Raw genomic sequence first — 67,320 nt, 5'->3', positions numbered from 1 at the left:
TTTGGCAACAAGGCATAAGACCTTTTCTACGTGGTCTCTTAGACCCAAAGTCTTCTTTCTCTTCCCTCTATTCTGTTTCTTTTAATGCTCACTGGGACTGGAAGGCTGATGGTAGAAGGCGCAATTCTAGATACTATGAAGTTAACGTTGTCCTTAGCATGGTTTGAGGAATCTTTATCTGATCGGTTGATTTGTATCAGTATCGGTGGAGTCCAATGCTGATTCCTAACTAATCTATATCGGTGGAACAGTACGGAACAAGGGTAAAAATATTTTTTATAATGAATCCAGGGGATGCATACCAATTCATATTTGATAGATTAAGATCTGAAATTTGAAATTTACCATGTTTTAATCACTATCTAACTGTCAGGATAGTTAAATCATTTATATACGATAGCAATATTTAAAGAGCCATGATGATAATTTCAAACAAACAATGCAAAGCAACAAAACTAAAGCAGCATCACTAGAGAACTCAGAAAGCCAGTGGGCGGGCAAAGAAAGCACAATGCATCCTGGACAACCATTAGGCCATCGACGCATAAGGGTAACAATTGAACAATAAATTAGTGGGCGTACCCAGTGCTCGAGGCTACTGCCCCTGCAGGGTCTAAGGAGGGTTATAATGTACATAACCTTTCGTAGTGAGACAATTTCCAAATTCGGACCCATGACCACTTGATCACAAGATAGTGGGAAAAAAAATTTAAGGTGGAAGAAACGAACCAATGTTCTAATAAATACCGAATCCAAGGAAGAAATTCTCTTTGTATCCATAACAAAACACATCATTACTTTAACGGAAAGTTTCCCATTGCAACCATGGTTTAAGTAATCAGTATCAGTCTCGCTGATACTGATACGATACGGTTTTACCCTCACTTTTTTTATGAATTTTAAGACAGATTTATCCCTGGCCGGTTCTGTTACATCGGGAGTCCTCCTCAGATTATGAGGGGGCCCAGATGGGTGAGGCGATGAGAAGAGAACTACTATTCTCACATCACCTGTCTCTTTCGTTTCTCATCCGGTTTTTTTCTTTTTTGGTTTATAAAAGGAAAGAGAGTGAAATACGTGAATGAATAACAAACTTTTTTCTCTCTCTTTATTTCCGAGAGAATACAGTTTTGTTTTTCCATCGGTTTTTTACTGTGAAATTGAGTGGAGAGAAGAAAAGGGAAGAAGAAGGTATTCTCTATTGAGGTCCTTTTATTGGTAGGTTAATCCACCTTATTTGGTAGGTTATTTTGTTATCCAAGAAAGATTATTATTCCTGATGTTTTTCAACATCTAGCATTGACTAGAGAGAAGATTTATAATCCTATAATTGATTACAATGGAGGGTTTTATTATGATGTACATCAAACTTCTCACATTGTAAGTAGGCCCACCACATCCTTTCAATCCTACAACGTGGTTCTTTTGCCACTGTAAATGGCTTACTCGCCTCATTTTTCACCGTGTACACTCTTAGTGCATGTATGGAAGTAGAGGATTTCTTCAAACAACAAGGAGTTGAGTCAATTACTCGAAATGAAATGATATTGAACACAGTATCTCTTCTCGAGAAAGAAGTGGGATATTTCATTGTAAAATTATGCTCAACATTCTGTAGGCACCACTATCAGTGCATGCACCATTTCATATACATTACTATCTGTGAATTTCTATGCACACACTCTGTGTACCATTTTGTGGAAGGCTAGTCACTCGAATGAAAAACTATCGATCATAAAATAGATCAAAATTTGTACTGATCAAAGCTGGTATTGCCATCATGTCGGTACTTCACGTGCATGGCTTCAAACTCATCAATCTTTGCTTCACCAAAGCATTCCGATTTTTTTTTTTTTTTTTGTGAAAAGCATTCCGATTTACTTGCATATACTGATATGGTGGAACTCTGATAGCCGGTTGTCACTCCTTGTTAGATCTTATTAATATGCCATGGGAAGAGAATCTAAAGAAGATCAATGAGGTCTTCAATATAAACATTTTGTTGAGGAAGTATGTCAGGATTTTTCATTATCTAAAAAGATAATAATATATCCATTTTAGTAGACGACAACTATGTCTTTTTCATGTCTTCTTCTCCTCCTCATCTTTCTTTGAATTTTTTTGAGTTTCATGCATTCCTTTTTCATATGCTCTTATTTTTGCAGTAGTGGCATATATAATCACTTTTCTTAATTTGATTTTACATCTATCCTAATTGTACGTCTCTTTATTCAGCAAACTTCATGTCACTTAACTCATTTAGAACAACTCATCTGGGATAGAATTGCTACGAAACATCACCGGTATCTCCCAAAAGTCGGGTAAAGAGCTGAGAAGTAACGGGGCTTGTAATCAAAAAACAATCTTCATGGAAAAGAGCTGATTCATAATACTTTGCACATCATTCAAATGTTCTACAACTGAGCTTCCTTCTCTATCCTTTAGATTGGAAAATGGTGCTATCTAGAATTGTAGGATAAATCCAATGGCTTTCCAATTTAAGGTCTTCCATTCAGCATCAAACTTTTTTTATTTCGTTCACCATATCATCCTTTATGGGTGCTTACAAATCCTTGGAGTATAACAAGTCTTTCATCTTCGCTTTCTAAATCATCTGCTTGCTCACATTTAAGCTAATCATCCGTGTTGAAGTATTTTCCTCCATCTTTTACGCTTGATTTCAAGAACAACTTCGCTCTGATACCACTTGTTAGGACTTGGATAGAACTCATTCTTAAAGTCCTTATAAGTCTTTACACCGAGCTATTCACATCCGATGTGGGATAGATGGTTTCGCATGGAACCCCAATATCTACTATGATTGTTGTTTCCATTTTCTTAGTGAGAGTTGCTAGAGGCACCTACTGTATCAAATTTGTAAAATGATTGCTCCCTATTCCTTTTGATTTACTTTAATTTAATAATTATTTAATGATCTTTTACCTTAATATATTTATAAGGAGTGTCTGAATGACACCTCTATAGGTGTATTTAGAACCTAACACTTTTTTTAATCATCCGTTGTTTTATTCCAAAAAGTTTCTTAAGATAAGGGTATAAAAGGGTTTTCAAAAATAAATTGAAACTTACATACCATTACGTTATTATGAAATTGTGTCATAGGTATGTACATTTTTCGAGCACACATGTGAAATTACATTGTTATCCTTAATAAAAAAAAATTGTGTCATACTAAAAGGATAAAAAAAGGTAAGGTTATAATTTTTTGACACCTTGAGGGGAATCAATATAAAAATTCCATTTTTAATATGTTTATTAATTATAGTGCATTTACATACTTTTCTCTAGAAATTATTTTTTCATGTTTTACCTTAAGATATGTATATGTTACTAAATATAATACTACATTTTATTTACTTTTCTCTAGAAATTCTTTGTTCAATAATTTTTTTTTATTATCGCCTTTGACCTTAAGCATGTAGGTGATAATTTATATACTTTTTTCTACAAGTGTAAAATATCAAATTATTGGATATAGATAATAACCTAAATATCATCCTTCTTAAAGAGATAATTGATCCAATTATATAAATGGTATTTGAATAAAGTATTTCAACAAATATGTAATGAAAAGTAAGCAAATTCATATATATGACTAAGCAAAGTAAGAAAATTACAATTATAAGATTTGTTTCTCCCTCAAACTTACAATTTCTCATTGGTTATCTACTCTCTTCATCCATGCATTCTTGACCACTCGATGGTCAACATTCTGCACCCCACCCTCAACCTCTTCCTGATCAATTTCATTAAGGTGCCTTAATAAAGCAATTATTAGAAATAATACCCGCCCTCTGAATATTATTGGTTAAACATATATTATAGGGGAGAGGTTTTGTGCACGATCGTGCGCCGATCATGCACACAGCCGTCAGATGGGGTCATAGGGGTGCACCGTAGACCACAATCCCCTATCCAACGGTGGTGTACATGATCGTGCATCATGCATGACCGTACATACACAAAACCTTTTCCCCTATATTATATCTTACGTGGTCAAATAATATTATTGGTTACATATATTTTACTGGACATTCTAAATAATATTAGCTCTTGTACACTGATGCAACCAAAAAGTGGTTCAGAAGCCAAAAATCTTGTAAATATATACAAGATGTGATGGATTACAATTACACACGAGTCAGAATAAATTCCACAAACATATATATATCTGTATACCCAATAACTGATTTGCATGTTTATGATGATATCTATCATCTTCAAAAGGTAATAAATATACAATCACCAACCTTATCATATGAACCCCTAAGTTATAAAGAAAACCAAATGGTTTGTCTTCTAAGTATAAATCTGTACTAATTAAAAGTAACTTTGTTTCTATATTTACACTAAAGGCTAGCTTAAAATTCCTATCTTCCTCAGAAAAGAAAGCAAGCAAGAGGGAGGGGAAGAGTTCTCCTTAATTGATTCTCTCTCTCCCCTCCAATGGTTTTGGACAAATCTTCGAATGCTGGTTGAAGTGAGAGATTGGAGAATGTGGAGGTGGCAATGCATGAGGGTTGTGAACCATTTTTCAGGCCACAAAATCTGGTAACAACTGAGCTACAAACCTTTTTCTGTTCTGAAGATTGATGTTCTCATAAGTAGCAGTGGAGTGATGAGAAGTTGGACTAGTGTTGATTCCGCAGAAATCGTTAGGTTCTGCATTACCCATTTGATCAATTCTCCTCCCCAGTTGAATGTTTTGGTTTGAGAGGTAAGTCTGTTGAGTTGTTCCTGATAAAGAAAGATTTTCACAATGTGGAAGACCAAGAGTAAGTGAAACTCCATTATTGCCAGAGAACCTTGTTGGGAATTGGTGATTAGGGACATCAAACCTCCCAAGCTCTCCAATCGAATATGCACCAAACCCTCCTCCTCCATGACTTGTTGCTCCTGTTATTAAAGAGTAATCATCTCTGCTTTGCCTTTCTTCGCCGAATTTTGCACAGAAATCCCTGTTTATTGTCTCACCAGGCTTCACATCCATTTCCATTTCCATGGAAGGGAAGATACCCAGTGAATTCTGCAAGTTAATGGTTCTGGACTTCTTGGGACTTCCTTGCATGAACCCAACTTCCACATCTGATGATGACCCAATAAGGGAAAATCCACCTTGGGCTTGGAGTTGGATGTTTCCACCCATTGTTGATGTTGAAGGACTAGAAATTGCAGGTGGTGGAGCATTTGGATTAATGTCTTGATTGGACTTTTTGAGGTTTTTGTTTTGATCTGCTGCTCTAACTGGACTGTTCTCTTGTGGGTTAGTTGATTTGGAACCTGACTCTTCATTGAGTTCACTTTTACTTGTTTTGTCCTCTGACCCACCATTCTGTTCTTGTTCTTTGAGTTCCTCCATGTACATTTCTTCAACCATTGGCTTCCATAGACGAACTCGAGCATTTATGAACCAATTAGAGACCTGCATTATCCAAAATTAAAATCCTTTTTTTTCTTTGTCTGGTTATAGTACTCAGGAAAAAGTTAAGAGAAGAAACGAATTGGTGACCTCACCTGGCTTCTAGTAAGCCCTGTTTGCTTTGCAAGCATGTGTTTGTCTGAATCCTTGGGGTATCTGCAGCACAGAAACAAAAAATTACTTTTTACAGTTAAACTTTAAAGAACACAGTAGTCAGGAAAAGGACTTTATTTGATTCAGGTGAGATACTCACGGGTGAAGGAAGTGTTCAAATAGCCAGGCACGAAGAACAGAAACAGATCTCTCGGGCAATCCTCTCTGAGGTCTCCAAGCGTTATGTTGGATCATTCCTAACTGTTGAAGTGCCCGTTGTTGTCGAAGCTGATGATCTACAAACCTGAGTCTAGAACCTTCAGTCTTCCCTCCCAAGCAATCTTCTTCACCTAAGCTCTTGCTATTTGCTCTGATTTGCCCTGAAATTGCATCTTTCAGACACCGAAACTGCTTCGAGATCGTTTGCAGAGCAAGGGCTGTGTATGTTTTTGCAGAACCAAATCCTGTTGCCTGTTCAAATGAAGAAACTACAATCTGCATCTGGTGATGATATTGCCTGTACCTTTGTTCTACCTACAAAATTCACAAAGAACGAATTGGGAGGTATTAATTCTTGGTTCTTTTTGATAAAATAAGGGATCCAATGAGGAAAAATTATGAAATTATTGTTATTGCAAAGCTTATAATCAAAATTCAAGCTTCAATTTGATGAAAAATCGAAGGAAGTCAGACAACCCTTAAGCTTAAATTCCTCAATCTTCTATTAAACAATTGATTTCAAAAACCTCTATATGAAAGAAATCTGTTCAGAAAAACGAACCAATCTCTTCAAAAACTGTAACCCAACTTAAATTGATAGATACCAAACTTCCGAAAATCGATCTATTTATCCAAATTGATGGGTTTCGCTGAAAAGGAAGTCCTTTTCCTCTCTATGTACAGAATTTAGAAGAATTTGTATTGAAACCTCAATAAATGTGCCATAAACATACCTCATCAAGCATGCTAACAAGCTTAGCCTTCTTCATCTGAAGCTCCTGTCTCTCAGCGGTTGAGAGGTCGGTTCCACGCTTTGTGCTTGTTTCACCTTCAGCTACGCTTGAACCGTCTGCAGTTGCAGCAGTAGACTCTCTGTTCATCTTATTCTGCCCTTTAATCCCCTTTAAACATTCATTTTTAATTCCATTCCTGACATTAACAACTTCATCCAGCAGTTGTTGAGCAGCTTTCAGGTACTTGGAACCCAACAGAACACTCTGCACACCAGATATCCCAGACGCCGATGAAGAGGAGCCGCCGCCGCCGCCCGACATCCTCATATCGTTACCGCTCGTCGGAGATATCACCGGCGCTTGAGTTGCCACCGGAATTTCGGACTCCGAACGATATGAGCTATAAACTGGCTGCTGTGGCGAGAGGCTCAGAGACAACCCTTGTTGAGACGGCGGGATTAATGACCGGCGAAGACCCAATTGCGATGAAACGTCGGTGGTGGTTATGCCACCGACAGAATTGTTTGCTGTTGCTGCAGATGTGGTAGTAATTTGGTGCTGTTGGTGGGTTTGATGGCTTCCAGCCGCCGTGGGGTCGATGGATGTCCATAGATTGTAGTGAACGCGAGGGACGAAGCCATGAATGGATGACATGTCGTGTTGGGCATGTACTGATTGACGGCTGAGGCCTTGCGACGAAGCTGAATTGGTGGCGGCGGTCTGGAGTGGGATTCCGACCAAGTGGTGGTTCTGATTGGTTGATGGTGGTGGTGATGGGTTAGGGAGGTTTGAGGGGTTGAGGGTATTGCCGGCAGAGTTGAGGAAAACCATGTTTGCTGGGGACTGGGTGTCAGAGTATCCGACATAGCCAGGGTTCATTAGATAAAGCGTCTGTAATCCGTCAGCTTGGATTTCCGAAGTTCCATGAAAGTACGTCGCCATCGATTTGAAAAATAAATCTTTGGGATCTTCTCTTTCTTATATATATATATATATCACTGAAAAGGGACTACGTTAGCCTTGACCACCAATCCAATCCCCCCCCTCTCTCTCTCTCTCTCTCTCTCTCTCTCTCTCTCTCACCCTCACTAGTACTACTACCACTGCTCTCTCTCACTCAACCCATTTCGTAGCTTGGACTGTTGGGCTTCAATCAGATTTCTATATCTCTAGCCTTGAAGAACGAACACCTGAAAGAAACCAAAAGAAAAGAAGAAACTGATGATGACTCGATTCTGGATTGAATCAATAAAAACCATAACTATGAAATCCAATCAAAACCCATAATCAGATCAATTCAAGTTTGAAAAAGATCCTTGCTTTTCCTCTTTTTCTTCTTCCTTCCAACAGAATTGTGTTATACAGAAGAAGAGGAAGCTTAAGGGAAGAAGGTAGGAAACCTTGCAGTCATGAGAAGAAGAAGAAGATGGATTGTTTAGATTACAATATTAGTTAATATTAATATTGGTACCTTATGTGATTGAAATCTGAGTACACGTGCTTCATCATCAGCAAATGAGAGGAATTTTACTCAGTGACCCAAAACCCATCAAAATTTTTGCAGAGACAGAGGTAATGATCATATAATTATGGATAATATACACAAAGATTGATTTTTTCCTCTGTCAGATTCAATTTTTTGCAGCTCTTACACTGAAAAAGGAAACAAGACCGCAAGAGATAGAGAGAAAGAGGGAGAGAGAGAGAGAGAGAGAGAGTAAGAGATACAGGGAGGGAGATCGATGTGGAGTGGAAGAATTCGGTTGTTCATTATCCAACAAACATTTATAACCAAAAAATTTTCTTGGAACAAAAGAAAAGGAAAAAAAAAAAGGGGGGGGGGGGGGGGTTGAGAATAATAGCAATAAATTAAAGGGGTTGTTGATATGGTGATGGGAAGGGAGGGTACATATGGCTTGGCTCTTACCCTTCTTCTTCTTCTCTCAAGTTTTTTTTTTTCTGCGTGGATTGAGTACCTGCGAATGGATCAAAACAAGGGAACTTCACTGATTTGACCCTCCATTTCAAATCATTATATATGCAGGCACGTTTGATCGATGAACCCAAACAACAAGTATAAAAAGAAAAGAAAAAGAACCTTTCAGAGACAGAGAGATATTGAGGTGTTAAAAACTCTTTCTAAGTGTGAAGAAAGAAAGAAACAGCTGAAAAACGAGGAAACGTCTACTTCCACCCAAAATTTATTATAATGGAGAAGAGAAAGATAGATAGATAGAGAGAGAGAGAGAGAGAGAGAGGAGCAGTGGGTCTTATCATTAAATTAAATATCTGGGTTTGTCTTCTAATTTGTTTTCTTTTTTTCTTTTTTTTTTCTATTTTTAATATATATTATATATTTTTTGTGGTTGGAGAATTTGGATGCCAGAGCTGGAAGAAAAAGCAATTGAAATGCTAAGGAACCCATCCATCCATGATCCAACCACCACCATAATACCAAACTTCAAAGATAAGATCAGTAAGTAAAACTAGCTTTGAGTGACTGTTTTGCTGAGAGGCTAATCAAAGTTTAAAAACAAAATGAGAATTATCTGAAAATAGAATTAAAAGAGAGAACAATTCTAACTGTGGTCTCTAGCTACCATTTAGTATTTAATTACCATGATCATCATCATCAAGAGGAGAACAAATTAAAAAGAGAATAATAATTAATATGGTGAAGTTGGATCAGGAAGGGCCCTTTTTAGCATCAATTGTAAAGTAGTCTAAATCAATGAAACAAGCATAAAGGTTAGACACCATAGCTAGACCACTTATTATTGATTTTCACTTCTATGACTCCATTGATGTATGTAAGTTCATTTTATATGTTAATAAGAAGAAGAAGAAGAATAAATTTTCTTAATATAAGAAAGAAAGAAAAAGGATGAAATGGGGTGATGTGAGCTTTAATGTTATGTAATAAGATAGTTTTAAGTAAAGGGAACTTAAGGAATTTGATTGATTAGAGTGACATAATTAAGTATCTCTTGTAATCATAAAAGTATGAGAATAAGCTCAAAATGTCAATGGTGGACACATCTTTATATAATTTGTTGATTGATCCCTAACTCAAATTAGGGGAAAGGAGGGGGAAGGGCTTGCAGATTATCAATAATATATATATATATATATATAAAGACTCTAATCTCTCTCTCTCTCTAACACATCATATCTTTACCTTGTACTACTTCAACTATATATATCCTCAATAAGGAGGTCAAAGAGGTGGGTTGCATGCATGTGATGACAAGGTATAAAAGAAAGAGTTAACTAGCTAGACTCTCTAGTAGTTCAAATTCTTGTAAATTAATAATTTTTCATAAAGGATCCATCCCCTTTGTTATGTGTGTCTTGAATTCTTAAAACCATTTTGAATATTGGTCCCGACTTGGAGAATTTGAGGATTCTCGAGTTAGGGTATCTGATCCATTATTGCATGAAGAAGCAACTATTAAGGAATAACTTCATTCAAAATGCTTCATATTTCTTATCTACTCATGACTAGCTAGTAAAATAGGATAAAAATTCAAGAACATCTGGTGGTGGTCCAATATATAATAATAATAATAATAATAATAATAATATTAATTGGACTAGATGATGATGAGGTTGAACAGTACATAGCAACTGCATCGTTAACTTTTGCAAGTCCATCTTCTTCGAGCCATCAAACATGAAAGTGTTGAAACAGATATATATTATATATATGGCTTAATTTAGACATTCATTCGTACAAGCAATAGCCTTTAAACAATGCAAGCATGTACATGAGCCGCCCAACTACACGAAACTGCTCATGTCCACACACACACACCCTCCCTCCTGTGCATGATAGTACAGCTGAAAAAGTAGTAAATTAAGAGGGAAAGAAACAGGAGAGGAGGGGTAGGGTGGGGTTGGGGGGGAATCCTTTGCAACAAGAAGACACTAGAGATTAATGAAAGGTGCCTTCACAAGAGGGTTCTTGGATGCCCCATCTCTTAATTGGGAAGAAAATGTGGGTGTATTTCTTGTATTTTTATGCCTTGTTTGTTTTTTATAAAAAAAATTTCTACAACTCCCTCAGTTTTGGACGCAACCCACCTTAATTTGTTTGGTTTCTACTGTTCTCTCAACACCCTTTCATCGCCTCTCTCTCTCGCTCTCTCTCATATCACTTTCTATTACTTAATTACAGTTAACACTAATTCAACCCTAACCCTAATTTCAACCTACCACTAATCACTCGATGCTAGAAATGGTTTCCACCATTAAATTAGGCAGAGGGTTATTTGAGCAAGCAGCATAGAGGAGCACACCAACTAGCTGGATCAAAACAGTATCGTGCATGGGAAGGTAGTGGGGTCATTTCATGTTTGGAGGAGAGAAATAGACACAAGGATGCTAGTGTACCCTATCATAGCGGCTCAGAGAACCTCATTAAATTAATAAAAGTGATAATAATTAATGATAAGGGAAAGAACACTACCCAATCGTGCAATATGGCATGTACCGGCCTGTGCCCAGACACAACCGGATGCAAAATGACCAGCCCACTCCCATGGAAAGGTAGGGGTGTGCCCGTCATTTTATGTTCGACTGTGTCTGAGTGCATGTACACACCACAACGAACGACTAGGTGACGTTCTTTCTCCCTAATAATAATTGTATGATTGTGATGTCTATATTGTTTTGAACGAGTTCAGATCCTTTCCCTGCAGGTTTATGGCTTGTAATTACAATTGACCTTCTAACATATATATTTACATTCATATCCATAAAATTAAAATGAAGTTTGATTTGAATATTCCATATGATGTGTCTTATAACCTTCTTAACCTTACTAATACTCAAATTATCAGAGAAAATCATTTTCTTTTTGAGTTTTTTTTTCCCTATTGCTACGCAAACCAAAATATAACATTTCATTATTTGTCACATGACAGCAAATGGATTAATCCATGTGAAAGAGGGGCACACAACCATCTCATTGGTACAATTTCAACTAAAAATGAGTAGAGGAAGTAGTTAAAATTACAAAAGATCAATATCATTTTGGTGTTTTATACTCATATCCAATTTGATGTCATTTTGGTAACTTTAATAAAACTTTGAATCAGAATTTGAGCAACTTTCGTTGCTTACTTTAGACTAAAATTTGACCACCGAGATGTACGTAAGGTCCTCGATCTACACCACATGAATTAACCCCTGTCATAAGTAGTGAAGCGTTATCTTTTAATAGGCATAGTGACATCTAGAAAGACTCTTTTTGTATCCAATGTATTCAATACAGGATATCCAACTGTCAATGTTCATCACAACAAATAAATGAGCAACACGTGGTAAATAAATAAAAGACCGGGGAGACCCATCAAAGAAATTAGGCAAGTCAAGTCAATATTCAATAAATCTCATTGGTTGATATTGATTTGATTGCATTAATTAAAGAAGCATTCCAATTGGTGAGTTGTATACCAACGTAACCAACCCAACATAAAAGGGCCAGAGATCCTTTGCTGCACAGTTTTATTGTAGATTTGTAGGTAGGTATTAGTGCTGTTGGGGTCAGCCACAAAAGGGGAGAAGTGTATCTAATAATAAGGGACTGTGCAATCTAATTAACTAATTAGATCAAATGTTTCAATGTTTCACCTTAAAAAACCAATAGAAATAAAAAAAATAAAAAATAAAAAAAAGGGAAGTAGTTTTCTGTCCGGGAGTGTGGCCTACGCCAGCACTTCGATGTGTCTATCTCTCTCCTTTTTAAAACAAGGGGGTAGATGCGTCTTTTCACATAGAAAAGAAAGAGATAGACTCATGGGAGTGCTGACATAGACCACACTCCCGGACAGAGATCTTTTTCCCAAAAAACAATTTCTATTTTGAATTTAGAAATGGGAACAAAAATGGTTTTTCGGAAACAAACCAAATCCTCTACAAAAGGTCATGACTTTGGAAAATCAAAACATGGAACAACATCCATTATAAAAAACTAAAACGTTTCACCCTATTTGATCTACAGGATTTACATACGGAAGTGGGGCTACTAATACTAGTAATGAGCGTTACACTCATGGTTTGAGGTATCAGTATTGGTATCGTATTGCCCATATCAAGCGATACGTATTGATTTTTGCAAGTGACCAATTTTAATACCGTGTTGATACTGTATCGATGATACGATATGGACAAGAGGTAAATAGTAAAAAAAATATTTATTTTTAAAAGAGAATCAAGGGTAAATTTATCCAATATGGTCAATCCGTGCCGCTATCAATCCGATACAATATCGGTTTCCGGGTTAACCGATATGTTACACTACAAATCAGAGAAAGAAGAGAGAGAGTTTAAAAGGAAATCAGTGATTCATTATGGGTGGACACAAATGATGTTTAGATTTTTATTTTTAAAAAACGTTAAAATCTCTAATTTATGTAAAAAAGTTTCTCTAGGCAGCACCTATGGATGGTTCATTTTTACCATAGGATTGATGTGTACACTGTCTAATCTTGGATTGATGGAGCACAATGTGGACTGTCTACATGTGAAATTCTATGGCTCCATTGTTAATTAAAAAAAAAAAAAAAAATTATATTCTATGGTTCCTGCAGCTTAACTATATGACCACTATCTACTACAATTTTTCCCAATGTATTTTCAAGCTTTTAGCTCTCAAATTGATGGGGTTGATGTAGAAAAGGAACATAAAAAAAAATAAAATAGTCATACAATGCGAGGATTTACGTGATTTGAAAAGATATCTATGTCTAAGAAGAGAAGAGAGTAATTTCACTACTAATGGAGATAAGGGTTACAAGCTCTCTTCCTCACATCTCTTTGTGAACCTTAAAAATTTATAGAGATACGAATTTCTTGAATTATCTCCATGTGAACTTTAAAAAATTTTGGACCTTTTGGAAACAATCAACAACTCAATTCAGTCTATAGAATACAAGACTTCAACCCTCAACAATGGGTTACGTTCAAATTTCCCCAATGTAAATGTGTTCGAAATCCATCAAAACCTTTGACCACACAAAAGTCAAGACCTAAAAATTATCTATTGAACCCACCCATCACTATGCCTAAAACCCATAAATAACTTGTTATGTTAATTAAAGGGTGCATCTTGTTGTCACCAAATAAATGAACTAAGAATTGTAACTTTATTTTTTTGCCCCTTATCTTATTCCTACAAATTATTTAATGCAGAAGCAAATCATGTCATTTCACATATAAATTGCATTAGTTACATTAAATGAATTTTAATTTTTTGAATAACTTTTTTATCCCTACATTAAATAACTAACTTCTGAGAATAAGACAAGGGATAAAAGAATAAGGTTACAATCTTTTTTTTTTTTTTTTTTTTGATGAACTTAAGGTTACAATCTTATTGTAACCTTTCTCATAAATAATAATTAAAAATAAAATAAAATTTCTTATTGTAACCACCTTTAGCGACAATAAGATCCGTTAATTAATCTGTTAATTTATTTTTTTGTTTTGTATATCAAAATTGGCTTAAAGGGCTAGTTTGAACTTTGAAAGATAGTTGGAAAAACACGTTAGTCAAGTAAAATAAAAATGAAACCTAGTCAAGAGTCATGAAGACTTGTCCAGATATAAGAAATTATCAAACCAAGTCCGAATCAGTCTGAGTTTTTATTGATTCGGTGTTTTTGTCCAAGTCATGTGAAACTCATCGGAGTTCCACTTTTTTTTTTTTATTGGGCCTTATACTATTCATAGACCATCAGTTTGGTCTACAACTAAATAAAATCTTAAAATTTTTGTTTGTTGTTTTTTTACTAGTGTCAATTGTTTCATATATTATTTTACCAAAGATTTGATTGTTAATTTAAAGGTCCATTTGGGAATGTTAACTTAAAAAAATACCTTAAAATAATCCTAACTTATGACGATGGTGGAATTCTTACTTATTAATTGAATACAAAACAAGATGACATAGACTAATTCCATGATTTGAGGAAAAAAAAAGATAGTGAATTGCATATCTCATGTGAATGAGATTAATATCTTATCATAATATTATTGAATATATATAATATGTCTTAGAAAAAAAAAATTTGAACTGCTTGGCACTATTTAGGAATCGGAACTGATCCATCCTTTAGTTAATGCTCTTGAATCTTAGGTGTAAAATCGTCTATCTTATTAGTCTGCTCATTCTATTTTTGACCCCTTAAGATAAGAACCCTTAAAGACCTGGACGGATAACCTAGCGAGGCCTTCGAGGGAAGAAGAGACTAGGGATGTAAACGGATCGAATTCGGTCGGATAGTGGCATTATCATATTCGTATCCGATTATATTCGGACGGATTCGGATAATTTTCGGATAGTGATTTTTTGAATACAGGTTCTCCTAAATGGATATGAATACGGATCGAATACGATTTTTTGACTATCCGTTGACATATTTACAGTTTTTTTGATGAGGGTTAGGGTTGAGACTTGAGAGTTCAGTAATTACCCTTTCTTCTATTCTTCTTAGTCTTTTATTTTCTTACGTTTTTTATTTTTGATTTTTTAATAGATATGTAATTCCATGTATCACATTGCATAAAACAATATATATAGACCAATAGCAACTCTAGAAAAAGAATCACATTATCTTAATTTATAAATTTATAAAAATAAGATAACAAAATCCAATAATGTAATTTAAAATGATATTCAAACATAGAGTTATATTTCAGATATTTTATTACCATCAGACTGTTAAACGAATCGAATAATAATCGATCGAATAGAAAGATTATCATATTTATATCTGATTAGTTTCGAACGAATTTAAATTCTCCTAAACAAATACGAGCGCAGATTGAATACAGATTTACGAATATTCATTTACATCCCTAGAGGAGACTTGGGCTCTCTCTCTCTCTCCTCTCTCTCTAGAATGTAGAATCTAACAATCTACAACCTATGATCTGTATCCCCATTTTCATCCGTTAGGGGTGCCGGGGTGGTGGTGTTCGAAGGATTGAGAAGCTGCCACGTAACATATATTGCATTAATTAGGCTGGGAGACGGGAAAAGGTTAGGCAAAACGGGTAGGTGGTCCCCACACCGACACCATTAGCGTCTATCCACGTGCCAGCTAACGTAAAGCGCTTGGCGACTAGTGAGGTTTGGTTGGACTTTTGTTCCCGTATCATCTGGTCCCCAATGGTCACAGTTTCCTCTCTTTCCTTCTCTCTCTTGAAGGGGGACACTTGTCTAGTAAAGAGGCCATTCGCATCAGTGCGTCCCAAAGAGATTCGGTCTTCTCGTGCAGGCGTGGGCGTGGGTGTGGGATCCACACGTCCAATCAAAAAAATGTCTTTTTCTAGCGTGTGTATAGACGTCAAGAAGGCAGCCAATCAGAAGTGAGAAGGATTTCACAGCAAACAAAGTTATTAATAACTTACCTTTTTTGAATCCTCTCTCTCTCTCTCCTCTCTCTCTCCTCTCTTTTTTCTCCTTCGCGCCCGTCACTGTCGGTTGTGGGGAAGGTTCAGCGGACGAGACGCGCGTCTCTAAAATCCTTGTGCCGTTGTGCCCGCGCGTGAGTGCGTGACCAAGCCGTTCCATGGGGCACCTCGTATTATCATCCCCCGACACATTTATAGATATATTTAGGCTGTATTTGGTATGTGTTTGATATGTATTGTAAGTCGAGTTTATATTTTTGATCAATAAAAACAACTGTATTTATCGTTCAATAATGCGAAATTGATTTGAAATGCATACCACACAATACCTAGAACTTAAAATCTTCTTTTAATTATCCCTTATTTAATTCTCAAATTATTTAAAAGATATAAAAGGATTTTCAAAAATATAATGACAGGCATATCATTATATTATTACCAAAAGATGTCATTGTATTCGAATACAAATGTGAAATGATAATATTTAGTCTCATGGAAAAAAAATGCATATAGCATTAAAAGGATAAAAAAATAAAATTATAAATTATTTGAAACATTGATGGATGTTAGTAAGAAAATCCCAATCCCTACAAAAAAAATATATATATAGATATATATCCTCATGTGAGAGAGTGTCTTAGTACACTCGTGGTTTAGAAATGCTTTTTTCCCTATTTTTTTTTTGTGGTAGAAAGGGGGTTCTTTGAACATATGGTGTTTCCTAGGCCCACACACATAAAAATTATTTATTTGTTTGTTCAAAGAGAGAAAAATAATACACAAGGGATGTGATTAGCGTGTACTACACGCCTTAGGTTCAAAGAGACTTTTCCAAATTTTTTTAATATTTCAACTTACAGTATACCTTTTGGTGAAAGGCTTCATACACGATTGTGAATGAACAAGATCATGCATTTATTCGGCAGCTAAAGTGTTGAGTGTATTTTATATATGACCATGAATGAAAATTGATTTTATATTTTTTGGTAAAAGATTCTCTCAGCCATTGGGGTAGGGTACACTAATACCTTTGTGTCTATCTCTCTCTTCTTCACATGAATATCTCATTCCCTCCAATAGCGGATACCATTTTATAGTATCTCATTGGTGTGCTCCTCTACTATTTAGGGAGAAGGTTGGGCATGTCATCAACTTCGGATAAGTTAGTGGTATGTACCAATCACAAGACTGGACATCAGAGGGCAAGGAAGTCTTTTTCAAAGGGGATAAGAGAGAGGATGACATATGTTGGGCACCCTAGCCGCATTCCCAACCTTTTCCCTTTTTTTATCAAAAAAGAAATATCATATTTAGGATGGTTTATCGATGAGCATTATCCATAAGATATCTATGTACTTATTTGAACCGCATAGCCACATTTAATGGGGAGTAGTACTTTGTGGAGACCTAAAGGTCCTTTGCTCAAACAGCTCCATTAGAGTTTATAGCATTAAAAAAATTCAAACTACCAAAATGCATAAGACAATACTTACACTACCAAGAAGATGAATGTAAGTACATGCGAGGGTATATGATTGAATTTAAGTATGGAAGCCAATCACGACAATTCTAGATATCTAATGACAAAATTACTACATCAGCAATTCACATGACACAACTAGGTGGGTTATCCATCCATAAAACCTGTTGACTTGTTTTTTAGCACAATCATTGTTTTTTTCTTTTGGTGGGGGTGGGGAGGGGGGATCCTAGAATAGATGAGAAAGAGGATGTCTCAAAGGGCTAGGTTCTACTGCACTAGTCTCAAGTCAGCTACACTAGCAGTTGTCTTTTTTTTTTATTTTTTTGGGTTATCCATGTAACTATAAAAGGTCATGTTTCCAAAATTCACAAGACAAAACTCAGTCATTTATTTTTACGTTTCTTTTAATCTAAAATATATGTTCCGGTACACATGTATAGACATACACGGGATGTGTGTTAATACTAAAAGAGATATTTGATTGAATTAGATTTTAAATTTTGACACTTGACTAACATAAACCATGTTCTTTCTATCCAATAGTCAAAATGGACATATTATCTGTCTACATGGCAAAGTAGATGCCTTGTGATATTTGAAAAATTAAAAATCATTTGTGAAAATCATAATATCACTTCTTTGTGCCCTCCACCCCTCTTGTCCTATACTATCATGGCAAGAAAAAGTGCCTCAACTTCGGTTTTTAGATTTAAAGTAAGACCATCAATGTTTCCCATCTGCTAGAAACCTCTTACTATTGTGAGAAGATGATATGTGGCTAATGTAGACCATGTTCACTCTATCCAACAATCAGAATTGACATATCATTTGTCCACATTACATAAACAACGTCTTGTGATATTTGAAAAAATAACGGACGTTTGTGATAATAATAATTCGTCTTTTTCCCCCGCCCCCTTGTCCTATACTATCATTTTGAAGAAAAAGCTCTGCAACTTCAATTTTTAAGTTTTAAAGTAAGGCCATCATATGGCTCCCTATCGGATCAAAACTTCTTACTGTTGTGAGAAAATGATACATTTGCTAATCTAGATTATGTTCTCTCCACCCAATTGTCAGAATGGGCATATCATCTGTTCATATGGTAGAATAGATGCCTTGTGATATTTGGAAAAATAATGGATGTTTGTGACATAATAATGTGCCTATCCCCCTCCCTTGACATATATATACTATCATTGAAAAGAAAAAACTCGATTCACATCTTCAATTTTTAGGTTTTAAAGTAAGGTCATCAGATCGAAAACCTTTTACGATAGCAAGAAGAACTCAGATCTCAATCAAAAGATTCTAATCCAACAGTGATGAAGCTGTGAAGATGTTTTTTTTTATTGGATGAAACTATGAAAAAAGTAGTTTCGGAAAGAGATATTTTTTAAGATAATAGCAAATTGGTGGTTCTCAAATTTTTTCCCAATAATCCCAAAAAAAAAATAACAAATAAAAACTTTCCATTATCAAAAGATATCCAAAGAGAGAGAATCTCCTGGTGGAAAAGTCTCCTTTGGTGATAACATTTTCCTTTTGGCCCTCTTTGTCAAAGTTAGGGTTTTATGATTAGGGCTCCTGTTTGTCCCCAGCCATTACCCATAAAGAAGAGACGGTTTTTTGGGGGAAGGGGGGAGTTTGTTTGATGCCTTTTAGTGGGATACTTACGTGAGTGTGATTTACACACAAAGCGTACAAGAATGATCTACACTTTAAAAAGGTCAAAAGAAATTTAAGTTTTTTTTTTTTTTTTTTAAATTATTAAAGTAGTGACAAGCCATTACGTAATGTGCTCACACCATAGTGGAATAATCATTAGGGAAAATTAATTAGATACTTCAAATACTATCATATTAAAGTATAAGATAATCAAGATTGATAGATATGCTCATCCGTTGGATTAGATGGAGCCTGTTATAGTTTCCAAAATTTATACTCAATTGAGAGCATTAAATAAAGAAGAAATAGTTAGGTCTTCCATTTGACTCCCTACTAAATGGAATCCAACTAAAGTTGTTGGAACTATTGCTTTAAAATAATGTCTAAGTGGGGCCCATGGGCCATGCTTGTAATCCCATAAAATCTTGGCACCTAAATTGAGACTGATTAATGAATATTGGTTTTTCTAATAAGAAATTTTAGTAATAATAAAAAATACTCTTCTCTCCATCCCTTGTGAAGTATAACACTGTACTATTTGCCACATGATAATATATAGGGTACTTACGTTTGATGGTATTTTAGTAATTTTAGTAAAACTTTGAATCAGATTTATGTTTGAACGATTTTCCTTTTTTATTTTGGATTAAAATTTGATTATTGATATATATGTGGGGTCCTCTATCACATGGACTAATTTAATATATTGATAAATAAAAAATTATACTTCACTAAACCTAGAAGGACCCTTAATGGGTTATTATCTATAAACGGATGGCAAGCTTTGGAATTTCGTTTTGAGGGGTTAAGAACAAAATTATCTTATTTTGTTTGGTAGATAAGGATTGAAGAATCTTCTTCATTGACGAAAGAAACAAGTACAAGGAAATAAGTTCCTATGATTAAAAAGCAAAGTATAAAAATGACAATCTCAAATAATAAAAGTAACCGTGTAGAAAAAAATTCTAAAAGAGAGAAGAACAATAAATAAATCATTTAATCATGCACCCCCCCCCCCACCCCCCAAAAAAAAAAAAAAAAAAAAAATCATTCCATTCTCTCATCCTGGAACAAAATTCGCTTCAAACTTCCTTTCTTCTTTTTAAAGAGGAAATTTTATTAGGGGAATAGTTGCCCCAATTACAGATTTTGAAATGTTTTGAATATGTGGCTCCAATCCTAACACTTAAAAAAAATATTTTAATCATGGAATTTCACAGAATTAAGTTGACAAATTTTAGAACCATGATTTAGTCATTTTTAGTCATTTGGAGTAGAAAATTTTTAATACCCTTGGAGCTTAGTAGAGAAAAAGAGATATTTTGATGAAAAATCACGGGTGCATTTCCCCTCGAAAGGAAAAGGACCATTACCCCTTTCCCCCATTTGTCTCATACCCCGAATATCATCCAAAACTTTTTTTTGAGGTACATTTCTATGGAACTTATCTCTTTCTATTGCGTACGCACGTGTAATGTATTCTCAATCCCGTACTCACACGTGTATTTGATTACTTAAATCTAATTTTTGGAATTTTTGATAGTAATACTAATTCGAGTGAAGGAGGAAGCCCGCTTTTAAATATTCAAAATAGGGGGTATTTATGACATTTCATTGTCTTAGCGGGGAACAATGAAATATGTGTTGGCATGCAAAAGTGTTCCGCACTCTATCCATGTGCGGAACCTTTTCCTTAAACAAAGAATGATGATGTTTCTTATGCTTAAAATTAACGATCATCCATTGGCATGAAAGTAAATCAAGTGCACATTTCATTGAGCTTTACCACCACTTTTCGTGGAGAGGTTGTTTTCTTGTTTGAACCACGATCACCGGATTACAATAGAACAATCTAACTGTTGTGCCGAGACCCATCCTTTAATTTATATGCATGTGATGATAAATGTCAGATATTTAAAAACTTCTAAGAATCCTTTTGTTTGTTTGTTGTACTTTCAGAACCAAATAGGGAAGTGTTTTTGTTCTTCCTTACAACCAAAAAAAAAACCTTGGCATTCTACTGGCCCTAGCTAATGCTTCTCCTTTCCCTTTTGCTCTCTTTGCCATGTGTAGTTGGTAATAGTAGATCCCTAATAGGGGACATTAGTTGATTGGATCTAAGTTGGGTAACTTTGATTAGTGAACATTCTATTTGTTAGGCAGGGACTTTGAGGGTACCAAGCATCTCATCCTACTAATAATTTGATTAAACCAAACCATCACCTTCGCCGTTGCCGTCGTAGTCAAGACGTGCCTTCCGGCCTTTTTGACATGTAGATGCTATGCATCGTCATCATCGCATGAGTTTGGGACAAGTGTTGCTTAAAACACATTGTGTAAGAAGACCAAGACCCACACATGATTGGATAAAGTCTTAAAACAAAGAAGTGAGATCTACCTAACTAATCCTATATATTGACATCTTCATATGATTCCTAATAATCTAGTGTTGCTTTTTTTTTTTTTTTTTTTTTTAAATGAAATAAAATTTGCTTTTCAACTTCTAGACACTAACATTGTATGGATCTAAGATGACATATATTGATTATTAGTTTCCATTATCAATGTTGTTTAAAAGAAATGGATGTGACCTAGCCTACCTAGCTAAGGACTATTTTTCCTCCTCAGCTTAAAAGTGACAACAATTAAATATTTTAACCCCATGAAAGAGGTAATTAGAGGCCACTTAGGCCTATTTTTCAAAGACACAATTTTCTTTTCTCTTTCTTTTATATGATTTTTAGTATTTTTAAATTTGGTATAGATTCATGATCAGCAATTAACTTCTTTCTTTCTTTCTTGTGGAATTTATACTTGATTATGTGCTTGAGAAAGCATAGACAATTAAGCTTTAGTATCCCTAGCTTCTCTTTCAAAGCCAAATGGACTTATGCATGTAGAAGAAGAGTATATGTTTGAAGTCCTGTGTCTTTGGGATGGGATGAGAAGTGTTCTTTAACTTGTATAGGTTAATTAGGAATATAAGCAACCTAAGTTGTGGCCATCAGTTTCTAAAGTGTCTTTTTTTTCTTTCTTTATTTTAGTTGATAAGCTGCTTTGGTAGTGAGATAAAGATTGGGGGAATTTTAAAATGGGGTTTATGATGAATGGGTTAAGTGCCACTTTTTTTTTTTTTTTTCTTCTTTTTTGTCTTGTACAAGGGCACTCCTTTTTCCATCACTAGATGCCATTTTTATGCCGCCGTGGTATCCTACATGTTCTTGTTTGATGGAACCTTCCAAACTCCAAATCCTACACTTCTCTCTCTCTCTCTCTCTCTCCAGGCGTGCATTTCCTTTGGAATTACATTTTTAATGGCATGTGTACCAGGGGTGTCAAAACCTAGCTCGAACTGATTAAACCTAATTGAACCAAATGAAAACTCAAACCAAATCGAAATCTTATTAGTTCGGTTTTGGATTGAGATGTTATGGAACTGGCTGAAAATCGGACCGCATCTAAACCGGCTGATCGGAACCACACAGAACATGAAAAATCAAACCTGTTAGTGCGAGATTATTAATGACCACTAATAGGTCTGAGCAAATTACGGTATGTAGATCAAACGATACAATGCTGAGTAAAAGTTTCTAGATTCAGAGAGATATAGAACAGTATAAAAGTTATAATGCTTGCATATTGCTGGAATTATATACTGTGTTTTTTTTTGGTTTTTTTTTTTGAACGGATTCTGACATGTGCAAACAACAGTCAGTTCGGTTGGTCGATAGCATGCTAGTTGAGTGCATCACCCCCAGAAGGTCAAGGCCTCAAGGGTTTGACTTCTCCAATTTGGGCAAAATTATGGCCCTTCCAAATTGGGATCCTCTACGGTGCAGGAGTATTAAAAAGTTGCAGAGAACAAGCATGGAAAGAGGTTGAACTGAAGGCTGAGGACTCCAGAGTTGAGGTTGAATATTTGAAAAGAAGTTTATATAAATATCCCAGAGATGAAATATCACAGGGAAACACCCATACTTCATTATCTAAAGAGTCTGATCTGTCACACTCATGTTTTCTCAAATCTACAATGACTCAATGAGAGCTCAGTGGGCCATAAGGCCCATAAGAAGAAATCCTTACTTTCACAAAAGCTTGGACGGCCCACACCACTGGAGTCGAACAGAACAGTTAGGGCCTTGGTGTTCAATGTTTATCCGAATTGTAAAGGATACGGCCCTTGCCTGGGACACCTACTAAGACTTTTCAAGGTTGCCCCACAGCGTGAGATGCCGTGACTCTGATGCAAGGCATGCAAAAGAAACCAGGACGGTGAATCGGCCATGACCGAGTCCATTGGTCCGGCAATGTTGATTCACACATAAAAACCCTAGAAATTCTATATTTTTTTGGATTTGAAGACCGATTCTAAGATTCTTAAGCACCAATTCGGGCCGAATCCGTATTTTAAAACCCTGGTCTCCATGTTAAATTCCTTTTAAACATGGATCTTTGCTTGTAATACTAAAGTTGGATACACATAGGATAATCCCAAAAATTAGCCACCTGGCGAATTTGGTGGGGTTTCCACTGCCCTAATTTCTCTTAGGGTCTTTTTGGTTGTTGGGGTGTTAGTGGGGTTGAAGTGAATAGTGAAGGAAAGTTTGATAATTTTCCTAGGGTTTTTAAAAGTTGGCATGGATGTTTCGATGTCTGAGATAGGAAAGGTTTGTTATCCAAACAAAAATCCTTTTCTTTCCCTCCCTCTTCAAAAGCCGACCAAAGATATTAATGGCAGATGTGGTATGTTTTTATTTATTTCAAAGAGATTTTTGGTCAAAAATTGAAATTGTTTTGGTTGCATCAATCTAAAATATTTCAAGAATAAGAAATCCATTTGATAGTTCAATTTTCTGAGATTAGATTTTCTATATTTCTTCAAAAAGGATGGGATGGGCTGGGAAAGTGGTGGTGGTGGCTATAGCGTTGGTGGTGGAGATGGTGATGGTGGTGGTGAAACAGAGTGATTTTGTTTTCATTGCTTTTTAAATATGTGAAATGACACATTTACCCATGTTATTTGGTTCATCAAAGTGAAGTGCATAATAGACTTGAAATCGATTTCAATTTCAATATTGAAACACGTCCTCAGCTATTTCACTATTTCAAATGAAATTGATTTCACTTTCTCATTATTAAGTGGGAAAAAAAAACTTTATATCAAACACCATAATTTCTATTTATTACCCTATGAAATTGAAATTGAAATCATACCTAAACAGAAACGGAAAAGATGTATGGCCTGATCCCCCAATTTTTAAGATTCGCCTGGATTAGAATGTCAGGATCTGGTTTGCTGGCAGAGGCCCAGTCCCACGTTTTGGGCCCCGGCCTAACGTTGAGTTGAGCAACTAGGGCAGGCCAGTTTTGCAGCCTTGAAAGGACAACACAGTCAACAGTGGGGTGCAACAGGGCCGGGTTTTTGAAAACCCAGTTCCAACCCATGGTCCCCAAGGCTCAGCCCAAGCCCAACCCGTTCTTAGTTTGGACTGAGATATTTTAGTTAGGCCCGGCCCTATTCAACTCAAGGCAGGTCAGGTTTGGCCCTATTTTATCATTAGATCATTTGGTTAGTCCAATAATAACCAACATTTATTGATACGTTGGCTCCAAGGAGAGTGAACTCCTGACGTCTTAAATTGTAAAATTTTGGTCCTTACCAAGCTATCCCCTTGGAGTTAATATCCAATTTTGAAAATATTACCATCTCTCCCTCTTTTATGTAGACTTTCATTTCGTCAGATTTGTTGGATTTTAATAGCAACGACCCAATTCCCAACCAGATTATATATACAGGACCAAGTTGGGCTGGGTTGGGCCAGGCTAGGTTCAACCTAAGGCTTCAGCTTAGGCCCAAACCAACCCAAACTCAGGCATTGAAATCTCAACCCTAGCCCACCCATCGGACTAAAAATCCCAACCCAGGCCCTACCGGGCTCAGGGCAGGCTCAAGCTCATCCGGCCAAAGCCTGATTGGACTAGATTATTCACATGTCAATTTTTAAAGCCTAATTTAATCAAATCCTGTCTCTATATTAGCATGAACAGCTGTGAATATCCGTGCACTGTTTTATATGTCCAAGCATGCCTTTTGGTTTTTCGCCTACTTGGTAAACTCCGATTTGGGTTAAAACTTGTCTTGTGAGTAAGGGTGTCAAATGGTCAGTTTGGTATGGTTTCGATTAAGGGTGTCAATTTGGGATCGGAATCGGGAACCATTCCAATACCATCCCATTAAAATTTGGTACCGGACCGTTTCATTAGTAAATGGGATGGTATTGGTATCTGATTTTGGTACCGAATGATAAATAGGACGGGACGGTTCTGGGATGGGATTCTCAATGGTACCAGTACCAAAATACCAATTAGATATCGGATGGTACCGAAACTACTAGTATCGTTTAAAAAGAAAAAGTATATAAGATCTTTTTTTTTTTAAAGAAAAAAAAAAGAAAGTATAAAAGAATTACGACTCATTAGGGTTTCACTAATTGCCTTTTGAATACGAAGAGGAACAACAGGTCAACAGTCGTAGCTTGAAGTCTCTCCTCACAGAACCTGCTACTGCTACTCCCTTCTCCCTTGACCAACTACATCTATCAGGTTCTTCCTTTTCGCACTTCGTACTTCGTACCATACTACCATGTGACATGTGTGATAAATAGAATTTTGTTTGGAAAAATCAAAGAGGAAATACAACGGGATTCTTCCATTTTATAGGACTTCTCTAGATTTAAAAAAATGAGAAGCTTATTACATGTGATCTTAAGGAGTTTGAAGAAGTAAAACTATGATTTCATAATTTAAGTTGCTTTATAGAAAATAGTAGATAACTTAGATTTCATGATAATGAAAAAATTCCACAACATTAATAAACCCACCTTGTTAGAAACAATTAAACTTCTTCTCCCTTTTCTACAGTGCCTAGAACCATTTAAGAACCGATACCGTCCCATCCCACTAGTAATTGGGACTGGGATCTAGGTTTGGTCCCGTTAACTAAATGGAACGGTATTGAGATTGACAATTTTGGTACCGATACCGGTACCGTTCCATACCAAATACCGGGAACCATCCCAATTGACACCCTTAGTTTCGATAGATTTTTTATTTATTTTTAGCATATATTGGTGCGGATTGGTTTCAAATGGATAATTAGTCAATAAAATCATAATCTCAACTGATAACTATTCGTCCGGTCAGTTTTTCTTTAAAAAAATTATGAGAAATAATGGAAAGAATCTCTTTCGTTTGAATGATACTTGTCCTTAACCCAACATATTAAGAAAGAGAATACTAACAAAGTTTATTATTCATGATAGGAACAAAATAAAAACTCACGAGAAGATGTGCACTTTGAACCAACACGTCTTTTCAAATTGCAAGCTCAAACAAACTGAACCCTTTTGAATCCATTTTCAGAACAGGTTGCCGGTGGTGGGTTGTGGGTTGTGGGTTGTGGGTTGGTAACATGTCGACTTATCACCATATGTAGAGCTGATCCGGACTCCTGAATCCACATCTACATGCAAAATGCTGAATGACTTCATGTCTAATTACACCCTAATAACCCCTAGTCCCAATTACACCCCATTAGTATACTCCAATATCTCACGTGTACTTTTTTGTAGGAGTTTGAACTTGAATCTTAAGCTTACCCTTATTGTTTTATGCGGTGAGATTGTGTTGTATTTATATCGTAATTCAAAATACAAATTAGTTACAAGAGATAGTGTTTCAGATAGGCTTAAACTCCTACTATTTTATAATAGTGAAACTACCTATATCGGATACATTATTTGTGGACCTATTCAGCTGTGTTGTGTGAATTCAAACCTTTGAAATTTAAATTACAATTTGAATTATCCGCTTGTCTTAAAAATTGTTTCAGTTTGTCATATGTTGAGTTCTTTGTTATATTAAACCAAACACAAAAAAAAGGTGAATTTATACCAAAAATATGTGAAATTAAAATCCTTGTACTTCTTCACAGTAAAGGTATTGCTCTTGTAGCAAGGTTTACATGACGGTCTAGAAAACCATTTACACATACTATCAAAATGAGGATCTGGTACGTGAATGCATGTCATCAGAATTATGTGTGGGTTTTTTTTTTTTTTGGGGTTTGGTGAATCTCATAAACGTTCAAACTCATCTGAATCCCACATAGTTATCTGTCTGAACCGGCCCAAACTCATCCAATTAACCCATTTTTTACATATAATGCAGGGAGCAGGTATAGGAATTTTTTTTGTGTACGGTTCCTGACCGGTGCGGTTCCCTAGTTCCTCTCACAAGAGGAGGGTGGACTCCACCTGGGCAAACTGTTCGATCAAGAGCTCCGGGTGGGTCCCACCCCCCTCTTGTGAGAGGAACTAAGGAACCGCACCGGTCAGGAAACCGTAGACGATAATGACTCGCAGGTATAGTGGTCCTTTGACCATAGGATTTTAGGTGGTCAGACCAATTCCGGAAGATCAATTAAGGCCCAAATCATTTGTCAAGTTTCATCCCAAATAGAGTTGACCAAGTGGCAAAATAAAGATTTGAAAATCTAATAAAAAAAAAATACAAGGGTGTTTGTCACCCGAAAAATCTATCAAGGGCAATTGTTTCGGCAGTTCATTGTACTTGTACCCCTACAAGTGAGGGTGTTAATCAGTTTGGTTCCGGGTAATCGGTTCAAAGTATGAAGGGTAGAAACCAAAACCGAACTGGTTTGTTCGGTTTTTTAAACAGTTCCAATATCCTAAATCAAAACCAATGAATAAATAGTTCCAATTTAACGGATTTTAAATGGTTCCAATTGGTCCCGCAGTACACGCCACCCCTGCACCTAGACATAGGGGTGCAACAGTCATTTCACGCTCCGTATTTGGGGGCAGGGGCGGCGTGCGTTGTGTGATCATGTGGTGTTCTCTTTCATTTAAATTACTTAATAAATCTCCTGTGTATTTTTGGAAGCCAAGAAAAGAAAAGAAAAGAAAAAATTCAACAAATTTTGAATTTAAGGAGAGAGATAGACCCATAAAGCAATAATTGTATCATCATGATTTTTGTCTTTTTTTATTTTTTCTTTTCTTTTCTTGGCTACCAAACATAACCTTAGTAAAATTGTTAAAATGAAAAACAAATAAATAAAAATTTACGATACTAGGATTTCACTTCAGCATTAAATTTAATCTGACTAAGCTTTCCTCCACCCACGGTGGATGGGAATCCATTTACTAGGGGGGGTGTCCGTCTGTCAGATGAGCGCGAGAATATTAAAAAGGTTTTTTTGGAACATACTAAAACCCTAGGAGGGGCTGTGAACCGCCGGAGGAAAACTTTGTCCAATTTCATTTTGTCCAAAACCTTCCATGGGCCTAAAGCACAAGCTCTAGTCTAGACCAATGATAAACAACCCCGACTCAGGCCTATTGGCAGCCACTGGTGAGTCACACTTTGAGTTTCGCTAGGCAGGGTTTACAAAAGTATGAAAATTGGATTCGGCCCAGATCGCAGTAGACTTCAGGCTTTCAGCCAAGCCCTCAAGTTTCTACGCTAGGTTGGGCTGGGATGGGCTGGGCCCAGTTGGCTTTGTAAAGCAGTTGGAAATAATATAGTCCTACATCATATAGCACACCCATCCGTTTATTGGGCTGTGCCAGGCCCCGTTGGGGTATTATGGCCGGGCCTGGTTGGCCCCAATTTTATGTCTCTCCTACTTACAACATAGGAAAAAACCCAAAGGGAGGGTTTCACGTTTCAATCGTGGAACACTAGCCTCTTTTCGCTAATGTATATATATATTTGAAGTATTATATCATAGATTTTTTTTGGGGGTGCAAAAAGTATTATATAACGGGAAACATTAAAAAATTCAACCCTACCTGCCCTTAGGGCCGGGCCAGGCTAAACCTAATTGGCCCTGACCATGAGGAGGTGAAGGAGATGCAGGGATGGGGCCAGGCCAAGAAGGAGAAGAACAAGACAGGTCCAGTTGAGTCCAAAGCCTCAACCCTAGCCCGGCCAGGCCCTGATTCAGGGCCAGAAATTCCAAGCCTTGACCCGCCTTTAGGGTCAGGGTAATCTCAGCCGAGACCCTGTTCACGCTCAAGGCGACAGGGCCAAACTTGCACCGAGCTTCATTCCTGGCCTACAGCTGTCCGATTAATTACTAGATGAGCATGGGTTAAGCATGCCCATACCCAGCCCATTTGTAATAATTGGCCCAGTTTGGGCTAGTCACACAAACTCTTTCACCATTACTCGTCTTGAGAGCCTTCTCAGTATAGCCCAAATATCTGCCATGTGGCACTTTAGATTAATGGACCAAATTCTATGGACAAAAAGAGCCCAGATATCTCTGCCAACTGATTGAATTTGAGTCTGAAACTTGCTTGAGATATGGGCTAATCCAGGCCATATCCTCTATCCAACGGTCTGAATAGCCACATTACTTGTTCCTATGGCATGAGTGTGGGCCATGTTGAGCGGACTCGAAGTGGAAGGAAAGAAGTAATCCCTCTATATACAATATTAATTACTTGATTTAAGGCCAACTTCTGTATATTGGGTTGATTTTTAGGGACAAGATATGTATGGCCCAAGTCTTAATATAGATCGGTGGTATCAGCCGAAAAGTGTTATTTTTGAAATTTATGCTCGATAAGGTCTGATCTGTATTGGTATCGTATCCCTATCAGCCAAGACCGATACGGATACTGATACCGATACCTATATGCTAATTCACTGAATGGAATGTTTATTCAAAAATAATCCTTGTAATTATAGGAATCTAAACTAACCACATCTTTTCTAATTGTGGCTCCACTTCTTCCACCTTGGAGAACACACTTAACCTTCAAATATAATTGAAACAATATACGATCAACATGAGGATTCTCATGCGACTTAAATGCTATCGACTGATTGATTAGAACCCAATCAGACTAATTTATCTACTTTTAATCCAAGTTGCATAATAAGTTGACCCTAAAAAACATTAAATTATTTCATATATTAATGGCGAATCTACTTGGTGCGGTTATGAGTAAAAGTTCGTCAAATAAATAAGTATAAGGCAAAAGGTTGTGTGTATGGTTGTGCAAGGTAGCCTGATCCATGACCAATCTACTCCTTTGTCATCAATTTGTTGGAGTAGTGGGGAATCTAGTACTAACATCCTAGAGGAGATTCGACAAAATAGAACTTGGTTGATCATGTTCTCAGAAAAAATATACTTTTTTCTATTTGAGAAACAATGAGCACGCCTGAAGTGGCTATTCATACAAATCTATTTACGGATCTATTGCTCCGATTGAGACTGAAAGTTCCAGATCCTCATTCCCATCCAACGGTTGTGTGCATAATCATGCATAATGCATGGCGGTGTACAAAACCTCTCTCCAAATGATTAAGAAATTTGCTTTCTTCATGGTACTTAGACCGTCCATATTGGATTATTTAGTTGTGGTGAGGCTTCTACATGTTCTTAGATGGGACTAGAATTCTTACTTTTTGGTGCTAGATTAGCATTCTTATCCAATAAACAAATTGTGGCAAAATAGAAAGATAGACATGACGGTGAGGAATTTTTATTCTATGCTGTAATTGCACGGTGCTATACTGCATCGTGCGGCGGCTGCAGAGGCCATGTGCACTATGTGGGGCCCGTTGTGCCACATGGCCTCTGCAGCGTCGCACGATGCAGTATAGCACCGTGTTGTAACAAGAGAGGATAACGTTTGTGAATTGAAAACTATTAAATAGATGCAACACCTCAAAATGACTTCTCAAAAATAAATGCATCAACTTATGCATGATACGATTAGCATTTTGTTTTTAACTATTGAACTTGCTTTTACACATGTTCTTATACTTGGAAAGATCATTAAAACAAAGAAATTAAAAAATTAGTTTGGATCATACAGTATTTATAGTATTTGGTTTCACACATTGATTTTAATAATTAAAGTAATAAATACCTACAACTATATGATACAACAACATAGCCTTATCCCAACTAAATGAGATCGGCCACATGGATCCTTGCCCTCCAATCAGTTCTATTTGAAGTAATACGTGGTACAAAGCCAAGACATACGGAATTGCCAACTATATGATCTTATCATTTATATATTTTAAAACATATAAATCATTAGATCTTATTATGGAGTTGATGCCGACTCCAATGTCCTTTTATTACTAAATATGGTTATAATATTAGACTTAAAACTATTTAAATGTGAAAAATTCAAGAAAATAGTAGTTGGTTAAGGGTCTAATCTATGCAAAATGCCAAAAAAAAAAAAAAAAATCTATGGAAAGAAGTATAGTTCATCCACGAGAAATTAGCAGTTATAAATTTGATAAAGTACTTGGGTGCTCTTGATTCCTTGTTTCTTCTTCCAATGTGTTAGATTGTATTATATATTCTAGTTTATTTATCAATAAGGAACTTATATTTTCTAGATGCCAAAAATGGAAAAAACAGAAGGCTAGAAATTAGAAAGTTAACTACAGCACAGAAACTAATAAAATCTTGCCTACAACTGCCCCCATCAGGGTTCGTGATCTTGGTATCAATTGGATTGAATCGACCAATATGGATTGGGATCGCCTAAACTTGGGCAAATATGACACTTTTGTCCCTGTTTTTTATTAAAAAAAAAAACTAATTTTTTATATTTTTACCCATGTCCGTACAATTGGATCGGATCAGTATCAAGATTGGTCTTGGCCGATATCGAATCGATCCGATCCGACCAAAATCCGCCAACACGATCCGATACCTTAAACCATGGTCCCCATGTTTCAAAGGAAATGGTTGTTAATATCATATAAGTTATTATGACAAGCATAAAATCTAAATCAAGTTTATCACGTAATCAACTCAAGTCTTGGTAATTAGGTTAATCTGTTTTGGTTCAAATATAACTCCAATTTCAACATTCCAGATGAACTATTATATAGTCAAATGCAAATTTGGATTTTTAATTCATAAATCTGAGACTGTTAGGTTGACGTTTTAGTGTGAATTGACACATTTTCCCACGTATGTTCATAAATGTCGATGGTAGTCCCATAATTCTTGGTTTTGAAAACTCTATTTCGTTACTTTGGCAATCTCCAATTAAACTGTAACCTCACATGTTAATGAGTAACCTTGAGATCTATCTATACACAAAATTCAGATATTATCTGATATTCAACATAGTAGATTTTAACTATTACTGAAAGGTTTTTTAACGTACAATTTAGAAAACTCACGCTATAGCAAAAGTTGTCTTGAAGAGATGAAAAATTTATGAATATAGGATTAGTAGAAGTGAAACATGCAAAATGAGTTTCACAAACCTTGAACGTATGCTTCTTTTTTTTTTTTGTAAGAGAACATATGCTACCCTTTTTTTTTTTTTTTTTTTTTTGGTAGAAATATGCTTCCTTGTTTACATGGAAAAAAGTTATATGAGGACAATGTTGGAGGTTATTCCCCATCGATCTTGCTCTTTTTGTCATACATAAGGATGATTTTGTTATTCTGACTTTAGAATAGAAGAAAGATTTCTTTGGATAAGCGATTTCTTTCAAAATCTCATGTCTAATTTAGTGGTCTAACTTAAAAATAAGGTGAGACTTTTAAATTAGACTCCAAAACTGTTATATTGGTGAGTGAGAATGTTATGTTTGATTGAACCAAAAATCATCACACTATGAGATGGTGAAGTACAAAATATATCCAAAAAGTTAATACATACTATCACATGACAAATAAACCAACAATGTGGAATTTGCCTCCCATGCATACATTCAATTTATGTCTTTTCTAAACTTAAAGGGAGAGAGATCTACAGGCTACCTGTTAATATAGTTATTTTACCCGTCAAACAAATAGCAAATAGTGAAATGATATAATTAATGAGAGAAGGGAAGCCCACACATTTGATGAGGACAAAAAGAAAAGAGAGGGGAGAGCTTCCTTTTTTCCAATTTTAGAATGGGAAAATTACCAAACAAAAGTAAGGATTAATGTTCTTTGCGGGGGAGTATGGCCCCTCCACGCACAGGGCCAACGAGAATGCGCTTTGGCATCATGGGAGTGGGATTGCTGCCTTTCATGAAGTGGAGGGCGAGGACAATTCCCTATATAGAACTTTCTAATGTCAAGAGAAAGTTCTCTTGATGATCAAACTACTAGTGACTGGTAACACATGGCAGTGAGTTGTGAAAATTAGGAGCTTAGATAGAGAAGGCATAATCTGAATTCATCCCATGTAAATTTTCAAAGCCAAAATCAGTCATACCCTATATATTGGCATGTTCTTTCTTTATACTCCATTTCTTGTTGTGCACCTTTTTTGTAATCCTCATTTTACCTTGTGGGCAATTCAGATTGGGTTGGAACTTGATATATTTGAGCAGAGGACCGTTGGGTTTACTTGTGTTTAAAATGTGGCGCAGTCCAACATGCTATATGGTAGACATAGGGGTGTCAAATTTCAGCCTGAGCCAGTTGGATCGATTGAAATCCACCAAAACCGACCTAACCCAATAAAAACAATAAAAAAAATCTTTTTATGAGTATTTTCTTTATATATGTTACCAAAACCGACTAGGCCAACCAAAATCAAACCAAACCCAATAAAAACTGAAAAAAAATAATAATAAAATATATTTTTATAAGCATATTTTATATGTATGAAAAACTGAAACTGAATCGGTAATAATTTGATAATAGCTCGATAAGAACTAATTAAGACAACATGATAAAAGATCAAATCAAATCAGACGACTGAAACTAAAACCGACCTTTGACTTAACAATTTGGTTTGGCCTAAAACCGGTTAACTCGATCGAAACTAGCTGACCGAACCAACTACTTGACACCCCTAGAAAGATATTTTGGGAGGATCAGATAAATTTCTTGATCTTTTAATCCTCTCTCCCTCTTTTCCTTTCCCGTTTTCTAACTAGTACATCTCTTCCCGCCAATTTGTTGTTTAAGCCTCGACGGTCTTCTAACCATTTTAGGAACATTTTAAGGAATTTGTTTTCCCCTTAATAATGTGTATCCACGTGTAGGAATTAAAACATAATTGTCTTTTTATTTTTTATTTTTAATCTTTGAAAGAGAAGTATGATATGAATTGGACTTTGGACCATCCTTGGAATTTAAGAGAGAAGGATAAAGACGGTGATGATTGAGCTTTAAGTACGCCTTTAAAAGACAAGACAATGGCAGTTGCTTTTAATGTATGACTCTCTAGCTACTCTATTAGTATTATTAATTACCCACATAAATTAATTATGATTAGTGTTGTGGCAGTAGAACTACTCATCAGGTCAATGGTCAGGCATCGTTTGAGAGAGATCGATGCCTATCTATCTATCTATCTATCTATCTCCGATGGAGACAACCAGAATGCTTCGTTAGCTAATGACCTTCAATTTATAGTTCAAACCAGTAACTGTTGAAACGATGTGACTGTTGTGTTTATTTTATCCATCCCTCAAAACCACAAACATAACACCATTCTCACCATTACAACCATTCCTATCCACCAACTTTCATATTTATCTGAACAACGAACTAATAAGTAGAATTGAAGCTACCCACACAAGTAACACTCAACCACTTGTTGTCCATATTAATTCGGCAGCCTACCCATTAACAGCTATTCTCTGTTTATGGGCTATCTCATGTGTTTATAACCCTCCCTCTTTATATTTCTAACTGGACCTTTCTTATGACTCTTCTTAACTTCTTAAGGGAAGGATCAATCCATTCTACGTTGGCTTTAGCTGTGATGATCCAACCGTTGACTTCTCAATTTCCCTCAAAATAATAGGCAAAATGTTTCTTAATTTGGTGGGCAGACCAGGTAAAGCTGTGTCTGGTCTGGAAACTTACTACTTGGCCAGGTGGAATAGTCAAATGGTAAATGTAACTGGAGATGGCTTGGCTCCGTCACATGTTAAATCTTAATCTCAAATTTGATCATTTACGCTTTACGTATAGGCATGCATTCTCATATATGTCCATGCGTACCTAAAAGTACTTTGATCACTACTCAGCTCTTTACAATTTATTGCATAGAGAACTCTATTTGAGGTGAAACCCTTGACATTATATAGAGAACTCTGTACATATGATCAAGTTGTGTGTGTGTGTGTATTTAAGGGTTATTGTTCTCTGTGAGGGGGAGCGTGGTCTCTTCACATGCGGGGGTCAATGAGAGTGTGCGCATTGACATCATGGGGGTGGAAGTCGAGGCAATCATTTCGCACCACCCCCCATTTTTTGTCTAGGCGTGGGCAATACACTCCCACAGAGAACTTTCTTCCTAAATTTGAATGGATATAATTTATGGGAAAAGATCTCTACTTGGTGGTGTTTCCTATGCCCTCTCACAGGGCACGGCAAAAATGACGTCTCTGCCCCTTGGGTAGATACCCAGGTGTGCGCTCCCAGTGGCCCAGATGCTTGTGTAGAGACCATGCGACCAAGTGGAGATCTCTTGTCCATAATTTATTTTGGGGGTAAAGAAATAAATATAAGTTGGACTAGATTTTATATGTGATCCTTCCACCATTCTGTTTGTTCTGTGTTTGGTATGCATTCTTGGAATGCATTCCAAGTCGATTCGATTTGCATTCTTGTTTTTATTGTCCGAGAATACGAAATCGACTTGGAATACATTCCAAGAATGCATACCAAACACACACTTGATCTCTAATGTGGTGTTCTTTATATACATATAATCCGTGTAAGGTCACAAAATCACAATTACACCCACCCCCCAAAATACAAAAAGAAAAAAAAATGAGAGAAGATGATTGGTTGAAGTTGACACCAAGTACTTGAGATAATGTTTTAGTGAAATGCTGAGTTATTTTGTGGTCCTTAAAGGTCAACCAATAGGGTAGGCGGTTCATGGGTTTAGTGATTGACCAGCTAGTCTAATCTCTAATCTAGGGTTTTAGAAAAACAATTTTTCTTGACCATCTTAACCCTCTTTCATTATTCCAACCACTCAGTGTGTATATTATCATAACATGCAGAAAAAAAAATAAATTAAACTTATATATATCTAAGGAAACATGCAATGATCAAATTACATGGTAAAGATCATTCATTCGATATAAATGTGGGGTCCACATCGTTAAACAGCTGTCCTATCCGATAATAAGCCACTCCATTCATTCAATGGGTATTATATTTTTATTGATCAATGGCTGAGATCATCTCAAATATGTAACTTTTTTTTTTTGGGTAAATCAAAATATGTAACTTTTAAGCCAAGCATTAGATGAGATGTAATTTTGTTGGTGTAAGCATTAAATTCTAATAGAGAACCACCAAATCACCAACCCTAACAAATTAGAAGGTTTAGTATTTATTTGAGAATTTGCTGATTTTTTTTTTAAGGAAAAAAAAAAAAAAAGTAGCCAAGTGTGCCATGTATGCAGTGTGCGGTTTATGTGTTCTACACAAGGGTGCGTGAAATGATTACCATACCTTCATGGAAGACGAAAATTCCCAAAAATGCTTTTTACATGTCTTCTGTCTAGGCAGTAGGACCAGATAGAAGATCATCGCAAAGTACGCATCCAGGTAGAGGTCTCTTTATTTTTCTTTTATGGTAAAGGTGAACTAGTAAAGGTCATTTATGGGTAAATCTAAATTCCCGTTGAACCCAATTAATATAGAAAGTAATAATGGTAACTTTATTTCTTAAACACCAAAGGTAAAGAAGAGATGGACATGATTTTCACTAGAAAGCAAAAGAGGGCAGAGTAAAAGAAAAGTAGAAAAGCGAGAACGTCAATAACCCAAAAGAGGATTGGGGCTCTTCACCCTCTCGTCACTCCCTTCTAATGATTCCAGCTTTTAACCACTACATGACAAAACCTGCTGGCCTGATTATGACCCCACAACGCACAATGGTTCGTCCAGACACGATGAACCGGGGAACCCGCTCAAATCATTGTGATCCCATGAACATGCCTCGCAAAGCTCGTACATTACCATTTTATTTTGAAGAATGATCTTATTGGGAGTGGACGGTTGCCTAGCGGCTAGTGCAACCGGTTGGGGGTTGAGCCTAGTCCTTCCAAGAGGTCTCGATTTCGAAAACCCCTAGCATCCTTGAATCCTTGAATCTTTATCGTCTCAAGTGCGGTGCAGTGTGCACCTACATAACATATCAGACGGTGCACCACTTATTAGGTAAATTGTCGGAAAAAATTTTTGGAAAGCCTAGCGGCCTTGGCCATCAACAGTTGTGAAAGCGATTATCACTTCTCACCAACTGCACTAGGCATGGTGGAACCTTTTCCCCTAAACTAAATCTTATAACTTTGGATTCCCCTGTTTTTTTTTCAATTCAATTTGGGAGATGAGGAATTGAGGATTTCTTATTGTTCTAAAATATGGGTTTATTATTTTATTCAACTCAATTTCTAAGTGAATCAATTTTATGATTTTTTAAAAACAACTAAACTCATGAAATTTGCCATGACTCGTGTAAAAATAGTAAGTTTGATTCACACGATTTATGATCAAGTCTCGTCATTTTTTATCCTGACCTAATCTACATGATTCTTGATCAAGTTTTTCAAAATTGTGATTCGATTTTAACCGCTTGACCTACTCAAAACCTGATTTCCCAAATATAGATTTTAGGACTTCAAAGTATATTCACCTCCCAATTTTTAAATTCAAAATCATAAGTTCAATACCCAAAAGAAATTCAAAATCCTAAATTATGTTTGGATTCCATAAAATATGATCCCCTAATAGAGAGCCAGCGAGGTTTGCAAGCGAAAATTGTCTTTCGTAATTACAACAACAATTATATCAAATCCTTTTGATAAATAATTGTGGCAGATCTTAATCAATGATAATTATGACCGGTCTTAAGAATCATCTCCACTAATGCCAATTTATCTCTTTGTGTTTAAAAAGTTTTCTTCCACTAATTAAATTTTAACCGTTTCAACTCCATCTTTTGAAGCTTATCTATACCATCCATTGCTGTTTTTATGCTCCAAGTCAATCCAAACTAGTCATTTCAATTAAATAAAAAATAATAAAGGAAATGATTAGTGGAGATAATCATAACTTATTTTCTCGATGGATCTTAGAAACAAATAAAATTTTTTTTTCCTCTAATGTCATTATCTCTAATGATTTTGCTCAAAAGAAAAAAGAATATATTGCTTCATAATGATATTTTTGTTCGAGGCTATTATGTTTCATCAAGTATTTTTCTTTATTAATTTCCTAAATATTTTCCTTCTACTTAAATTCATAAATAGATGATCGTCATATATTTTCAAAAAATAAAATCTACATTATAACCTTTATTGAGTTTTTGTCCGATTTTGGACACTGACCTAGTGTCTACCTATGTTTATGAGTAAATCTTTTTCCTCTCACAAGGGGGATAGATATGTTATTTCATAGGAGAAAGAGAAAGATAGACACATGAAGGCGCTTAAGTAGCATACATAGTCAGGCAAAGTTTTTTCTCGGTAACACTTAGCCTTGGAAACTTCTTTTCCATTTCACCTAAGCATCTTAGACTTTGAAAATTATATGAGAAAATATTTAATTACCTCTAGGGGAAACTTTAAGACATGAAAGACCCCACTAATAGATTTGAACTAATTGGACCCTAAGTCAAACTAGGACACTATTAGCAACCCTAACCCTTCAACCATTTGTCTAGAAGATCATTTGTTAAGAATCAAACTATAGTCATGATTTGAGAGATCGGGATTGGATGAAACGAATCAGATGACTCGATCAATCCTGATCGTGGTCAATTCAAATGGTACTTATAGGAATTTTTTTGGTCAATTCAATCCAATTCATATCAAAACCGACAACAATGATGGAGTCCCTCAACAATTCTAATAATTTGAAACCTTGCCTAAGGTAACTCCATCGAGTTAAAAGAAATTTCAACACTATTTTAAGGGAAAAGATTGATACACTACCCTTGTACAGATTCTCTAATACCCTCATCAAATAAGAAATTGTGAGGTTGACATTTCTCTCTTCTATTTTAACCATATGGGCCCTATATAGACCCCATATGAAATATATCATTTTCCAACCTCTCATTGGTTGTAATAAGCATATCTATTTTTTTTTTGGAGATAGGAGGGGTATCCGACTTTAGGCTGATTAAATCCCCCCTGGGCTCGTATATGACCCTTGCGCCACGCACGAAGCAGGAGCTTCTGGGCCTTAGTGAGTCTCAGGCGGGTGGCCCCAAGAAATTATACAGCGACGAAGGTTTGATCACGAGACCTCAGTTCCTAAGGTGGGATAATGAGCATATTCCTTCCTAAACTACTGGAAACCCACTCCCCTAATCCAAATATCCCTTTCAAATACAAACCCCAAAAAATAATTAAAAGGTGATTAAACTATCTTAGCCCTTAATTTAAGTTAAACTCACACCACATTGTCGTTGGATGTGAGGTTAATGACATAAATAATGAGGTGTATGATGTCATTATTCTCCCTCTGGTGGCCAAAACAATGTGGGTTATATTATATGAATAACTAATTACTTCGTGGTTAGAACTTAGTACCGGGACCAATAGACCATATAGCTTTAAAAGGTAAAACACAGATCTCTAAATACAAGGCACTGTTTGATCCATGTGTGCTTGGATTAAAAAGGAATATTTTTTACCCAACTCCCCACAAGTCCACAAGGGAAGATGAAAAAAAAAAAAATAAAGGAAAGAAAAAATAGTTAATAAACAGAAACTCATGTGTCTCCAACTAATGTTCCTCTCCGCCTTTTCATGTCTTCAACTTCTTTTATTGTGCAAACCCGACCAGTCACCAGTTTAGAAATTGTATATTCCTTTAAGAACACAGCATAGGCCATAGGGTCTTCTTTTCTTCCAGGGTCACATGGCTCCTCTCCAAATATTAAAATGTCAGCTACAATGGATTCTAATATGACGGTTTCTAAGAACTATATCAATCTCTTAAGATCAAAAAAGATTTAGGGATCAGATATGCCCCCACCTTTAACTTAATCGTAGTTGTTCATATATGTTTGGTGGGCCATGTCTTGCTATCTATACCTAGTAGGTGCTTTAGTCCCCTAAAGTTAATCTATATTCACTTCAAGTCTCAGATTCCACAAGTTTACCAAAAAAAAAATGTATATTCTACATCCCACATAAAAAGTCCTAAATACCCCTATTTGTTGTGTTTCCCCCCCCTAATAGCCCTCCAACGCTTGAAATTACACACGAATATTGGAGGGAACCTTCTCCCAATCCATAATTATTAATTATAAATTAAATTTCATGAGCACCTTTGGAGGTTAGTCGAATGTGACAGACACCCCAAAAACTATCAATATACCAACCTTCCCCTGACGTTAAGCACCATTAACTTAAAAGTTAAAATGTCCATTTTACCCCTTTATATAAATAAAAATATTTTACTTTCATATTTTTTTCTCTTCAAACCGTGGGAGACTTGTGACAACTTCATCTTTGAAGTTCATAAGCTATGGGAACTCCATCTACGACGACTATCACTTGCAGTAACTCCATCTCTATTGCCTCTGGATTTTTATTTTTTGAGTTTCTTCATTCCTGGGAATGAGTTTGCCCGCTTATGGTGGAAGAAAGAGCTTATACATAATTGGGGAGCTTCCGTTTACATCGAAGGAGTTCAGCATTAAACTTGTGGAAGAAAATGATGGAATCAATGGTCCCAAGTAAGGGTTTATTGACCGATAAATATAAGGAAGTGATAGAAAATTTCTCTAGTTATGATTTTTTGTTTTGGTTTTTTAAAATTTTTTTATTGAGAAATATACATAGATACTCTGCTGTATAGTGAGGGTCTTCAAGAAGAGGGCTGGGGGGATAGAAATAGAATAGAAACATCACAACCATCGAAAAAGAAAAAAATAATTAAAAAAAAAGTCGATTATTTAAAGGGAAAGGAGAAGACAATACCTGACATGTCAGCAACACAACAGTCCACCGCACCATATCAAATACAAACCCACAAAACGCAGCAAAAGAATAGAACACAGCAAACAACAACAGATGAACAGAAAGGAAAAAAAAATAAACATAAATGAAAAATAATAATATTCCATTGATGAATCAGTGGCAATTGCAGTAATTTAGTAGAGTTAGGAGGGCAATATACAGTGACGTCAGCAAGACAGTCACTTCCACTGCCGGCGTCACAGTGCTTCCGTTTTGCTTCTTAACATTTCTGACTTCCTTCCTACCTCCCCAGACGAAAGCAAAGCACAAAACGCGAAAAAAAACTCCAAGGACCAAGACCGAAACCCGACAAAATATAGCAGTGGCATTACCCGTAATTATGGGAAAAAAGCATGTCCTTTTCGTTGGAACTCTCGCCCCAGCTTTTGTGATTTAATTAAGGCGCAATATTTTCGCGACACTAGCATCTCAGCATCTGAGAGAATCATATAACCAGAAAGCGAAGCAGCGAAGACGACCACACTACTCTAAGAGACACAGAAGCCGAACGTCGATCGAGAGAGATAGCGAGAGCGAGAGAGAGAGAGAAGTGGAAGAGACAGAAGCAGAGCTCAGAGCTCAGAAGTGGTTTATAAGGTTCAAGGCTTTTCTATTTTCTCAAGTTATTAAGTTCAGAAGATGGAGGAAATCATGGTGAACTACGAGATTAGAACTTGTGGCTTTGTGTAGGCTCTTGTCACGGAACCCTACTCAGCTGATTCATAGGGTTTCGTTCGTTCCTTCTTTCACTTCGGCTCTCTTCTTTTCTTCTCAACTTTTTTTTACTACTTCTTTTGCCTGAAAAATGAGCATGGGTACTCGGGAGTTGATTGCCGGAAATCTGGAACGGGCGAGGAAGAGGAAAGGTGGTGTCAGGACGAAACAGGCAGGAAGAGGATCGTGCCGTGGGAGTTAGACCAGAATCTGTCCGCCGGAGTATTCATAGATTCCGGCACTGAAGTTCTTTAGTTGTTGTTGTTCTTAACTTTACTGTGTTCAGTTCACTTTTCGAGATTTCTTCGCTGGAGGCGATGGGGTTCTTGTTAAAAGAAGCTCTGAAGTGTCTCTGCGGCGAGAATCAGTGGTCGTACGCTGTTTTCTGGAAAATCGGTTGCCGGAATCCGACGTGAGTCTACCGCATTTAGTTTCTCTTTTGTAATTTGTTCTGTGTTTTGTGCTTTTGGTTGGTGGATTCTGCACTTTCCCTTTTTTTTACTTTCAACGCTTTGTGCATTGGAGAAGCGACTATGTTTCTGCTTGTTTGTTTTTCACTTTTTCTGCTGAGATAGATTCATATCTGCTGTCCCTTGCTGTTTCCCTTGCTGTTTAATCCTTACTATTTTCCCTACTATTTTTCCTTTGAAACATTGATGCCTTTTTCTTTTTTAGGAATGTTATATTTTTGTTCTGCTTTGTCTTTGAGAATCTATTACCCTGATGGGTATGACACTATGGCCACTGAAATATCTGAGAGGTTATCTATTGGTTTGGATTTTTGAGTAATTGAGTGCCATTAGTGATGTATCTTTCATGCTTGATTCTTCTTTTTGTCATTATCTATTTCAAACCACTAAAATGTGTTGTTTAAGACTCTTAGGTTAAAGGCTGAATCTTTCTGTCCCAAACCTTTTTCCTCAATTTTCTTTTCTTTTTTCCTTTTAATCTTCTGATCTTCTCTGAAATAAGTTCTGAGAAAGTGACGGGATATTATTTTTCATCTTGAGTATACAGTTCAAGGTTATTGAAAGATTATGGTCAAAACACTTCCATAGATTACATGATTTGATAAGAAAAAAGAGGGAGAAAATCATGTTTCTCAGGGCCATGCCGTTTGTTTCTGTCAAGAGTCATTTTTATCTCTGTTATCTACTTTTAATTATTGAGCTTCAAGAAAGAGTTTTTCTTTTCACTATGACAGGCTCTTGGTTTGGGAAGAATGTCATTACGAGCCTGCACGGTACTCTTCTCTACTGGGCATTTCTGGACTTGAGAGCACAGAAGTGCTTCTCAAAGAGTGGGAAGAACTTGGGAGTTTCCCTGAAACTCAGCTTTATCGGCTTGGATGTCAAGTTGAGGACCAAGTTTGTTCTCTCATTAAGATGATGATGACTAACCAGGTCCATGTCGTTGGAGAAGGGTATGGATATATTTATTCTCCCATCTTCCATACTGTCTCAACCCTTTCTGTATAGTTTATTTTTTTGGCTCTAGGCATTATCAAATAAGATTAATAACAGTTATTTCACTGTTGCATTTCAGAATAGTTGGACGTGCTGCTTTCACTGGATGTCATCTGTGGATTCATCGAGAAAACGGCATGGGGGAAGGTCATCCATCTGAGGTACTGCTGGAACTACTACTGCTCTTGACATGTCAAATTAGGAGTGTAACTTCGTATGAACCATACGATGTCAATAAAATGCTATTGTTCTCTAGAGTAAAAGCTGCTGCTTCACTTGTTGGTTGAAACTTTGAAAATGGAAATTTGTGAAATAAGCTGGATTTTTTATTCCTTCTCAATGCTTTATGGCTGTCAGAATCCCTCTACTTCTTTTCTGGTTTATTTAGTATAGGAACTTGAGGGTTGGTTACAAAGTTTTGCATATTTGAGGAATTGATTGATTTCTGTGCTGATTGATCTTCTTCTTATTTAATGTTTTGTTTTCAAAGATCAGGAGTGGGTGGATCATGTCTGGATTTGAAACAAATTTTGTGGGGCTTATTCTCATTTTGATGCTTTCAGGTTATGGCTGAGGTGAACCACCAATTTTCAGCTGGCATGCAGGTCCCCCTCTCTCTCTCTCTCTCTATATATATATATATATATATGTGTGTGTGTGTGATGGATATGCATTTCTACAGGATTTGTGCATTGTTCTATTTCTGATTCCCCCCCCCCTTGCAGACAGTTACAGTCATTCCTGTGCTTCCACATGGTGTCGTTCAGCTTGCTTCCACATCAACGGTAAGTTTTTGTTTCAGTTCTTTAAGAAAAAATTGGATTCTGAGGAATACAATGCAGTAGTTGTTATTTTTGATTTCCATGGATTGTTTGTTTGACCATGTTTGGAATTTGGATAATCCCTAATCAGTTGGAATGTCTTAATATTTCTCTGAGATTGTAAGTTGACAGATAACATCTTGGGTTTGCTGTAGCTTGAAATTTTGCCTCTATAGGATTTTTGTAAGTTGTAACCATTGCTTAGATCTATTCTTTAAAAGAATATGGTGCTTTATTTACAAAAGAAAAGGTAAAAAAAAATACTGAAAATTATTCCTGTTCCTTATTATGTAAGTTATCTGATAGTTAGGATCACATATGTGGTTAATGCAGTTTCTCCTAGCTGTCACGTATTAGGAGTGCATTATTTCTGCAGTAACGGGCAGCACAGGATATGCTCAAGCTGACTTGATCTTGAGTCCATCTGTGAAATATCTCAATATCAGGACCTGATCCCAACAAAACACCCAACCGAGGGTCATGCTGGGTTGAGATTGAACATGACCAATTTTGAGCCCCATTCTGTGTATAATGTATTATGTATTAAATTTTTGTGCAAGGCCAAACTTATAATCAACTATGATGTTTATTTAGAGTGTATTGTATTGCTTTCGTCTTAAGGAGCATGAATTTAGGGTCTATAATATTACTTGAACCTTATTCTTGCTATCACTAAATTTTGGATGGATTGCTTACTTGAATTTTCTACTCTCATGTGTATTACTAAGCTGGCTTAAGGTCAGCTCAAGTTGGACTGGGGCAAAGCAAAGTTGTCAAGTTGATTATCAGATTGGATTGCATTGGGTTGTGTGTCCAAACTGTAGGTTGGGCTTGGATATGGCACCAACATTACAGAATTGCACATTAATCAGGCTCCGCATTTCAATTATATTTTCAATCTGATAAGTATGGGACTCTGTCTCATGACTACTGTAATATCGAGATACACCATACCCTCTTGATTTGCTTTTTGAATATATATGTCAACATATAGATTTTCACTACACAGTTATTCTGAACATCTCCATGCATTATTTATTTGTTTGTATATAAGTACTTCTTTTGGCTTCTTTCTTTGCATTCACAATTTTAATTTATTTTTGCTTCTTTTGCTTCAGATAAGGGAGAATATGGGTTTTGTGAACAACGTGAAGAGTTTATTTACACAACTAGGAAGTGTGCCTGACGCTCTCTTATCTAATAGTTATGTGAAGCAAGATCCTTGCCAGAAGATTGAAGTACCCATCTCTCCAAGTGTACCTGTCTTGGCAGACCAAACTTTTTGTAAAATGGCAAAATTTGCTCCGCTTGTAGGTGACAGCTTTAATCAACAAATCCTCTCATCTCAAGCTTCGGGAGTTGCCCTCCAATCTTCTCAGTCTTTAATTACACAGAATCAGGACAATATGCCAGCTAATACTTCAACATTGCGAACCACTTCTAGTGTGGCTCCATCTACTTTCAAATCTCTTCATGACCTCGTCCAGGCGACGGCTCTCCCACCGAGGAAGTCAAATGTTCCTCTCATTGGTCGACAAGAAACTGCATCCACCGGCTCTGAAGTGTTCCCTTCCAGTTCAGCTGGGCAGTTTAACCCACAGAGTTTTCCATATGATCCATGTTCCCGATCTGGTCACCAATCTACACTTGGGCAATCGAGTGTAAGTTATAGTGGCCTAACATTTATGGAACAACAGATCCTGTCAGGTAAGGGGTTAAGGGGCCCTGTTAACCATAGTTTACCTGCATCAAACAGCAGTGCTACAGAAGTAAGGACCATCAGAGCTGGTGTATCTAATTATTTGAAAGGTTCTGATACTACTTCCTTGCTTGGAGGAAGTGAGTTACCTAATGCTGGAAGTGGTCTTCAAACACTGACCTCAGATATGCGCACACGTTCAATCCCATATAGATCAGCTGACATAAAGTCTAATTGCATTCCTCAAGAGGGAAATGGTTTTCGGTCTAATTCATCCAACACAAAGGCTGTTTCCTTGTCCACCCATGCAGATCAATCAAATACAAGTGACATGCTTCGAGGGAGTTCCCATCAAAGCCATTCCTCCACTGATGGAAAGCATGATCAAACTGAGTTTTCTGTAAGAGAACATGGAATGGAGAAGGATTTGTTTCAGGCCTTCAATATCCCACCAGGAAATCAGGATTGTTGCATTTCTAGAAGTGGGACCATGTCTGCCATTATTCAAGACTGCCTGGTGACTAGTCAGGAGTGTGAGAGGGGAACTGCAGCTCCACAACCTGTCTGTGAGGATGCATGTGTTCGACATTCTTCAGGTGAAGACTTGTTTGATATCTTGGGTCTTGATTTTAAAAGCAAACTATTATGTGGCACTGGAAGTGATGCAAGTGTGCACAGTTTGGGTACAGACATTTCCATGTGTCTAACGCAGATAGATGCTGGTTCTGATTTTTATGCGATAAATGATGGGATCTCAGAAAGTGGGATTTTTTCTGAAGCTGGGACTGACCATTTGTTGGATGCTGTGGTTTCAAAGGTTCAGACTACTTCTAAGCAGAAAATCGATGATAATGTGTCTTGCAGGACGTCAGTGACAAAGTTAAGTAGCTTTTCAGTTATCTCGGATGCTCCTACATCTGGCCATGTTAGTATTTCTGATCAGATGAAGATAGATATGTTTGGTCTGCCTCCACCTCCTACGACGGTAGAATTAGCGAGATCAAGTTCTTTTAAATCTGGATGTAGTGTGGATAATGCTGGTGGGTCTCAAACGAACCCAATTTATAGATCTCAAATCAGTTTATGGATGGAAGATGGCCAGAACTTGAAGCAAGAAAATAGTATCTCAACTGCCAATTCTAAGAGACCCGATGAAACAGGGAAAGCAAATCGCAAAAGGCTTAGACCTGGAGAGAGCCCTAGACCTCGGCCAAAAGATCGTCAGATGATCCAAGACCGTGTGAAGGAGTTGCGGGAGATTGTACCTAATGGTGCAAAGGTGATGTTTTCTTGATGTTTTCCTGTTCTCTCTTGCTGCACTTCTAATCTTGCTCACTCCTGATGTTGTTCTTTGTTTCCTTAATTTGATTGAACAGTGTAGCATTGATGCACTGCTTGAACGTACTATTAAGCACATGCTCTTCTTGCAAAGTGTGACAAAGCATGCAGATAAGCTAAAGCAATCCGGGGAATCCAAGGTTTGTTTGGTGTGCCCCTTTCTTTGTTTAATTTTATCATCCCCTTTCACAAAGCTATTTGGTTAAGTTGTGTTAGAGAAGACGGATTCCTTGTATGCGGCAATTCTCTTCCACGTACTCTAATACCTGAACTTAGAATTTGTCTGGTAACAGAGACAAGCAGTGTGCAATGGATTTTCTAGGACCTTAAGATGTTTGGATACGTGACTGTATTGGCAAATGGAAATTGAATATTTAAACTGAACATAAAATTCCTTAGCAGTAGTCAAATAGAGTCTAATTATGTAGTTTTGTCTTCTAAGTAATGGAAGATAGTTAAGTGCAAAGTATTAGCTGTCTATCATCTTAATTTGATTTTAGTATTGTTTTCATTATTTTAATAGATTAAAAAAATAGGATTTTGATTTCTTCTGGAGCATAATTCACATGATAATTTGTTACTCATTCATAATGATAGAAACAGTATTCATGGGGCTGAGCCACTTAGTTGGGAAAAGATTTATAGGAAACATTGTATTTAGTGTGGCAAGGCATGATATATCATATTATATGCCTAATTGTAGAATGTGTTTTTATTCTATTGAGTGAAACATATTTATATTAACATGTCTAAGGTGGGGGCTCTGGGCTCTGGGTTGGGGCTTTTTTTGTTTTTTGTTTTTTTTTTGGGGGGTGGGGGTGGGGGAGATTGTGGCCCTACCAACAGTTGGATGGATACAGTACCATAATTGTCAAGGCAACTCAAGACAGTGGAGTGACAAGGCGCTCAAGTATTATTTATTTTCCCATTTCTATCCCATGATCCCATCAATTAGTATGCTACATAACATGTATACTTATACCATACATATCAAAAATCAACATTAAGCCACATCAACTCATCAAGAATCAACATAGAAGCCATAACAATGAAAATGAGTAATTATTTAATAGTCCTATTGTTTCTCAATAGCTAAATTCTAGTAAGCAATGGTTCTATATTTCAGACTTAACACAAAAAATCCCACATCCTACCATCAGAAAAATAACAAAATTGAGACCAACAAATAAATCAAACAAACTGGGCACTTACTGTTAAGCTCGTCAAGCCATCAACCAACTCTCTTGAAAGTGGTGCGTCTACTGTTATCATAGATGATGAGGGCACCCAGCCACCCACAGCACCTCTGTAGTAAGCAAAGATGACAATCTTACAATCAGTAGGAATGAAACAGAGAAGAGGTGAAACTTGAAAGGTAGAAAAAGAATTGAAGAAAGGAAAAAAAAAGAAGGGGAGGGGGGGGGGGGAGAAGAAATGGAAAAAAAAAAGAAGAGGAAAAGCAAGAACTGTTGCAGAGAAGAATTAAGAACTGAAGAAGAAAAAAAAGAGGGGGGAAAAAACTACAGCCCAACGAAGAAGAGAATTATGGGAAAAAAGAAAAAGAGAGAGAGAAGTATAGGAAGAGGAAGAACAGGAGAAGAGAAGAAAAGGGGGGGGGGGACATGACTTACAACTGGAATCAGAGGTTGCTGCAAGGATGCTGCTTGTCGGAATCAGAAGCTGCAGCTTCCCCCCCCCCCACAGAAGAATCTCCGCCAAAGTATTGCCCGAAGTGGAAGTACGCTGTCACTAGGGTTTGGTACTTTCGGTGAACCACAATTTAACAATGAAGAAGGGAATGGGTTTGATGTTTTGTTCTTTTTCGATTTTTTTTTTAAACTAGTGTTGGATGCTTCTCATCTGTATGATATTTACCTACACAAGCAAATAATATTGTTAGGAGTAGCATCTGTTTATATATGTATTAAAAAACTCGTAAGCATAAAAAGGCGACTGCTCAGACATATAGGCATCCTAAGGCATTCAAGGTGACACCTAGGTGTAGCTTAGAGCACCAAGGTGTTCACCTTTCAAGACTCCAGCAAAGCGAGGTGTTGCCTAGGCCCTATATAAACGCCTGGAACACCTAGGGGCTGCCTAAATGATCCCGTGACAACAATGATTGTTGCCCTCTGGATTGGTCCCTCGTCAAATTTTATGGTCCCCCATGCATTTGACTTTTCCCTTTGTAGTTTCAGGATTTCAGCCATCAAAGTGTTGATTTTGTAGGAATTTATGTCAAATACTACAGAAAATAGTTTAGTTTTGCCAGATGGCAAAAGCTGTTGGGCTGATACTTATCATGACCAGGAGGTTGTGGGCAGCATTATTGGACCTTTTTTGTAGGCCACCTGAGCTGCCATGAAGCAGATTTTGGAAAGCCTAATCAAGTCTAGCTGGAGGACTTACCCAGCATCTGGCTGCCTATATATGAGATGTTAATTACAGAACTAACTAAAATACAATAGAAGTATCTTCTGAGACCTTACTGGCAAAAAAAGAGAAATGAATGGGAGGTATTCTGAGACTATATTTCTTGGCTTTTAATGAATTTACAGATTATCAGTAAGGAGGGTAGGCTGCTAATGAAGGACAAATTTGAGGGAGGGGCAACCTGGGCATATGAAGTTGGTTCCCAATCCATGATCTACCCAATCATAGTAGAGGATTTGAATGCTCCTCGTCAGATGCTTGTGGAGGTAACTATTATTGGTTTATGTCTCATCACCTTGGTTTCGGAAAGAGCTGATTTAATGTTTCTTATTGTTTTCTTTTGTAGATGCTTTGTGAAGATCGTGGTTCCTTTCTAGAGATTGCTGATATAATCCGAGGATTGGGATTGACCATTCTGAAGGGCGTGATGGAAGCTCGGAATGACAAGGTGTGGGCGCACTTTGCAGTAGAGGTAAAACCATTTGACTATGGATCTTTTATGGCCTTCCCTCCCAGTGTAGCTCGTTTGCCTCTTCATTTAGTATCTTGCTTCCATATATTTTGGTTCCTAAATCCTAACGACTTCTGAAGAATGCTATATTGGGAGCCTGTTGTCATGGGGCTAATTGTTTCAATGCCTTGCAATCTTCTGCTGTTCCATGCTTATGTTGGAACAATTTGATGATTCCATGATATCATATGTCGTAGTCTGGTTGTTTAAGTGGATAGATTCATTCCTAAAGAACTTGTTAAGGGCAATATTACTTTACATATATGCTTCCTTAGATGTCAATGTTGATCCTTTAATAACCTATTCGATTCATTTTTTTACCACAAAAAAAAAAGTAGTTGATGCATTTGTAGGAGGACGATCTCTCAGAGACCCCAGCTTGTTGGATGGAGAATGTTGGGATATAAAATTGAAGCAAAAAACAAATTGAAACTTTCCAACTAATACCAACAATAATTGTGTTACTAAAAACTTACTACGCTATACAAATTTGTGTTTGCATAAACCCATGGCTTTGTAATAGTATAGTTCTTCCTCACTATTTTAATTTAAGTAGAGTTCTCCTCTCAGAAGTTGGACATTGGTCAAGGGTCTCCACGACAATGCTTTGTCTCTCATGTTACCTGTACTAATTATCTGACTGGGATCCGTCTGGGTGCTGGCATAGACCCACAGCTTTGTAATAGTATAATTCTTTATCACTATTTTAATTAAGTTGAACTCTCCATTTATTGCCTGAGATGATGATATGCAAGTCTGACATCAATTCCTTCACTTATATCTGAATTTTGTGCATGCATATTGGTGATCTAGGCCAAATATCCCGAGTAATCTTCAAATAAAATACCTCTCTTACATTTTCATTCTGTTCTGCTTACAGGCAAACAGGGATGTCTCAAGGATGGAAATATTTCTGTCGCTTGTTCACCTGTTAGAGCAAGCTGGAAAGGGTAGTTCACCAGCACTGAAAGGCTTTGATAGCAGCAGCCTGATGGTGCATAACACTTTCAACCAAGCATCCATACCTGCGACAGGTCCATGTAATAGCTTGCAGTAAGCTACCTTGTATTATCTTTCTTGAATCTGGGCATGTTGAGAGCGGGCTTGGTCTTTTTACCTGCCATGACTGACATGAATTCCAGTCTCTCAGGTGATTCCAAACTCTTAATTGATTCGTCCTCTGTGAATTGGACTGTTAACTGACCTCAGTAGAGTGAGTGAAGCTGTTTAGGTGGTTGTTAGCTCTTCAAACCTGTAGAATGGATTTTACCATAAAATGTTACTTGAAATGTGCTGATGAACAGTTTGCTCCAAAAATCAACTATCCGTACCTCAGAATTTTGTGCAGGACTTTGATTGGTTGGTCATGGAGGAGGAAAGGGGGGGGGGGGGGACCTTTCTTTTTCTTTTTGGTGGGCATTGGTATTGGGGTGTTACTGGCTTGTTATAGTTATTTGGGAGCAGTGGTATGGCTGTCTCTGGTTTTATAAATGTAAAGAATGGGAAAAAGTGGGATACAAGAATGGAAGGGTTGGGGTGTATATTTATCAAGCCTTAGATTGTGGGCAGGTTTCCTACACGATATATTATGTACTTTGGTTGTGTTTTATTGAGTGGTCGGTTGTCTTTATCTTCATAGGCCACTTTTTAAGTTGCAAGGTCGTACTGCACTACTGCGTAGTATGTCAAAATCAGAATTTCATTTAATTCCCAACGAACTTAGATTTTATTGTACTTTGGATACAGATCTTTTGATTTAAAAAGTAAATAAAAATAAGGATTAAGTTTCTCTCCACCACCCGGTGAATGGATTTCCACAATCCTAGGGTTGGCAAACCCCTCTTAGGTTTTAATATTCTACCCAAATTACCTTCCGATACCTCCCTCTATATATCCGAACCTCTCTCAGTAAATGGATTCTTATTCACCGTGGCTGAAGGCCTAGAAACTTGATCCTAAAAATTTTATAGGAGGGAGATTGCTGCCAGCTTGCCAGGCTAAGGCATCAGTGTGGGGGCATCCAAGAGAGGGGTAATTTTTCATTTCACGGGGGGGTGGGGTAGTCATTTCACCCTTGCCTATGGATAATGATTATATATGAGAATGCTTCTTTAGATTTAAAGAATCTCTTCCCTTCCCTTGAGTTTCTCTTGCAACCAAGTGGAGTCTAAAAAGGGAAAAAGAAAAATGGAAAGGGATGGAAAGAAGTGAAAAAAAAAAAAAACACTTAGGCCTGGATTATGCTTGAGAAGCAGAGGCCCACCAGATGCGATGCCGAAACCTCGCATCCCCAACTTATCCTTGGGAAATTGGTTGGAGTAATTTTAAAGAAAGGGACAAAGGTGTAATTTTGTTCATTGTAATAGTAATGACTTGGGGTCTTAGTCGTGCGATTTGCGATTTGTTATGGTAGTTTTAGCAAGAGGGACTGGTTCTCATGGTTTTAAAGTTCTACCAACCATGCATCCTTTCTCAATATAAAGTAATGCCTCAAGCCTCCCTATCCATCATCATCACAAACAAGAAAATGGAGAAATACTCCAACACACTTATCATTACCTCAACTTGTTGCTTATCCTCTCACTATGCTCTCCTCACCCGTAGGAACAGTAATTTTCTGGTACTAGTGGTTCAGAACAGAGCTATAATTATCTCTCTACTTCTCATATATGGATCCCTTTTTCTAAAGTCATGCTTTTCAATCACTTTTATTTATGTGCGGTTCTGCTTCTTTCCCTTCTTCCTTCCCTTTGTACCGTATACATCCAAACAACTTTCTGAAGATCTAAGCGTGAGATTTCTTCTCTTTGTACCATTTTGGTAAGAAGGCCAGTGATGGTTTAGTGACACACCAACAACATGAACCCATTTCCACAGTAAGCCCATTTAGTATGTTTGTGGATTCCCACGACTGATGACATTTCTCGGTGCCCAAATAAAGATATGAAAAAACTCGATGTTGTGATCACAGTATTAAGCTTTTAAAATTGTTTGGCTAATTTTAATCTTTTTGACCCACCAAATAGAGTGGTAATTAGTTTGTTGTTTTCACGCTTAATGCATTTAGTCCATAAAGTTGCTTTAATAAGTGGGATCCAAACATCGCCTTAGAAAGAAATGCTTCTAAGGAGGATCCCATTATTACTATAGCATGGTTTGACAAGGTTGAGCCATCAACTTAGCTATTAACATATTGCTGTGATCTGTAGGGCTTGCTGACTTATGGAGTATGTAATACCTAATTCTATCAAGATAAGCAAGCAATCTCTGTGGAGGGAGGGATTTTGAAAAGATAAATAATCTGGTTAATGAATTGTGGTTTCTAGGTACCCTTTTAGTGTTTTTAGTTCTATTGAAATTAAAGTGAATAAAATGTACTACGGAGAATTGAATTTGGTGATTCTTAGGCAAGCAGAACTCAGTCTCCATTGATTCCGATTTGAATTGGTTTGGAATCGGTCAGAATCAGCCAGAAAATGGAATAACGAAGACAAAACATAAAGATTTCCACAGATTTGTTGATTTTATTTTGGAGTTTTTTATTAAAAGATTTGTAGATCTTGATACAAGAGATAGGTTTCTTTGATTTTCTGCTGACCAATGTTCCTAAGTTTGTGGATTCAAAGTGCATTCGTGACTGATTCCAAAGAAGTGTTTATAAATCAGGCAAATTTGGAATCGAGGTCGGTCGATTAATGCTGATTTCGATCCGATTGTTTGAACAATGTTCCTAGGCTTGTGGATTTGAGCCTAATTAATGGTTTGGGAGTCTAGGCACAATCAGTTTCTTTCAACGTTTTTCTCTATTTTTATTGAGATTACCATTTGTTAACGAGGCTGAGTTCTATGCTCTAATTTCTAGGATTCTCAGGGCTAAGGAGCTAGGAATCTAGAAATTATGGATAGACTGTAATTCAATGGCGGTGTCGATCTATAGAGAGAGAGAGAGAGAGAGAGAGAGAGAGAGAGAGAGAGGTTGTCCAAATGGGGAGAAATCGTAGGAAACAGAGGAGTGAGAGGAGTGAGTGATGAGAGACGAAAGAACGAACGAGAGACAGATATGCAGGGTGAGGGTTTCAAGAAAATAGGTTTTATAAAGTAATTTTATAATTTTAATATCAAAACCTTTATTTTAAATAAAAACAAGTTTCACAAATAATTCCAAACACATGAAAAAATGAAAAAATTATCAAAAAATGAAAAAGAAAAAAGAGGGCCTTATTACTAGCGATAAAAAAGATGACCGCTAAAATTTCATATTTTATAATTAAATAAAAAGATATTATTAATGGTGGACTCTATAAACTGCGGGCCGTCAAAGGTGTTTTTAAATAGACTATCACCGGCGATAAAATTACTGCCCGTACAAATATCTCTTTAGAAGTAATAAATATTTCTCGTTGTGGAAAATATGAAATTTCAGACTATTTAGTGACAGTAAATTGTAATGCCGCTAAAGACCCCTTTTAGTGGTGATAAAAATTACTACGGCTAAAAGTCTGACTCCCTTTTCTTATAACGTTAGTCAAAATTGTTTTAAGATTTTAATCATTTGAGGTAGAAAAAATGTGTTCCTCTGGGCCTTAGGTAGAGTCCCCAAAGAATCGTCATAGTGCCACTTCTTGGAACCTCTCTATTCCTATTTAAAGGGGTAGCCTTGTCTTTTAAATTACTTTCTATTTCTTTTTCCCCCATTAGGATTATTCTTGTGATTTTTGGACTTATTTAATACAAATTTATTCACTAAAAAATAAATTTAAATTTACTTACAATGGGGGTTAACCAAAAATGATTCTTGTGTTTCTTATGATTGCCACTTCGCGATGAAGATTTTATTTCCTAATTAAGAGTAAGCTAAATATACACGTATACGTATTTATCTTATAGCCTAACCATCAAATCTGAGATTGTCATAATCACATTTATGTTTCAAGAAACACACTAGCAACAATCACTACAACTAGTTTATACCTTTTAATAACCTTGAAAGGCACTACCTAACCTAAAGCCTCGATGAGTAAAAATGATCTAAAGTGCCAAAAAGACAGTGGAGCTTCCAAGTGGGGGATCTTTATTCCGTCAATTTGTCTGCCCCTCAATTTCCTCAATTCCATCTAAGAGGGGGACAGAAATGACCACCTTATCCCCTGCCCGAATACACTGCCCGAGATGGGGTCCACCTCCCTCTATTAGAGGGAATTGAGGAAATTGACGGGAAGACAAATTGAGGTGATATTTTTCCGCTCCCCAAGTTCCTTAAAATTTAATTCGCAGTCAAGACAATATAATTACAGAGAGATTAGTGTATAAATAAAATAAATTCCAAAACCATGATTATTTTTGTAATGGATGTCTTACTCAAAGTGCATTAGATGTACGGAAGGAGGTCGATCTTGGAATTTAAACTATTGGTTGATCTACGGTTAGGCTATGATATTTTTTTTGGCCAATTGTTCTTTGTGCTGGGAGGCTGTACCCAGACACATGGGGGCTGGTGAAATGACCACCTTGCTCCCTTGAATGGCAGGCCCATGTGTTTGTGTGCAAGTTGCGCTACGGCACAGAGAACATCAATCCATTTTTTTTAGGAAGAGTGGTAAAAAGAAGACTTTATTCAACATCAATGTGAGTCAGTATTCATGGCAAGAGTAGAACACATTTCCATAATTCATGAATCGGAATTGGGTCACACAGTCTTACACATCGTCAAAAATACCCTCCTAATTAGGGAGGACACTATTTTTTTTTCCATTTCATAAAAAACTTTTTTGTGCATTCTAAATGGCAATGGGTGGGATACGTATAATTACCTAATCACACATGCAGTATGTATGTACACGTGTAGGTGATCTAGCATCTTGGTTGACATGCTAGCAAGTTGTTGTTTGAAGTAGGAGTGTCAACCGGTTGGGCTCAGTCGATCTCGATCGGGCCTAACTGGGTTCCACTCATCTCAAGCCCTGCATCATGACCGTCGTTTAGCGAATCAGGCTGGGCTCAATCGATCTCGAGCTATAATCGGGCTACTAGAATCATGCCTTAAATGGACTATGAGCCTGTTTATTGTTTAATTTTCAATGGTTTTTAAACGAGTCTTAACCGGACTAAAAGGATGATGTTCATTATTTATTCATCTTATCCAATCTATTATCCATTAATTAAATTGATCATCAAAGTTTCCTTCCTATGTTTCTTATGGTGTAAAGAAATGCCACTATTTAAAATAGCACACGAGGCCCAATCAGTTTTTTTTTTAAAAAAAACAGCAAAATTAAAATTACCAAAACACCCTATGATGTCTTTTTCTTGTCTCGTTGCATAGCAATGATTTGACAATAGAATTATGTATGAGACAATCAACTCAAAGCTTAAAAATAATAATCAATTGCTCTAATCTGTCCAAAACATCTTTCTAGTTCTGCCCTCAACTACTCATCCAATCAACTTAATAGTTAGAAAATATATCTTAGGGTAAAATGGGAATTTCAAGCAATCTTAAATGGGTCGAGCTAGGATCGGGTGGGTTAGGTCGGGCTCTCAATGGGGTGGGACCCCACACTGGGACTGCCCAATTATTAAACGTGTCGGTCCAACACTTTTAATAATCGGGCTGGGGCGATCTTTAATCAGACGGGCTCTATCGGGCCTATCGCTCCGGGCATAGAATTGACACCCGTAGTTTGAAGTATGTTAAATAGGAAAGAGATCACTGCCTGGTCGCATGGCTCTGGCACAAACGCAAGGCCAATGATAGCAAACGCAGAGACATCAACATGGATGAGATTTCTTATTTCACTGGGTGGGGTAGTAATTCCACGTGTTCCTATTATTTTTATCAAAATAATTAAAAGCCATTTAAACCTAAGGATAGAAGAATGCTAGCCATATAGTTTAATTCAACTCAACTCAAATAAGCCTTATCCCAACTTGTAAGCCAAATTCCAAGTAATTAAGGCCCAAAACTTCCAGACTTCAAAAACAGATCGATGAGGGTAGACCCATTTCCCAAAGTTGTAAAAGGAAGTACTTATTAAGGATAAAATATGACTTCTAGGTTCATTATATTGATGGTAATGTATGGTATAAAACCTTTCATGGATTAAAAAAAAAAAAATTCATTTTCATTTTAAGGATAGCTAAAGCTAATGCTTGTTTAGCTTGACTAGTCAGGATTGTAGTCATTGAACAATTTGTAACCCAACCGAGTCAATCTACCTTTATAGGCCTGATATAAAACTTGTTTTCTGACACTTGAACCCACCTGCAGACCAACCATTTCTTTTCTGCTAGCTAGGTTCTTGAGGTTGGGTAACCCAACCAAGCTGGTCGTTATCTGGGTCAGTTCCGGTTCAACCAGTCTTTGGTTTAGATACTCATCTTAGTGCTTAACCTGAACAGGCCTGACGACCATAAGACCATTCCACCATGCACCTTTTACATTCACAGAAATGTTCATGAAGACAGATGGATATTGTTGCTTATTCTGACCAGATCAGATGGGTCAGTCAGACATCACTTGGGGGGAACCTATGGAATAAGGGGCCCAGTATCCTACACGTGCATCAAATGTCCCAATAATAGATGGCCGCCCGGCCACTGGCTTTCAGAGAGGACAAAAGGAAGTAAAACTTGATGTGCCCATATGTTGATCAAAAGGAAGTAAAATTTGATGGGCTCCAAATGCTGATCAAAAGGAAGTAAAATTTGATGTGCACATCCATATATTGACCGAAAGGAAGTAAAATTTGATCTGCCCAGTTGTTGATCTTCATCTTGATTTTATTTTTGTTTTCTTGAGAATTGAAAGAGCAAAGGATATAAGGAAGAGAAGGAGAAAGATAATGCAATTTTTTTTTAATTGTACAATCACAATTATCTCTTGTTTTATACTATTTATATCGTATTGTGACAAACTCAGTATGTAATATGGAGAATATATATATATATATATATATTTTTAAATGTGCTTCAAAAAAAAATAAAATTTATAGATAAGATGGTTAAAAATAATTGGATTATTAATTTTAATTGTCTGCACATAAAATGCTTTATTTTGGGGTGAATAGGCAATATATTGAACAAAGTGCAAGAAATAAAAGGAATCCCTTACAAGAGAAGCCGGGGAAAGCCAAAAAAGAAAAGATTATACAACAAAATTAAACCATTATTGCACAGAGGAAGCACCAGAAACCACAAGCTGAATAGGCAAACCCTAAGAGGAAACCAAGTACCTATTATGGGAAGTATCGATACATAGGTTTTGGAAGGCTTGCATCTTACCCCTAACCTCCAAATGAGATTGATTCCTAAACTTAGTGGATATTTCTGCATCGTCTAGCCCACTTCTTTAGGTTCCATTTCATTCAAATATGATAAATGTTAGCTCCAAACACAATCTTAGGTTCCATTTCATCCAAATATGATAAATGTTAGTTCCAAACACAATCTTACCAATTAAGGAAGTGAAGATATGATTAATGTGATGGAATTGTTGGGGATCCAAAAAGAAACTCCGATTAGCGAAAGCAAGATCCTCCTTAATAATATCCTAGGCAACGTAAAACAAATCCATATTAAAGCCATCTAGCTAGGGGATTTATTCTTCTAGATGGACCTAACTGCAATCAAGATCTCTTCTTCTGATTGCAAGGATTGGATATCTACAATTTGATCCATTGAGAGAAACTTGTCAAATAACTAGGGATGTAAACGGATCGGATTCAGCTCGGATAGTGCTATATCCGCATCAGCATCCGCATTCGATTAGCTTTCGGACGGATTCAGATAGTACTAAACGGATACGGACACTGATACGGATCAGATATTTTATCCGTTTACATGTAAATGTAGCTTTTCGGATAGCTATAGCCTATCCATATCCATATTCGTTTAGCTTTCAGACGGATTCGGATAGTGCTAAACAGATACAGACATGAATTCGAAAACAGATTTTGGTTATTCATTTACATCCCTACAAATAACCCACCATTCTATCTAACTTTCAAGAATTTATGGAAATACGTCGAATTAGAATCTCCTAGCTGCAAGCCTGCAACCAAGTAACTCTAGATTTTTGCCTTAAAAAACTCTCTTCTTGAGAGAGAGAAGGGAGCCTGATCTGGACAGATTGAAGTTCAGCGTTACATTGTTGCACCAATGAAAAGACATTTCCAAAGGTTGACAAATTCCAAGTCTTCAACGACGCCTTAATAACCTCCCTAAGTTTCATAGCAAAAGAGCACAACGAAGAGGAAATCCTCACCAAGGGTTTGTCTCCAACTTTTTTAACGACTTTTTGAAAATCCTTGTGAGAAGACCTTATAGAGAAATTACAAGACTCACAAACCCTAAATTTATGTTTAGATATATTGAAAATGAGAACTACATATATACATTAAACATTAATAGCTTATAATAATATTTTGGTTTGGGGTACAAGATCGTTGTATGGTTGTGTAGTGCCTGCACCACGGGTTAATAAGAGAGCGTGGAGCATCTGATTGAATGGATTTGTAATCCATTGAGGGCTGAGTGGTATTTTTATTTGGTCTTGTGTCTAAGCGCAAGAATCACACGATCGATTAGCGTTCTTTTTCTTAAGATTTATTTCGTTTCTTCTAGCTTCAAGAAATTATTAGGTTAGATTAGTTAATATAATATTTTGAAAAGAGAATGTAAAAGATGTGAGGAAACGGAACATCATAAACAATATTAGTTTAATTTAAAGGGCTGATGTTCTCTGTACCGCAGCGCAGTCTACACCCACACACGTGGGTTTGCCATTCAAGGGGCAGGGTGGTCATTTCATCCACCCCATGTGTTTGGGCACAACCTACGCCCCAGGCACAGATAACATTTGGCCTAATTTAAATTAGTAACATGAAATGTTTATTTATTCAAATAATTAAAAATTATTTAAGCGAAAGGGTAGAAGAATGCTAGCCATACAACACTGTAATTAGTTAAGCATAATCCAATTCAATTCAACTCAATTAAGCCTTATCTATCCCAACTTAATTATAAGCCAAATTCCAAGTCAGGATCCCCTCTCAGGCCCAAAACTTTCAGACCTCAAGAACAGATGAGGGAAGATCCATTTCCCAAAGTTTTTAAAAGGAAGTACTTAATGATAAAATATGACTTCTAGGTTCTTGAGGTTGGGTAACCCAAGTTGATCTTGATCTGGGTCAGTTCCGGTTCAACCAGTCTTTGGTTTATATACTCATATTAGTGCTTAACCTGATCACTAGGCCTGACGAGCATAATACCATTCCACCACCTTATACATTAACAAAAATGTTCATGAAGACAGATGGTTATTGGTGCTTATTCTGACCAGATCAAATGGGTCAGTCAGACATCACTTAGGGGTACCTATAGAATAAGGGGTTCCAGTGTCCTACACGTGCATCAAATGTCCCAATAATAGATGGCCATTCGTCCTATGGGTTTCAGAGAGGACAAAAACAAGTAAAATTTGATGTGCCCATATGTTGATCTTCACCTTAATTTTTAAGGAAGAGAAGAAGGAAACCAGTTGCTTTATGAGACACTGACCGGAAAAGATAATAAAAAGAAAATTAGAAGTGAAAATGGGTTGGTGTCCAAAAGAATATATTCTATTTATATCCATATATTCTTAATGTCTAAGCAAATATATGAAGTTCTTCAATCTCCATCGATCAAAACAATAGTGTAGATCACAAAATGGTTTTATTCTGAATTGGGTTTTTGGTTCATTCCCTGATTTTCCGTAGAACCATGTACGATTGGTAACATAGAAAGGGAAAATGAGAGGAAGGATAAGGTTCGGATGAGAAGGGAGGAGAGAGGGCATAGATTTAGTGCTCTCTGCTTTGCTGTTTTCCCTTCAAGTTGATCTCTCAACTTTTGTCAAATTCAGCTAATAACAAGATTTTGAGTACATGGAAAGATCAAAGAAAATTTCTATTGTCATGAATGTGTTATTTCAACCCTAAAAAGATTCTAAAAAGCATTGCAAAACCCTAATAATGGAAAAGAAAGAAAGGATAACAATGACCCTCTTATGATATGGAATAGGGAGGGAAGGATAAAAAAAAGAAAAGCAACATTATCCCATTATAGAGTCAGGACCTTGTCACCATTAACTGCTGAGTTGGATCAGTCCATTCATGCTGAGTACTTTAATTTGTTTGTAGTAAATTACTGATAATTTTAAATAAACATGGGTAGTTAACTAACTACTTGATTAATAGTTAATGGAGATGTTTTAAGTACAGAAGAGAATATTAAAAATGAGTTTGAGATCTAAGATGGATAAGATTTGTATTTGTTTATCAGATTGTAACATGAATAGAATCAATAGAGATAGAATATTTAAAAAGAGGGTATGGAGGAAACTAAGCATAAATTCTTGTTTTAGTATGGATATTGAGTCATCATCATGGAAAGGGAAAACTTACCTTTATGGTTGGTGGAGGTTAAATCAAGCTTCTTGTAGTAGTAGTAGTAGTCTCTGTATACCAATATGAAGCTAATTTACTCTTTTAAGAACAACCCTATTGTACTAGAGAGGGATAGTTAACAAAATTGATATTAATGTGTTAAACTTGTGTCTGTTGCAATGGTGTACAGCAATGTTAGTAAAGTGGTGAGAAACCAAGTTGAAGTTTGGCCCACTTACTGAAAACAAACTTACTTCACAATCTGAGGAACTAGTGAATGACTCATCAACCCCATTCTGGTTATCATAGGGAACACTCATGATTAATCACATTTGCAGCTAATTTAGGTTTGGCAATTGCACTCATCAAATTAAAGATGAACAATATATCAGACTACTCTAAAAGGATATAACAGAAGTACATAATTTCGATTATTTGCTCAAGCTGATTTGTGGTAAAGTTGATTAGCTACTAAAAGTAGGGCTCATATTCAACATTGGATGCTAAGACAACTGTTACGCAGTTGGCCGATTCAGCCTCATGCGATGGAGCACTTGATTCGGAAGAGGTCTTGGTTTTGAGCTTCCTGTTCTTCACCTTCTCCCCCCCCCCCCCCTTTAGAACAGTATTCATGATTACCCAAAAAAAAAAAAATGAAATTTGTAGATGTAGAATCACGGAAAATCTCACATCATACACTTAGGGATATACCATGGAATGAACATATATCCTATGATCTCTCTCACTTGGAATGACACATTTCAAAACCGTGAGACTCCAGACCCAATAGAAAATAAGAGAAGAGTGGTCTAGGTTACCAACAACTAATATGATCAGTCAGATGGACATATATACCTTGGGTCATGGATGTCAGATTCCAATCTGACAGTGCATAATAGCATTTTAAAAGCATTGGCAATCCTTCACTTCTTTCTCACATTCTCACATTCTCTGGCTGCCAGTCTGGGTTTCACTTTCACCTTTAGTGAGTGCAATTTCTTCATTCAAATTCTATGGTTCAAATGAGTGAATGGGCCACTGGCCAGGGAAGGGCTAGGGAAGGGGCTTCTTAGGAGTGGGTTGTCTTGGTGTAGGTACTTTCTATATCAAATATGGAGACCTCAAGCATGAGGTTCGAACTCATCTTCATCCCCTCAACAATGGAGTACAAATGTAGTACTCTGTACAGTGCACACTGACTCACAGAATGATTATAAAACCCAATTCTCTTGGGTTCTTTCTTTTGGTTTAGGAAAGGTGGTCCTAACTGAGTCAACTCATCTTTAATCATAAACCAAGCAAAACTCAGTTGTTTTCCAAACTCATCTTCAATAGTGGAATACAGTGCATCTCCACACTTTACATTGGCTTTTCAACTAGTATCACCATCACAGTGAAAAATTTGGCCCCTTAATACACTAAGGAGAGATAGAAGAGAGAGAGAGAGACATGTCGAGCTGTAGGATGAGTGACCATGGCTACTTGAAAAGTATTTTAAGAATGTCTGGAAGCCTTCCTTATATGACTCAAATTAAAGGAATTCTGTTTCAGGGCATGAAATCGGTTTAGATCTAAATTTTTAGACTTGGAAGCCACCTTACATTCCAAAACACTTCGCACACCCAAAGAAAATCTCTGTCTTCTTGTCGTACACAAAAAGCACCCAAACACATGTGCCAAATAAAGTAATAATCAGCCCGCCCCCAACTTTTCTCCTTATAAATGAAGGCCTCTCAGTCTCCCTCACCATTGTTCGATCCTCCCAAGCTTCCCAAGAAATCTTTCCTCTTCTCTAGCCTCCAACATTTCTCTGTTTCTCTCTATAATCCCATAACCATACTAGTTAGAAGGAAAGAGAAGCAAACCAAGGCTCTGTTCTGTTTCATCAATTCCCATTTCTCTCTTACTATCAGTGAATGCAAACTTGCCTTCCTTCACTAAAGAAATGGAGATTGGATCATCAAACCATGAGAAGGCAGGGGTTTTTGCTCGTGGGTGGTGGTGGCTCAAAGCCTTGCCTGTGAAGTTCAAGACCATGATAGTTGGGTTGCTGGAGAAGATAATAAAGGTGGGAAAAGATGACCCAAGAAGGGTCATCCACTCTCTGAAAGTGGGCATTGCTCTCACCTTGGTTTCACTCATTTACTACTTTAGACCCCTCTATGATGGATTTGGAGCTGCGGGTATGTGGGCCATCTTAACTGTGGTGGTTGTCTTTGAATTCACTGTAGGTAAGCTTTGTTCAAAAATTCCTTGTAGGCCCCAATACTTCTTATATGAAACTCATAGCTCATAATCCATTTGTTTAATATAAAAATTGAAGACAAAGCTTATAAGTTCATATATAAAATGTTCACTTCAGGTGCAACTTTGGGTAAAGGTATAAACAGAGGAATTGCAACATTACTAGCTGGTGCTCTTGGTCTAGGAGCTCATCAATTAGCAAGTCTTTGTGGACATAAAGGAGAGCCCATAATTCTTGGTCTCTCTACCTTCTTACTAGGTAAAATTTATTACCCAAAAGAAGTAATTATATAATTCATTATGTATTTCTCAAGCATTTTAGTTAGACTTAATTAAATTGATGATCTATGATGTGTTACAGCGGCGGCATCGACATTCTCGCGATTCTTTCCAAAAATCAAGCAAAGATATGATTATGGGGTGGTGATATTCATATTAACTTTCAGTTTAGTATCAGTATCTGGCTATAGAGTAGACAAGATTATAGAAATGGCTCATCAGAGGCTATCAACAATCATCATTGGTGGTTTTACATGTGTGACTGTGTCCATTCTCATCTGCCCAGTGTGGGCAGGTGAAGATCTTCATAACATGGTTGCACAAAACATGGAAAAGATTGCAAGTTTCCTAGAAGGTAAAATTTACTCTTATTCCAACTGATCATCAACTAGCTAGCTAGTGCATTTGTACCTTTCTACATAAAATAAACATTCAATACAACCCAACAAACCACCCAACTTTGTTTTTGTTTCATTCTCTTTCTCTATATTTGGAATCTGCAGAAACACTCACTAAGAATAATAATAATAAAACTTGCAGGGTTTGGAGGAGAGTATTTTAGCAGAAGCCCCGAGGATGGAGACAACCCTGTGACCTCTAAAAATCAAAACACATTCCTTGAGGCATATAAAAGTGTTCTCAATTCAAAAGCCACTGAAGAATCCTTGGTAAGTAAAACCTTTCACTCTCCCTCTCTGGGTTTTATTCAGTCCGGATTGTCTGAGGCAACTTTTTCTTGTGACTGGCCAGCAATGAGACCAATACCACTACATGTGATCAAGTATTACTACTATTTTTGATTATTAATGAACTTGGTTGGTTGTTATATATGGATCTCCACTTACCAAGGATAAAGGATAAATGATTTGAAAAGAATCTGGGCATGTTGCATGCTATTGAGCCTGAATAGTCAATTCTAGTTCTTGGCTCGTACCACTTAATAGGCATTTGATATAACTCATCTTTAAAAGCTAGTCATTAAAGAGAGGATGTCCAAATACCTATAAGTCTTCACATCGGACTATTCAGATCTAATGTGGGATTATTACTTCTGCCTTCCGCATGTTGATAAAGTTTGTGTTGAAGGTACACAACATCTAATTAACTGCAAAGAAAATCTATTTATTGTGCCAGTACTCTCTTTTGCTGTAAAAGGTCAGAAGAAATGGATAGTAATTTAAACAAACAATTCATAGGTGCTATTGAGGCTTTGAGCCATTAAATTGTCTGAAAAAAAAAACATTGGAAGCCTTGATAGCATCAACCCATGTACCTTATAAATCAAAATCATTCACATATAAACAGAAGGGGCTTACCTTATAGCTATTAATTGATGTTTGTGAATTTTTGCAGGCTAATTTTGCAAGGTGGGAACCGGGTCACGGCCATTTTAGGTTCCGTCATCCATGGAAACAATATCTGCAAATTGGAACTTTAAATCGACAATGCGCATATCTAATTGAAGCTCTTAATGGTTGCATCAACTCTAAGATCCAAGTATTATAACTAAACCCTTTTTCAAAATAATTTGAAAGTGACTTATCATTATGCCGTTATTTATCCCCATTGAAAAAAAAAAAAGTATGTTATATTAAAAAAAGGCAAAAAAGTAAAATTATAAATCCTTGTTTTTTCTTGTATGCAATGCAAGTAATAAGTTTCTACTTCATTAAACTCTAACCAAGGTTGTGTCTCATTCTTGCAGGCACCACCTGAATTCCGAAAGAAAATTCAGAAGGCATGCACAGATATGAGCTTGGAATGTGGCAAAGCTTTGAAGGAATTAGCCTCAGCAATCACAGAGATGAGACAACCTTGCTTGGCTGATCCCCCAGTTGAAAATGCAAAAAATGCAGCAAGTGACCTCAAGGCTTCACTCAAAACAGCAATCCTAGAGAATTCAGACCTCTTAGCGATAATGCCGGCAGCCACAGTTGTTTCATTGCTAGTTGAGATCGTACACTGCACAGAGAAGATTGCAGAGTCTGTCCATGAACTCGCTAACTTAGCTCATTTCAAGAAATCAGACCCGACAGTAGCACCTGAGAAACCGCAATTACTTCACAGGGGAACTATAAAACCACTTTCCGGTGATGAGAACCCTCAAGTTGTGATCACAATACCTGACCCCCTTGCAATTAATACCGAAATTGCTAATCCAGAATGTGTAAATAAACATTACTAAAATTCAAACAATATATGATACTCATAACTGTATTATTAGTAAATGTTACTCATATGAGCTTAACTACAGAGTTCACAATAATGTCATTTTTTGAGGGGAAGTGGCAGAAACAACTTCTTTTTTTTTTCTCTCTCTTTGGATCTGTATTAATTCTTTCTTTTTTCAGTAAATGAAACAACCCTCCTTTTTTTGGAGTCAGATTTGGTGCTTCTTCATTTCCTTTGGTCCATTAGAATAGTCTCCTTCCATCATCTAAGTAGGGGTGTCAATGGGTCGGGTTGGGCCGGGCCTGCCTAAACCCTGACCCGGGGTTGTCCCGATTTATGGCACCGTCCACGTGTCTCATTAGAACATGTTTTTGTAACATAGGATCTCAACCTATGGGACAGCTAATAAATATGTTGAAAAAATGGCGTGTGTATAAACTCTCTCTATAATTGTAACGATGTCCCCTTAATAGGCCTGGAAGCTTATAGGGGCTACAACTAAATAACAATCATGTCAGTGACTCTTTTTATGGTCCCGATCAAAATAGTAGATGATCTACTCTTTTTATGGGTTCCCACTTCATGATGATGACAAAGCTAGTAGTTATCTATGTACAATTCTCTTCTGTTTTTTTTTGTCAAGAAAATACTTATATTAAGTATATAATATATATATATATATATATGTAATATTATATACCTATAATTAATACAGATCGGGTCGGTCGGGCTGGGCCGGCTAGGCCAGATCTAAACCCCGACCGACCCGACCACTGCCAGGGTCGGACTATAACTAAACCCAAACCCGCCCTCGGGTCAAAAAATCGTGGTCGGGCCCGGGCCGGGCTCAGGGCGGGTTCGGGCGGGTTCGGGCCAGCCGGGCTTTATTGACACCCCTACATCTAAGGTGCCATCTTCTATTTTCGTCGAATTAAAAAAGAAAACTAAAATTAGGAAAAAAGAACCCACTCCAACACTCCTAGGAGTCTATCTCTCTCTTCTCCATATGAAAAGATATCTTTGCCCCATTATTTTGAGAAGGAGAAAGATAGACACATGAGAGTGTTAGCGTAAGCCACACTATCGCACATTTTGGACAGAAATTTGAGGACGAGAACGAAGCTCACA

General features: G+C 36.8%; 3 protein-coding genes across 4 annotated transcripts; 2 read left to right on the top strand and 1 right to left on the bottom strand.

Moving 5' to 3' along the window:
• Positions 1 to 4,175: 4,175 nt before the first annotated feature.
• LOC122639324 (BEL1-like homeodomain protein 1) lies at positions 4,176 to 15,185 on the bottom strand. Its single transcript, XM_043832151.1, has 5 exons — positions 15,173 to 15,185; positions 6,487 to 7,463; positions 5,694 to 6,067; positions 5,536 to 5,596; positions 4,176 to 5,443 (listed from the first exon to the last, which is right to left on the bottom strand). The coding sequence occupies exons 2-5, from the start codon at positions 7,426 to 7,428 to the stop codon at positions 4,556 to 4,558; spliced, it is 2,265 nt and encodes a 754-aa protein (XP_043688086.1). The 5' UTR covers positions 7,429 to 7,463; positions 15,173 to 15,185; the 3' UTR covers positions 4,176 to 4,555.
• A 26,432-nt stretch (positions 15,186 to 41,617) lies between these two features.
• On the top strand, positions 41,618 to 51,707 carry LOC122667311 (transcription factor LHW-like). 2 transcript variants are annotated; one of them, XR_006333785.1, is made up of 11 exons: positions 41,618 to 42,215; positions 43,008 to 43,226; positions 43,349 to 43,430; positions 43,833 to 43,874; positions 43,995 to 44,054; positions 45,209 to 47,068; positions 47,166 to 47,267; positions 49,686 to 49,826; positions 49,907 to 50,032; positions 50,952 to 51,221; positions 51,295 to 51,707. XR_006333785.1 is itself a non-coding variant. In XM_043863570.1 (10 exons), exons 1-10 carry the CDS (start codon positions 42,121 to 42,123, stop codon positions 51,126 to 51,128), a joined length of 2,904 nt encoding a protein of 967 aa, XP_043719505.1. In that variant the 5' UTR covers positions 41,618 to 42,120; the 3' UTR covers positions 51,129 to 51,707. The 2 variants fall into 2 exon arrangements, 1 of the variants encoding a protein (XP_043719505.1); XM_043863570.1 differs by having other exon boundaries at positions 50,952 to 51,707.
• Positions 51,708 to 63,309: 11,602 nt separating this feature from the next.
• LOC122667324 (aluminum-activated malate transporter 8-like) lies at positions 63,310 to 66,234 on the top strand. The gene is made up of 6 exons (XM_043863585.1): positions 63,310 to 63,728; positions 63,860 to 64,000; positions 64,103 to 64,375; positions 64,561 to 64,688; positions 65,374 to 65,517; positions 65,726 to 66,234. Exons 1-6 carry the CDS (start codon positions 63,443 to 63,445, stop codon positions 66,203 to 66,205), a joined length of 1,452 nt encoding a protein of 483 aa, XP_043719520.1. The 5' UTR covers positions 63,310 to 63,442; the 3' UTR covers positions 66,206 to 66,234.
• The last annotated feature ends 1,086 nt before the right edge of the window (positions 66,235 to 67,320 follow it).

The sequence above is a fragment of the Telopea speciosissima genome, chromosome 1 (assembly GCF_018873765.1).
Source record: "Telopea speciosissima isolate NSW1024214 ecotype Mountain lineage chromosome 1, Tspe_v1, whole genome shotgun sequence".
Classification (NCBI taxonomy): domain Eukaryota; kingdom Viridiplantae; phylum Streptophyta; class Magnoliopsida; order Proteales; family Proteaceae; genus Telopea; species Telopea speciosissima.
Note: the sequence above shows the minus strand (reverse complement) of the source record. Positions and strands in the feature narration are given on the sequence as shown.

Coding starts and splice junctions, on each gene's coding strand:
- LOC122639324 (XM_043832151.1), bottom strand. CDS start 7,428: ATGGCGACGTACTTTCATGGAACTTCGGAAATCCAAGCTGACGGATTA. Junction 5,597..5,693: donor TTTGAACACTTCCTTCACCC/GTGAGTATCTCA, acceptor TCTGTGCTGCAG/ATACCCCAAGGATTCAGACA. Junction 5,444..5,535: donor CAGGGCTTACTAGAAGCCAG/GTGAGGTCACCA, acceptor TGGATAATGCAG/GTCTCTAATTGGTTCATAAA.
- LOC122667311 (XM_043863570.1), top strand. CDS start 42,121: ATGGGGTTCTTGTTAAAAGAAGCTCTGAAGTGTCTCTGCGGCGAGAAT. Junction 42,216..43,007: donor ATCGGTTGCCGGAATCCGAC/GTGAGTCTACCG, acceptor TCACTATGACAG/GCTCTTGGTTTGGGAAGAAT. Junction 43,227..43,348: donor GTCCATGTCGTTGGAGAAGG/GTATGGATATAT, acceptor GTTGCATTTCAG/AATAGTTGGACGTGCTGCTT.
- LOC122667324 (XM_043863585.1), top strand. CDS start 63,443: ATGGAGATTGGATCATCAAACCATGAGAAGGCAGGGGTTTTTGCTCGT. Junction 64,376..64,560: donor GATTGCAAGTTTCCTAGAAG/GTAAAATTTACT, acceptor TAAAACTTGCAG/GGTTTGGAGGAGAGTATTTT. Junction 65,518..65,725: donor GCATCAACTCTAAGATCCAA/GTATTATAACTA, acceptor TCATTCTTGCAG/GCACCACCTGAATTCCGAAA.